Genomic DNA, 72089 nt, shown 5'->3' on the forward strand with positions numbered 1-72089 from the left:
CAACGGGCGACAATTCGACAACCAAGACTTCAGAGACTTCTGCGCGAGGTTTCACATCACACACCGACTAATCTCGGTCGGCATCCACAGTCCAACGGTGAGGTCGAGGTGACCAATCGGACCATACTGCACGGGCTCAAAACCCGACTGAATGAAGTCAAGGGCCTCTGGGTCGAAGAGCTGAACTCCGTCTATGGGCATACCGGACGACACTCCGTATTCCGACTGGAGAATCACCTTTCAACTTGGCCTATGGAACAGAAGCCATGATCCGCTGGAGATCGGATTGCCATCGACTAGGGTCGAGCAATATCGTGAGCCGGACAACTCCGAGTGTCGGAGGGCCGACCTGGACCTTTTACTCGAGCTCCGACGCGAAGCACAACTTCGTATGGCTTCTTACCGATAAAAGGTGGCCCGATATTACAACGCCAGGGTAAAGCCAAGCTCTTTCGACCTGGAGACATGGTCTTGAGGAAGGTGGAAGTCTCAAAACCCTTGGATCAGGGAGAACTGTCCCCAAACTGGGAGGGACCCTACAAGGTAGCCGATGCCTACGGACCGAGATCTTACCGACTGGAAACCCTGGAAGGGAAAACCATCCCCCGAACCTAGAACGCCGACAATCTGAGATTGTACCATCAGTGAAATCTATACTTTCCCCCGTTTGGAATACAAACTCAGTTTAAACTTCGGAGCCTGGAGTTTCGGCCCTTCGACTGTGGTTCGGTGCTCACCAAGGAATGCAAGCCCCGACGTCCCAACACAGACTTAACATTTTACTGTGGGTCGTCGGACTGGCCGCCGATGCTGTGTCGAACGTTTGAAGGACCGACGCACTTGCGAAAATGGGGGTTACACTCCTTCTACAACTTTTGGCTAAAACGTTCGGGCAGAACGATTAGCCGACTCGCCAACCCCGCTCCGATCGGGAAAGGCAAAAGCGCCAACGCAACCAATGCTGCATTCGCGACTTATCGATCGGATCGAAGTCGGTCGAAGGATATTCGGCTTACCATCGTTTATCACACGGCGCTACACAAGCACCCGACCAAAGTCTGGGTGAGGGGAACTCGACTTACCATCGTCTTCCCGACCAGACGCGTCGACTGCGCACGACAATGTAACAGACGCAGTCTGACCGATCACATCGGACGACATTTGGGTCACCGGGATGCGCCTGAAGGTCGGTCGACTTTCTCCTCCACGAACGGCCTTCGACTCCGCCAGAGCGGCCGACTCAACGCGTTCGTACCTTAAAATCGGTCGACTCTCGACTGAAGCCAGGACGACCCGCGTTCGACTTCGGCATTCGGTTTGCGGCTTAACGACGGATGTTCGGTCTAGGTCTTGAGACAGGCGATCAGTGGTCGGGGTTCGTCTTTGCTCACCTCACACTGAACCGCCGACTATCTCAACTAGCGACTCGGGATGGCGATTGGGTGTCCTAATGCGGCACGCCAAGGCTGCTTGGCGCTAGAAGAAGTCTGCGATTACAAGCACGTCCCAGCAGGCAAGAAAAGGAAGTCGAAAGAAAACTAGAAAGCTCTTAAGTTCATTCGGTTACAAAATCGGGCCGAAAGCCCGGTTACAAGTGTGCTAAGAAAAACAAAAATGATAAAAGCGGACGAAGCCGATCATCCCTCGGAGTCAATCTCTTCGACTGACGGAAGCTCGGGGATGACCGGTGTATCCACCGTGATCGGCACTGGGTCGATGGCTGATGCAGGATCGTCGGTCGGAACTGGACTGGCGGTCGGCACCGAATCATGGGTCGGGGCCTGGCAGGAAGTCAGGGCCGTCTCCCCTTCGGCAACCTGCTCCGGGACGGCCTCTCCCACCACGGCGACGCCTCCCGACGACGGGTCGGCCATCTCTTCCGTAGCTTGGTCCTCGACCCCCAGTGGGATGATGCCATTGAGGTCCAGCTCCGGGTACAGGGCTTGGACTGCGTCCCGACCATCCTCGTATCCCACCCGGTACGATGTGAAGCCAGACTCCAGCAGCTCCTCTCGGTACCGATCGGAGCCACGAAAGTCGTCCACCGCCCGACTCGCCGACTCCTTCGCCGACCTTGCTTCCTCTTCCGCCCGATCGAGAGAGTCCTTCGCCGACTCCGCCTCTGCCTTCGCTATGTCGGCATCGGCCTGGGCGATCGACAGGTCCTCCTCAGCCTTGGCGAGCTTCTCCAGGCTGACCCGGAGCTGCTCGCGTTCGCCCTCGAGCTCGGCGGCAATGCCGTCCCGCTCGCACCGCAGACGGTGCGCAGTCCGACCCTTGTGCTTGGCTTCTTTTCGGGCCGACTTTAGCTCGGACCCGAGACGAGAGATCTCGTCCACCAGCTTCGTCTCCCGATCGGTCGACTGCTTCAGGTGTTCGACCAGCATCGCCCTGTCGGCTTCAACGGCCGCCGCCCTGTCCTTCCAAGCCACCCGGACGTTTTCGAACCTCCGGTACCCGGCCTCAAGTTCGGACATGGTGTAGATCAGCTGCCGACATGAGCGTTACGTCAGGAAAGTGAAACAATGAAAATACTAAGGAAAGAGGAGGCGAAGTGGAACTTACCCCGATCATGGTCGGGTAGAACGAAGATTGCATCTCGGTCACTTGCCGAGACTTCAGCACCTCCACGTCGGTCGGGAGGAGGATCCCCTGGCACAGCCTCCTGGCCAGGTTGTGGTCGGCCAGTGCCGACGCTCCTTCGGGGAACTGAGCGCCAGGCACCGTAGTACGACTCCCCGACCTTGTGTCGTCAGCAGGGTCCATCGGGGCTTTCCCCCGATCGGCCACCCCAGCCAGTGGGTCCGCTAAGGATGGGATGCTCGAGTTTGACGCAGCACCCCCCGTTGCAGCTGCAGATGCCGTCGGATAGCGTTCGGGTTTCCGAACTGCATCCGACGCCACACCCACCGGCGAAGCCGCCGACGTCCCTTTAGCCGCCTCTTCCGTCTGCCGCTCCTCCGGTTGCACCGCCGGAGCCGCGAGTGCGATCACCGGCTCCGACTGGTCGGTCGTCGATGCCTCGACGGTCAGCGCCGCTGTGGAGGGTTTCTTCGGCGGTCGTGAAGGTCCGGCCCCCGATGCCGGCCTCTTCCTCGCCGCATATTGTTGGATTTCAGCATCGATCGGCCTCATCCTCGACGGTGTCCCTGCGATACCGACGGAAGGATTAATGTATGCACGAGAACGAATGCCAAATAAAAAGACAACCAATAGATCGGGCGGTACCTAGACGGGGGACCAAGCTCAGGCCAGCGTCATAGAGGGCTTGTTCGGTAACAAGCTCCCTCTGCTTCGGGACCGACATGTCCTTGAGTCGGTGGAAGTCCTCCCGATCGTCCGCCTCCACCCGGCTGTTCTCGTTCGCCTCGGTTCGGGGCGCGCCCCAGTGAGAAGGGAAGCCCCAGGGAGAAGAAGATGAAACAAAGAAAAACTGATTCTTCCACCCGTGGATGGACGATGGAAGGCTAGTGATGAAGAAAAGACCCTTCCGGGGGTTGAAGAGCCACCACCCTCGGGCCTTAGGATGGGGTCGGAGGATAAAAAATACCCGAAAGAGAGAGATACGAGGGTTGGTCGGCATAAGCTGACACAACAAGGCGAAGCTGATTATTAGCCGGACAGAGTTCGGCGCCAGTTGCGTCGGACAAAGTCCGTAATAGTCCAGCAGATTCCGGACGAACTCCAGAATCGAAAGCCGAAGACCAGCCCGGAGGTCCTTGACGTACAGTGCCACCTGGCCGGGCGGAGGGTTGTTAACCCGACCGCCGACCTCTAGGGAGGAAAGTTGGAACTGCTCCGGGATACGATACTGATCCCGAAGCCGATCAACGTTCAGCCCCGAAAGTGAGGAAATCTCAACTTTCGGGGTCGACCGAGGGTCATCGGTCGGATTTCCCGACCGAGCCCCCTGAGATGAGTTTCCGGCCATAGCACCAGAACCAAGAGAAAGGCGAGACCAAAGAAGAAGGAGAAGGAAGGAAGGAGGTTTAAAGGAAAGCTAAGGCAAAACAGAAAGAAGCACGAACCCCGGGTGGACCCTTGCGAGAGCAGAAGAGAAGGCAGCTGCCGGCGACGACGGAAGAACCACTTGGGCAGAGTCTCCACAGCAAATCGTCAAGAGTGGAGCTTCAAGCACAAGTGGCCCTATATATATAGGGCCGTTCGATGGCCGAGATGACGCCGCGCCGACCGAGATCACTCGGATGGGCGACACGTGGCGGCATCCGGGCCCCCCTTTTCGGCCCGGTGGTTCGGCGCGCCCATCTTGGGAAGGCAGCACCGCCTTCATTTAATGCGAGGGATGCCGGCCCAACAACCTCCGACACGTGGCGAAAGGGCCGCGGTTCAGAATTAAATCGCCCGCGCCGATTCGCGTTCCCAATGGAACGCCTGACAGCGCCCCGCGCTCCCAGAACCGGTGCTGGGCGGTGGTTTGCATTCCCCAAAAGGCGTCGGACACCCGATCGCCTGACATCGAATCGTCCGATACCCGATCGCCTGACACCGAATCGTCCGGCACCCGATCGCCTGGCGCCAGATTGTTTGACGTCCCATCATCGAACAACGGGACATCTGACGTCGACCCGATCGGACTTTCTGTCGGTGAGATCGGCAAACTCGGTCCAGGATGCAGCAAGGAATCCACTCCTTTCGCCTGCATGGTGATGCGGGCTGATGCGACGTCAGGCTCAGGAGTGGGGGGGGGCAACTGTTGGGGTATACCGACCGACCGACCGACCGAAGGTATGTCGGTCGGGCAGACCTTTTCTGCCCTACCGATCGACTGCGCCACGGGGTCCGGTGCCCGACTCCCGCGACGTGTCCGACTCCCGCGACGTGCCTGACTCCCCCGTCGTGTCCGACTGACCGTAGGAAGAGTCCAAAGCTCTATCCGGTGCCCCTCGGCTAGCCACCGACCCAAGGTCGGACGGCTTCTCCAGACACCGTATTACCGCCAGAGACTGTCAGTCCTGACAATGGCATGCGGCGCTACCGCCTAGCGGCATTATCCCGCCTATGGTCTGGTCAACCGTAGTGATTTGACGGCCCCACGGCGAGTTGACATCTTTACGGTGACTCTGACATCCTACAGTGAATTGACAATTCCTCAATTGTCCGCGCCATTAATGACAGCGCCATACCACGCTCCACTATATATATCGGGGAAGGCAACAGTGCTAGGGGGGCCCGGAAAAAACTTTCAGGTTTGCTCCTTCTCTTTCTCTCTCTCAATTAAGCTCTCTGTCTTCATTTCACTGTTACCCAGTCTCCTTTCTGACTTGATCGTCGGAGGGTTTCCGCCGGAGCCACCTCCGATCAGTGCGGACTTTCTTTTATAGGCGCTCGTTCCCGGCGACTAGGCGACGAGGGGATCGGCCGATGGGAGATGGACGGAGACAATCTGAAAAAGGATGAAAGAAGAAAGGGAAGAAACATGTTTGGTAGTATTTTTGATTAAACAATACCCAAATTGAGTTCGTAGGAAGCCAGAAAGAGTGGAATGGGGAAAAAAGAGCCTTGATGGGAGACCGTCCAATAAATTTCTGCCTGACCCGTGGATCACGGCCATGGCGTCGCAGCCGGTGGCAGAGAACGTGCAGGGGGTACCCGTCAGATCGGGGACGTGGTAGGGCCCGAGGGCGTCGCCGGAGGAGGAGTTTCCGGGTACCTGGCCGACGATCCGGTCCAGCGATATGTTCAGCAGCTGGTAGCGGTCACTGCCGACCTTCAGCATGGGCAGGCTTCCATGGCTGACGTCGCATTCGGTCTCGAAACCGGGGAGGGGAGTAAGGCCGACGCTGCCGTTGCCTGCCACGCCGAATGGGTATTGGATAGGGGTCCAGTCGTAGCACTGGGGCGCGTTTCCTTCCATCACCGAGGGATCCGGCATATTGGAGGATGAAGGTGGTACCTGCCATAGAAGCTGCAGCATGAATAGAGGCAGAACAACCATGCTTCGTCTAAAGTTCTCTCCTTTTCTCCTCTTGAGAGGGAAATGGTGCAAAACAATGACAGGTTTCTTCTGATCTCTTAACTTAATTCAACAGGCTCACCCACAGAAAGAAAAAATAAAAATAAAATATCGAAAGTTGCCACAGGCTTGTAAGCCAATCTTGATCGCTTCTCCATACAAACCAAATAAATAAATAAACTATCTTAAATCAAGACATGGAAGATGCCCATTTCCGTCTGCACAAAATGCGCACAAGGAGTGCTGCTTCTAGAATGCAAGCATATCTTAGTGCAGCGGCAAATTTATAATTATGAGATGAGAACAAACAGGCTCTAAAGGTTCATTCACTGTAACAAAACAGGTTTTATGCAGTTTCCCTTTGAATAAAAATCCAGGGGAACTACCGACTTCAATCAAAAAACGCAAAACAGGCTTTACAGTTTAATTGAGACCGTTGCCTGCTAGAAATTCATTGTGCACCGCGGGCGGTGTACAAAATCCGATATGGAGCGCACCACCTTATCCGATTAGTCCATATCGCCACCGCCTTCCAACGTTTATTTAATGCCTACAACTTTATTTTTTTGTTTGAAATTTTGAATGACAAAAATACCTCTACTTTTAAAAAAAAATTATGATAACTTATATCTATATTATGATATCCTGCATACAGAAAGTCATAATTTTTTTCATAAGATGTTATAATATGATGCAAGATGTCATAATATGTCACAGGATGTCATAATTTTTTTCAAAGAGTAACGACATTTTCATCATTCAATTTTTTTTTTAAAAAGTAAAGCTGCAGGCATTAAATGTGTATTGGAAAGTAGTTGGACAAAAATGCCTCTCTCATATTATGATGTTTTAGGACCAAATTATGACTTTCTATGCACAAAAAATCATAATATATCACAGAATATCATAATTTTTTTCATAAGATGTCATAATATAATGCAGGATGTCATAATTTTTTTCAAAGAACAAGAGCATTTTCATCATTCAAAATCTTCAAACGAAAAAGCAGAACTGTTGGCATTAAATGCGTATTTGAAAGCGATGGCTACGTAAACCAATCGGACAAAGCGGTGCACTCCACGTCGGATTTTCTACACCGCCCGCAATGCAGAAAGAATTTTCTTGTTGCTTATTATGCTGCACCTAACATGGGCTGCACTAGGGTTTTGAGAATGCAGAAGATTCTAGGCTGCAATCAGTTCATGAGAGTTAGGATTTCTTATGATCTCTAAACTTCAATGGGCTCACCCAGAGGAAAAATAAATAAATTATAATAATATCTCCTTTCAGCTTTCTTTATTTATATTTATACTTCAAAAATTCTAATTTTTCAACTAGATCCCAAAACCTAAATTTTGGTCACAATATAGCCCAGTTGTCTATTTCCATCAGGATTTGTGAATACATAATAGTTACGTAAGATTATATAAAATACCAGCAATACTCTTGTTAGCTAGATTAGAAGAAGTGATATATTTTGATAGGAACAAAAGGTGATCATGTGACGATCTTCCGTTTCTTTCTTTTTGAATAAGAGTTTTTCAATTTAGTTGAATCCGATTAAGATAGAAAAGAAGAGAGCAAAGGAAGAAAAGAGGAGGAAAGAGTGAAACTTAGAAATTGTCGATAGCAAGTATGAACTCTACCCAAAGTTCTTCGACCAACATTCCCGTCAGCACCTTCCCATTTTTTGTACCTATAAGCTGAGGGCTCGGTTAAAGACATTTTGGACCATAGCCAATCATATATAGAAGGCAATTCTATGGTGTTCAATGTGCGAAGAAGATGTAGTTTTTAACTTTTTATTTTTAAAAATAATTTCTCACAAATCTTTTGAATATAATGATACAAAATAAGAAGAGGATATTAATTTTTTAATAGTATGATCCTCCATTAATTACCGCGTCATACAGGGATGACATTCAAGTAGATGCAAAAAAATAAGAATTTGGAGAATGAGATATGGACCATCAGATTGAGGAGAAAATGCTTGACATGGTGTCCAGTTACTTCCAAATCATAGGAGATTTGTTGGCATTGAAATGATGTGCTAGAGAGTGAGATGAGACAGTTACTTCCAAATCATAGGAGATTTGTTGGCATTGAAATGATGTGCTAGAGAGTAAGATGAGACGGTTAACATGAAGGGTGTAGTTGCAAATGTGGCAAACAAAAGAGGGGCCCAATATAACTTTTTGAAGATTTTAAGGTATAAATTCAAATCGCGAAAAGTTGAAGGATGTGTCTGTAATTTCCAGACAATTTTTTCCTAAATTAGATTTTGAATGAAGATAAATTAATAATTTGATAATCATCATTCATATTGTCAAATCTATGGTAGACAGCTAGACCATATTGCAATTAAAATTTAACTTTTGAGTTCTAATTGAAAATTTTTTTTTTTTTTTTAGAATGTAAATGTAAATCATGAAAAATTGAAGCATGTCTTTGTAATTTATCTTAAAAAAATTTTCAATCTTGACAAATAATTGAGTTTGATTCTTTCACCACCAGGTGAGTTTAACGAGGTTTTATTTTTCCCTGCGTTTCCCTTCTTCTAATCTATTCCTCTCTATAGAACCCAAGCTAAGGTTCATGCGACCCACGAAAGGGAATGGCTTCCAGAAAGTAATCGGGGTCCAATGACATCATAGAGGCCATGTGTGAGGCCCGGCCTGAGTAATGAATCCGAAGTCCAAAAAAAAAAAAAAAAAAAAAAAAAAAAAAAAAAAAACAAAAAACAGGAGAATCGGAAAGAAAACTCCTAACGGGAGTCTTCTTCTCCGATTAAACCACCATGATCAGGAGTCCTAGGACGATCAGGAGTCCTAGGACTCTCTACAAAGAGACCTCCCCCTTCCTAAGAGACCACTCTACCGGTCTTTTTCCCCTCTTCTCCTCCCTAATTCCTCCGATTGAAGCCGCGGCCCTTGATCGTGCTCACCGTAATTTCTCATCGGCGGGATCACCGGAGGCCGAGGTAAGCTTTCCTCCCCTTCCTCTCTTCTCCCCTTTCCTTCCCATGCTTATGTGTACGCTCGCCGGCGATCGGAGTCGTCGAATTTTGTTGCGGAAGAAACCTTTATTTTTGCTTTTTTTTTTTGATTTCCGACGTCGGTGGTCACCGTCGACCATCGGTTTGGCCCTTCTCTTGTCGTTGGATCGCCCCCCTCCTATGACGGCCATCCCACACTGGTTGCACCGTCGGTCGGCCAGCCAACAGGAGATTGTGAGATCCCCTGTTTCGGCCCAAAGGAACCCACGGGAAGAAAGAAGGAAAAGAAAAAAAAAAAAGAAAAGAAGAAGAAGGAAAAGAAAAGAAAAAGAAAAAAAAAAGAAAAGAAAAAAAAAGAAGAAAGAAAAATAAAATAAATAAATTAATAAATAATGATATAAATAATAAAATATGAGAAAGAGAGTTTCTCTCTCTTCTCTCTCTTTCTTCAACCTGAACTAGTATTTTCTATTTCTAGAATTGGACTTTCTCTCTCTACTTTCTCTTTCTAAGTTATTTCTCTCTCTTAAGATTTTTTAAAATTTTGAGAAGAATGATGATGAATTTAAATGATTCTAGTGATGGATTTTTGATCTGTGATCACCGGACGGTGCACCGACATCCACTTTGATCAGATTAGATATTTTTAAGATTTTATTTCTCATGATTTTATTGAATTGTCCACATGATAATTTCAGCATAATTTGATCTGATCGATCAGAATTTGTTGAATCATATTGTCTGAAGAATTCAAGATGAATTTTCTCTCTCTAAAATTTTTTCTCTCTAGAATTTTCTCTCTCTAAAATATTCTCTCTCTTGATTGATTCTCTCTCTAAAAAGGTTAGTGAATGAAATTTTTTTTTTAATAATTCTGATCTGATTCTAATAAAGAACTCTGATTCATGGTTGTCGGGCAGTATACTGGTACTTACCTTGATCAGATCCGATATTTATCAATTTAATTATCCATGATCCCAATTTAATCATGATTTGATCATGTTGATTCACCACTCGAGATATTGGATCAATCATAATGTAGGATTATGTCACCTGATCAATTCGAATTGTATCTCATGAATTCTCTCTCCTTTGATTTTCTCTCTCTACTTGATTTTATGAAATCGATGAAGAAATCTCGGTCCTATCACTTCGAATCCGATTTGATCTGATAGTCAAACTTTGGATCGTTTAGGTCCTAATTAGATTTTTGATTAGATGAAATTAGATGATCGGACCCAATCTAAACCGTTGAAATATGGTATTCGTATTCTTTCTAATTATTAAAATTGATTCTGTATAGGATTGTAGATGTTTGATCATGGGATATCGCGTTATGATCTACGAACAGAATTTTTGAAAGAAAATTTATAGAATTATGTAGATTTATTGGAATGCGTTCGAGGTAAGTAATGTTTCACTTTTTCTAGATTTATCGATAAATTATAATATATTTTTTTGATATGATTTGTGAAATGATGTATGAATTGGATGAATGGTATTTTGTTATGAAAATATCTTATTTGAAATGTTATAATGAAGCATGATTGAACATATTGATTCCATGATGTATTATATTGATTGATTTCGATACTACATGATTATATATTTTATTATCGAAATTAGAATATGAAATATGATTTATGAAAAATTATGATATAAGAAACATTATGAATTGACAACCTGACTATGTAAAGGACCATGCCAATGGGGGCATATACGTTGGCAATTGATTTATCCTGAGGGTTTACATCGCCAGAGAGATCAGCGACAAACCGTCAGAGAGACCAGCGGTTCCAAAGGACTTTACTGCCAGATGATTCGCAGCTCACCGCAAGAAGATAGATGGTGTTATGACCCTGTCACAGAAAAAAATATGGTCATAGTTCATGGTTGACGAAAAAAATTTAAGAACGAAAGAAATTGAAATCTGGAAAGAAACTTAAATTTTTGAAAAAGAAATGAATTTGGCATGAATTATATTGCATAATTGAGATTGATTTCGAATTGATGAACTATATATGCTTATTTTCTATAAATAATTATTTACTTAAATGCCTGATGAAATCTGTTGAAAAGTGATCATTGCTTACTGGGCTGTCTAACTCATTACCTTCTATTTTACTGTTTTTACAGATGTTGAGGAATTAAGATGATACAAGATATGAATGGAAGAGTGATCAGAAGCAGAATCTTCATACTTTTATTTTAAGTTGAAAGGCTTATTGAATTTGATGTAAAGCTTATGAATCGTTGTTGAATTTATTGAGATATTAAAGAAGAAATTTAGGTCGTTATATTTTGAATTTAAATGATTGACTAATTATTTCGCTGTTGTTTTAAGATAACATGATAAGATGTCTTGCATACTTATGGGAAGAGTTTTCTATGAGTATGCGGCGGTTGTCATGATCCTCGATTCACAATCTCGGGTCGGAGGCGTGACAATTAATATGGTATCAGAGCATAAGTGGATAAATTATGAAACATAGAATCAGATATAGAATATGTGTAAGTGGATAGACACTAAGGACATTATGGTGTAGATCTTTGATGATTGTAGTGAGAGAAATCTTTATGAACTTTTGGTTAAATATTGAGATTATGTATGAAAGGATCACAAGAGATTATGACATATAGAATTTGAAATATGAGAGATAATCTATAGATCATGATATGATTAGTTAGATCTTGATCGAAAGTAATCACAAAAGGATTGATATAAAATTTTATTATGCATTATGATTATTAATTTGATCATTGGTTATTCAAGTGAATCGTAAGTTCAAATTCGATGTGAGAATAATACTATGATATTACTTCTAGTTGAGAAGTTGACTATTATTGGCAAGATAAAGATTTGATGATAAAATATTATTTCAGGATGGACTAAGAAAAATCTTTTATGATGTTTGATTAGAATATTTATCGAAATTAAACTTGGTATGTGGATCATATATAAAGTGATATATTAGGATGAATGCATATTTGAAGATATTATAAAGAAACCTATTTCTTATTGATGAAATCGATTATGAGGTTGTAGAATATTCATCATACTAGAATTTTTAATCATCATCCTTAGATCTAGATAATAGATCTTATTATGTCTCTTGGATACATGATGTGTATGAAATTTTAATTTAAAAATTTCGTATCTAAATTGATCAAGAGATTTTCTGATATTATTGTTGAGGTTGTTAATAAAAAATTGATATCTTCAGATTAAGATAAAAGATCTGATTTATATTTATTTCAGATTAAGGGATCCATGTGAATTTATAATTTAGAAATTTTGGATTTAAAAATTGATATGGAGTTCCTTTGCTTTTGTTAACGAGGTCCCTAATTGAATCTACTATTAAATAGAGATTTGATTTTTTGAAGCTTGTATGAATATTATAAAAGGATATTTGATAGATATTGAAGATCCTGATGATAGAAATTTTAGAAAAAAAAATAATGATTTGAAATTTTTTTATATTCTGATTATGTCCAAATTTGGTGGAGTATCGAAGGATTTTTTTCTTCATTGATTTGACTTATAAGGATTTTTGGTTTGAAAATTATCAAATTGAATTGATATGAGAATTAAGATTTGATTCATATTGATTATAGTAAATCTATATGATGGTTTAAATATGATATTGGACTTAAAGGTTAATCAAGATTATTGTACACCAGTAAAAGTATGAATGAGAATCGAAAGTTAATCTTTGACTTCAATTGAAATTTAAAATTTTAGATCTTTTCTATTGATAAGATAAAGAAATAATTTGATCAAAATTTTTTTTTTGGTGAACCTAAGAAATTTTGATTGTTAGATCAGAGTGCACAGTGGAAGCATGGTAATCTGGATTACTTTGAGTAAGTCAGGAATGTTGACTCTTTGAGTTAAAGAATTATGATAGATGATATTATTTGATACAATAAATTCATTGATATTGGAAAGAATAATTTTTGGATATCCCTAATGTGATTTTCAAAAGTAGCACTTCCGTCTACTATGCCAAAAAAAAATTATTTAGCATCCTAATTCTAGGATGAGTAGACCCTTGATTTTTGATTTTAGATTTAGAATATTTAGAGATAAATTTTCTCTATCCTAGAATTAAATTTTATAATTCTCGATTTATTAGGAAGAATTTGAGATTGTTTATCGAATAATGATTTTGATCTTAGATTATTATACTCAAATATTTATCTTCAGGGTATAATAAAATTTGAAGTTAAAACTTTTTTGATCATTATTATTTCTCTGATTGAATGAAAAAAAAATTGAGGTTATCTATTGATATCGATGATTATTCTACAAAAGATGAATTGGAGTTATTTATAATTTAATTTGATAATGAATCGATTAATTAAGAGTTGTTAATGTTTAGATAAAGAAAATTGATATACTTACTTAGAATAGAGACATTGATTTTGATTATAAGAAAAATATAGTTTTGATTTAGATCAATTTTTGAGTTATTGATTTTTATTATGGAATGACTTAATGATAAAATTTGCTTCAATAATTAGAATATTTAAGAGTTTGAGGGTTTGAGTAAGAAAATTTCGATGACTAGAAATAGTAATATTGATTCAATCAACAATGGTGATATTGATCTTTATGAAATGACTTAATGATGAAGTTGTATCGAGAATTAAAATATCAAAAGTTCGAGAATGAGATTGAAATAATAAATCTTCAACTTTTGAAAGTATGAATAAGAGAAAATATTTTTGAATTTTGATTGATTGAGATGTCATCATATGATTCACATAAGTATGTTTTTCCTATCTTATGATGGGTTGAAATTAAGAGTGGATAATATTTTAAAAAAAAAATGATGATGATGAATGAAGTTCTTATGCAAGAATAGAAACATTGATTTTCTTCTACCTACAAGAGATGGATTTAATTTTAATTTGAGTCGTGAGATATTGAACATGATTTTTATAAGAAATGAGATCATAATTTTGAAATCTTGAAATATTGAAAATCTTTGAGATGTTGATCTTGATAAATAAGAAAATGAATGGTTCCATTTCAGATTGATATTTGATGTACCGATTTTTTTCTTATGAAATAATTTAAGAATGAATTCATATCAAGAATTAGAATATTGAAATATTTGTGGATGAGATTCAAGTAAGAAACTATGAAGACTCAAGCAAGAAAAATTTCGAAGATGAAATTTTTTTTAGAGGGGAAGAATGTGAGACCCGACCTGAGTAATGAATCCAAAGCCCAAACAAAAAAAAAACAAAAAAAAAAGAACAGGGGAATCGGGAAGAAGACTCCTATCGGGAGTCTTCTTCTCCGATTAAATCACCATGATCAGGAGTCCTAGGACGATCAGGAGTCCTAGGGCTCTCTATAAAGAGACCTCCCCCTTCCTAAGAAACTCCCCCACCGATCTTTTTTCCCTCTTCTCCTCCCTAATTCCTTCGATTGAAGCCGCGGCCCTTGATCGTGCTCACCGCGATTTTTCGTTGGCGGGATCATCGGAGGCCGAGGTAAGCTTTCCTCTCCTTTCTCTTTTCTTTTCTTTCCTTCCCATGCCTGTATGCACGCTCGTCGGTGACCGGAGTCGTCGGATTTTGTTGCAGAAGAAACCTTTATTTTTGTCATTTTTCTTTGATTTCCGACGCCGGTGGTCACCGCCGACCATCGGTTTGGCCCTCCTCTTGTCGTTGGGTCGCCCCCTCCTGCCGACGGCTGCCCCATGCCGGTTGCACCGCCGGTCGGCCAGCCAACAGGGGATTGTGAGATCCCCTGTTTCGGCCCAAAGGAACCTATGGGAAGAAGGAAGGAAAAGAAAAAGAAAAAGAAAAGAAGAAGAAGGAAAAGAAAAGAAAAAGAAAAGAAAGAAAAGAAAAAGAAAAGAAAAAAGAAAAAAAAGAAAGAAAAGAAGAAAGAAAAATAAAATAAAAAAATTAATAAATAATGATATAAATAATAAAAAATAAGAAAGAGAGTTTCTCTCTCTTTCCTCTCTTTCTTCAACCTGAACTAGTATTTTCTCTCTCTAAAATTGAACTTTCTCTCTCTATTTTCTCTCTCTTAAGATTTTTTAGAATTTTGAGAAGAATGATGATGAATTTAAATGATCCTAGTGATGGATTTTTGATCTGTGATCATCGGACGGTACACCAACATCCACTTTGATCAGATTAGGTATTTTTAAGATTTTATTTCTCATGATTTTATTGAATTATTCACATGATAATTTCAGCATGATTTGATCTGATCGATCAGAATTTATTGAATCATATTGTCTGAAGAATTCAAGATGAGTTTTCTCTCTCTAGAATTTTCTCTCTCTAAAATATTCTCTCTTGATTGATTCTCTCTCTAAAAAGGTTAGTGAATGAAAATTTTTTTTTTAATAATTCTGATCTGATTCTAATAAAGAACCCTGATTTATGGTTGTCGGACAGTGTACTGGTACTTACCTTGATCAGATCTGATATTTATCAATTTAATTATCCATGATCCCAATTTAATCATGATTTGATCATGTTGATTTTACCACTCGAGATATTGGATCAATCATAATGTTGGATTATGTCACTTGATCAATTCGAATTGTACCTCATGAATTCTCTCTTCTCTGATTTTCTCTCTCTACTTGATTTTATGAAATCGATGAAGAAACCTCGGTCCTATCACTTCGAATCCAATTTGATCTGATAGTCAAACTTTGGATCATTTAGGTCCTAATTAGATTTTTGATTAGATGAAATTAGATGATCGGACCCAATCTAAACCGTTGAAATATGGTATTCGTATTCTTTCTAATTATTAAAATTGATTCTGTATAAGATTGTGGATGTTTGATCATGGGATATCGTGATATGATCTACGAACAGAATTTTTGAAAGAAAATTTATAGAATTATGTGGTTTTATTGGAATGCATTCGAGGTAAGTAATGTTTCATTTTTTCTAGATTTATCAATAAATTATAATATTTTTTTCTGACATGATTTGTGAAATGATGCATGAATTGGATGAATGATATTTTGTTATGAAAATTTCTTATTTGAAATGTTATGATGAAGCATGATTGAACATATTGATTCCATGATGTATTATATTGATTGATTTCGATACTACATGATTATATGTTTTATTATCGAAATTAAAATATGAAATATGATTTATGAAGAATTATGATATAAGAAATATTATGAATTGACAACCTGACTATTTAAAGGACCCGGCCAATGGGGACATATATGTTGGCAATTGATTTGTCCTGAGGGTTTACGTCGTCAGAGAGACCAGCGACAAACCGCCAGAGAGATCAGCGATTCCGAAGGACTTTGCTGCCAGATGATTCGCAGCTCACCGCAAGAAGATACGCGGTGTTATGACCCTGTCACAGGAAAAATGTGGTCATAGCTCATGGTTGACGAAAAGAATTTAAGAACAAAAGAAATTGAAATCTGGAAAGAAACTTGAATTTTCGAAAAAGAAATGAATTTGGCATGAATTATGTTGCATAATTGAGATTGATTTCGAATTGATGAACTATATATGCTTATTTTTTATAAATGATTATTTACTTCAATGCCTGATAAAATCTGTTGAAAAGTGATCATTGCTTACTGGGCTGTCTAGCTCATTACCTCCTATTTTACTATTTTTACAGATGTTGAGGAATTAAGATGATACAAGATATGAATGGAAGAGTGATCAGAAGCAGAATCTTCATACTTTTATTTTAGGTTGAAAGGCTTATTGAATTTGATGTAAAGCCTATGAATCGTTGTTGAATTTATTGAGATATTAAAGAAGAAATTTAGATCGTTATGTTTTGGATTTGAATTATTGACTAATTATTCCGCTGTTGTTTTAAGATAACATGATAAGATGCCTTGCATGCTTATGAGAAGAGTTTTCTATGAGTATGCGGCGGTTGCCATGACCTTCGATTCACAATCTCGGATCGGGGGCATGACACCATGGCTTTTATTTGTCCCTTACGATAAAGCGTCCGCTTCTCCATCCATACAAAAAGGGAAGAAAAAAAAAAAAAAAAAAAGGAAAAGAAAGAAAAATAAAAGAAAAAAATTAAATAAATTATTCTTAAATCAAGACAAAGAAGATGTCCATTTCCGTCTATAGAATATCCAGACAAGGTACTTCTGGAAGGCAACTGACCTTACTGTAGCAGTAAATTATAGTTACACAAGAACAAACAGGTTCTATAGGTTCATTCACTGCAACAAAACAGGCTTTATAGTTTAATTGAGCTCACTGCCTATTGTGTCGCACCTAACATGGCCTGGGCCAAGGTTTTGAGAACGCAAAAGATTCTAGGTTGCAATCAGCTCACAGCTACCAAATCTTGACCCAACATATACTACAGGAAAAATATTTTCCCCAACCCATTTGCCAATGCTAGGAGAAAGCATAAGCGGCTATACCACTGCAGCAAAACTAACTGCCGAATTTTAAAAATGTTAAAAGTTAGCAATAAATATAAGCATCGACAAGATAAAGTTGGATGTTTCGATGCACTATAGACGATGATTGATAAGTTTACCAATTAGATGACATTAAGTTGCATCATTCGTATGATCAGATAAAATGACGCTCATAAGCATCATTCGAGATCATATCGTCAAGATCCTCATTTTCTTCATCGGCTATCCACAATTTCACTATCAAAGCCATAATTATCTCCAATCCAACTGCTCCTCATTCGGCCACCTCCTCTCCCAAGCATCCACTCATCATTCGGTTGGGTTTTGCTCCTCCTCATCCTCCTTGAGTTTCATGACAGCATACTCATTCTCCTCCTTTTCCTCTCCTGAGTGTCATCCGCCCCAAGCTCTCCCTTAGCATGCTCCTCCTCCCCCCTTCTCCTCTTTTGCTAGCTTCTTCTCCTCCTCTCCCAAGCATCATAAGTCTGCCCAAATTTTCTTTGCCTCCTCTCCTGATGAGCCATTAATGGATTGCCCCAATCACAAAATTCCTTATTGTAAAGAAGGCATCGGATTGGAACCTAATTATTTGACATTTGTTATCTGCCCTACTATTTCTTATTATTTTTTTAGATTTTATATATGAAAATTATATCTTGATAATTGAGCCTATATCTGATTAAAAAATTTAATTTTTTATGTGTTTGGATGCATAAATTATTATGTGATGGAAATCTATACTAGTGCATGAATAGTAAAGCCGTATGTCATAGATTATGTTGTTTTCAACGATTCTTATTGTATGCACACATAAATAGATAGTAATAATATTTTTATATTTTTTATAAATTTATAGCAGCCATCTATAATGATTTTTAATATCATTCCCAAATATTGAACAGGATTCTAGATTTAGGAACTTGATGCTACGTATAAAATGGAAGTGCTGGAGACGTCTTTCTCCTTTTTCTTCCCCTTTGTTACTACACTTCTGGGAACAAAAGTGAGTGCTTTATTGTTTAACCAATAACATTGGGGGCTCGTGACCGGTAAAATGTGAACGTGAGAGCCGTACAGGCATGAAGAATCCCATGAGATTTGACAAGCCACGGCTTAAAAAAAAGGCCTTCTTTGCAACGTGCGCACTTTAGTCAGTGGGTGGCCCATGAGGAGGTTTTTATTAAAGTTTCACTCCGCCAATGATCCATGTGAACAAAAAAGAACAAGGAGGTAGAATCTCCATTAGAGAAGTGTCTCTACTCCATAAATTATTCTATATTTTACGTTGACTCAAAGTATCACAGTGACTTCTTTCTACTGCGTGTATGAATTTACATAACAAGGACCGACTTCCTTGGCTCCCAATATTGTAGCAAACCCCCAAGAGGCATGGACAAGATGGTGATATTGCTTCAGCTTGTTCTGCTGTTTCCAAAGCAATAAATCATATGCACGTAACATCCTTTGGTGTCATACAACATTTAAAAATAACATAACCAATTAAATGTTTGTTGATTGGGAAATAATAGAATCAGCGTCGGCCCACTTTTGATGAACAAGTAATCGCATTGTTTACTTTTTGTCATTGTTCCAAAAAAAAATTTTTTTTTACCAATTTTTGATAAATATTTTTTTATTTTGATGAATAATGATATTATTAATTGACGGACCAATCACAGACGATCTCCACGCGTGCGCCTCGCAAAAGGTGTGGTCGACGTGCAGTCTCATGATTGCCGTTCTTTCAAAAAAAAAAAAAAAAAAAAGCTAATATCTAGATTAATGGAGTCGCTCGGCTGCGCAAGACCAAAAAAATCGAGGTCAACAGGTCGATTGCGGAGCATATTGAAGGGATTGAATGTCTCAGATATTTTGAAATATATATATTTTTAATTTTTTCGATTGTATTCATATTTGTAATGTATGTCATTGCGAGCTTCCGCCGCTCGTGCGCACGCGCACGTACGTATTATTATTATTCTTGCCAGCGGAAGAAAGAGCAGTGTTGATGGAATTAAATGTTCCACCACCTTTCAGAATCCAATCCTCCCTCCATCCAAGAAGTGCTCCTCGCCATCTACTTCCTTTAAATCTCGGGAAGCATCAATTACAGAGAATTTTAGAGGAGAGCGAGTTCTTGATTCCAGCAGTTTTTGGCGTGCAGGAGGTGGAGAAGTGGGTTTTGGGATGGACGGAGGGAGGGCCATCGCGGATGCCACCTCCGGGCGGATGGTCTTTGAGCCCATCCTTGAAGAGGGGGTTTTCCGGTTCGATTGCTCGGGGAATGACAGAGATGCGGCCTTTCCAAGCATTTCTTTTGTTGATCCTAAGGCAAGGGAGACGCCGATCATGGTTCATAAGGTGCCGGAGTATATCCCTATGTTTCAACGTATTTATGGACAACAGACGGTCAAGATTCAGGTTTGCTGTCTTTGCTTTCAGTGATTTTGATTTCTGTAGCTGAAATTATGTAGAGTTTAGTGTTTTTAATGCGAGACATTCTTATCTGGAAGGAATATACCACTCATTTGAACTTATATGTATGATGATACTATAATGATGTGCAGTTTCCTGATAAGATTATAATGATGCGTAGTTTTCTGGACAAATTGCTGTAGTTAAATTGATCGATAATGTTAAACTCAGTGGATGATCATGGTTCATATGTTGATTGATAATGTTGAACTCAGTTGATTGATCATGGTTCATATGTTGAAGCTAAACTTACGGTTCAGTATTGCCTATACATTTGGCACATCTGGCCATCCGACACGGCAGCCTCCAAAATTCTAGACATAGGCACGTGACATTTATCCTCAAAAAAATTAGAGACACCGGGACATGGCATACGTATATCTATGTATAAGTAACTTGACATCCATATATTTATGCATATGTCATTGTTTTGATGCTTAGCCTGATTTAAGATTACTTACGATGTGTTAAATACTTAGATCGATGGTTAACAATGGTGACTTTATTGTAAAATAATAATGACACTTTACTTAGAGTGTCCATAAAATGGTAATAACTTTATATCAAAAACATAATGGCACTTTGCTTAAAGTGGCTAGCACTTGAAACTAGGAGTCTCGTCCATGGCTCTCCAAAAAAGTGCCAACTTTCAGCACTTTTTTCATTGTCAACGAGATACTTCAGAGTGGAGTGTCTAGCGGTGGCATGATCCATCTTGCAGTGTCCAAGTGTCCCAAAGCACTAACACTTAAAAAGAAAAAAACGAAAATTGGAGCATCCATACTATTATTAAGATATGGAGGAAGGGTCTAGATGCTTTATAATAATTTGAAATCAAACTTCTTTAAAATGAAGGAGAGAGGTGAATATGCATATATCCACATCTATTGTTTTTTCCTTTCTGGCTGAAATTATGCGTTGGTCATTCTGCTAATGCATAGAAAGTAGAATATATCTCTGCCATAACTTTTGTTTGAAATTAATAATAATTTTCTTAGATCACGGATGTGAAACTGAACTATTTTAGTTATATCTTTAGAGATTATATATTTATGTTAAATTTTGTGATATTAATGTTTTTTTTTATGATGTTATTATATAATATGCACCTTTCTTGCACAGCTGCCTTCTGGATCATCCTTGTATGGAACCGGAGAAGCAAGCGGGCAGCTTGAGCGGACAGGCAAGCGGGTATGCTGTCTATCCAGTTACCTATGTTATCTACATTATCCAAGTACTTAACCCCTATGGTCATTTCAGATTTTTACATGGAACACGATTGCATGGGATTTTGGTCTAGGAACCACGTCCATGTATCAGTCACATCCTTGGGTTCTAGCTCTTCTACCAGATGGAAAGGCATTGGGTGTTCTTGCTGACACAACTTGGCGTTGTGAGGTTGGGCAAGATTCCTTCCTTCTGTAGATGGATCTACCGGACTCATTCATGATTTGGTTTCACCTCCAAAGTGGTGCCGAATTCTATTAGTCTAGTGATCAATTTTTTTTTTGACAGGTTGACTTACGGGAAGATTCCACGATAAAGTTTGTGCAATGGGTGTTTACCCTGTAATCACATTTGGCCCATTTGAGAGACCTACTGATGTCCTGATGTCGCTGTCTCATGCAATCGGTTATTTTCTTAAAACCATTGCCCACTTTTCTAGATATCATTTAAAACACTTTAATTTATTTCATAGATTTGAATTTATGTGCTGTCTCTATTTGCATGCGTCGTGTACTTAGATTACTACATATCTAATTAACTTTTTTATGACAGGAAAATTCGAATCCAGCAGGATGTTTTTCGTGCTTATTGTTCATGTATATATATATTTTTTAAAGGCCAAATAAAGATTACTTTGTTGAATTAAATTAGTGATTGATTGCTTTTCACCACGTGCTTTAAATAGCATCTTTGATAACTTCTAGGTCATAGAGCTAAAGGCTTAAGAAAGTTGATTAGTGAACTTACTGGTGAATAGAACAGTGCAATATTATTAGTCTAATTGTCCAATGAGAAATCTAACACCACAAGTAGGTTCCTCACACAAACCAGGGTGTCCTAACTGAACTTTTTCAGGTGATCAACTTGAAATTAAAAATTGGAACTAATGATCTCCTGTCATGTGGTAACGACTGTGTAGAGGGGATGTTGACAACAATACCTAGCCCACAATAGATAATCATAATAATTAATGGAAGGATCTAGCAGCATGTCACTAAATTCAGTGACGTGTTAATGGGAGGCCAATATCTGGATTCAATGAAAACTACATGATTTTGTATTGAATGCCACACCAGTCCATTGGTTCACTGCAAGAACAATAGCTTAACGTAAAAAGTTGAATTTGGCTGTGGCCTCTCTCTTATGGCATTTACTGAACATACATACCACCAATATATTTACATTGGGAGACTTTGGAAAACAAACAACAAAATATTCTATTTTTCTTATCAATTGTTTCTGAAAGTACCTAAATTATACTGGCAGTTTTATGCAAAATTATATCTTTTCTTCTTTCCCTATATGATGTCATTTGCATTGTCCTCTCGATTCTTATCTGCTCTATTATATAATGTGAACTCCCTAGTGCTCTGTTCATGAAGCACCTTGCTTCTGTGGCTTGATGTACATGCATCGTACATACCATCCTTCAGTAGTTTCTACATTATGACATTCAACTATAACATATGTAAGTATCTGAAGCAGCAGGTAGTATGAAAACTGAACTTTGTCAAATCATAGAAAACTTGGTAAGTATCTGAAGCAGCAGGTACTATAAAAACCGAACTTTGTCAAATCATATAAAACTTGGTAATTTGCTCATGATGGTTGAAATTTCTCTTGTGAGCTATATTGCTTTTACCATTACAATTTGGTTTCCATATCTATTCTTCTCCATTAAAATTTTAGGAACCATTTTTATGCCTCCAAAATGGTCACTTGGATATCATCAATGTCATTGGAGCTATGACTCTGCTGCAAAAGTTCTTAAGGTACTTTGATATTAATCATGTAACTTGCACATTGCTTCTTTTGTCTCCATTTTAAATCTTCTTTTTTTTTTTGTGGGGGGTTGTGTTGGGGGGGGGGGGGTTTCCTTTGTTTATCTGAATGAAATATAGTAGCTCTTGGACCCTGGAATTGCCATAAGATTAAGTTTATTATGATAAATATGTGCTGGCTTTTGCTTCTGATGTTCATGTGTTGGCTTTATCCTGTTACAGGTTGCCAGAACATTTCGAGAGAAACACATACCTTGTGATGTCATATGGATGGACATTGACTATATGGATGGCTTTCGATGTTTTACATTTGACAAAGTATGTTCCTTCATACTAAGCTTGGATGTAATAATCAGTCATTATTGTGTATCTCTATGGTCACCATAGTAGGTTTTGTTTAGAGACTTAATTTTTTTGATCTTTTTCAGATCAGGCTTATGATGTGGCAGATAAGAAAAGAATAAGCTGCTTGTATCATAGTTCAAGCGGCTAGCAAATGCAGATTAATTACAACTAGACAACTAAATGCAAAAAATAATCTCATGCATTATTTAGAAACATGTTTTGTAAACATCCTTGCTATTGATTTTTCATGTTTATGTGCATGTGGATACATGTATAGCATGCTAATGTTGGAGTTATTTGTTTTCAAATGATGGTTTTAGTTATCAGATGGTACTGGCCAGTATTCTTACATATCATACTGTACCAGTAGGGAACTCAGTACCTGGTAGGGCCCCCCAAACTGAGTTTGGTGCCAAGGGATGTGCTGCACTGACACTTGGTAGGGGTTGTACCAGTTGGATTCCAGTATGGGTATCGGAAACATTCCATTTAATTGTTTATTACATCTTGACAATATTGAACCTCATGGAAGATTAACACTTGCAATAATTGATATTTCAAGCAGTCTGATATCATGTATCATGCTGTATTTGATCTATTTTTGGTGTTTCATGTTTCTTGTGTGTATGCAAGGGAGAAGGTCTTTTGGTTTACTGTGGTTGCACTTGTGCAAAATGGGGATTTCATGTTGAGACTTCATGTACTAACTGTTTTCTTGCATTCTCTAACCAAGGCAGCCATCAAACTGATCCCTTGCAGAGATGATCTCCTTGTCCTGGTGGACCAAAATTTTAGCATGAGGCAGAAATAAAACCTCAAGCATGCATTTCATTGACTAAATAGAGAGCAATGGAGCATTTTTTAAAATGCATTCAATGAATGCTGTAGAATATTTTTCTAGTTGTACTGAGGTTTTCAACATTGTTCTCATGGAATAAATACTAATCAGCCTTTGTCCATCTTCTTCTGATTAGTAATGATAGCTGCATAATTGATCACTGATGCATGATGATATACATAACAGGTGTCAAACTTTGCATGTGGCTCCATGGGAAGTTTAGTAATCGTTACAACCTTCTATTGAGATTTATCAATATCTTCAGTTTTTTCCTTTCTTTGTTTCTTTATTTCTTTTCTTTTTCTAACTTAACAATCTTTTGCGAAAAATACATTTTTATCAAATATTTGATTAAAAATCGTAAGCATACCCATCAAAGCTTGTTCTGACTATTTGGGAGTGGCTTTTTAATATGCATTTGCTGTGTCAAGTAATCACATAATTTTTTTGTAAAAAAAGGAAAAGAAAAATCTGGAGAGGACTATCAAGTGGCCATATCATAATTCCTTTTGGTCGGTTAGCTGATTTCTCTTGCTTCAGGAGCAGGTGAAACTTAAAAGGCACTAAAAATATCACCAGATCTTTGTAACTCCAAGCTTGCTAATGTATGTTCACAAATTTTCAGGTCTGCTTTTACACCACATTAATGTTCATTGATTCTAGGATTTGTTTACCCGTCATTTATTCTTCTAATTTGAGGCAGTTTATGTCTGTATTTGCATTACCTGTGCATAAAGAACTTGAGGATCTATTACATTGCCTGCAAAAAGTGCGAAAGGAATAAAAGGTCTCATATGACTTTCCATATGCACATATCTGTTCACATATAGCTCTTATTTATGATGCTTAGATATGTTTATACGTAGTACACGATTAACTTTCTCATTTTTTCTGTAGATTTGGGGTAATTTCCCAAATGCACAGATTGTAATATTTGTAATCATTGCAGGAACACTTCCCTGATCCAAAATCCATGGTAAACGACCTTCATGCCATTGGTTTCAAAGCAATCTGGATGCTTGATCCTGGGATTAAACATGAAAAGGGTTACTTTGTCTATGATAGTGGTTCTCAAAGTGATGTCTGGATACTAAAAGCGGACGGGAAGCCTTTTGTTGGTAAGGTTTTCATTGAGTTTTGATATAAATTTGAGATTTGATGTTCATTATCCCTTTTCTATGCCATGTTCAAGGGGAAGTGTGGCCCGGCCCCTGTGCTTTTCCTGATTTCACACAAGAAAAAGCACGTTTCTGGTGGGCTAATCTAGTGAGGAACTTCATGTCTAATGGAGTCGATGGAATATGGAATGATATGAATGAGCCTGCTGTTTTCAAGGTAAATCTTAGAAAAGCTAACTTTATATTTTGCACTTTCTTTTATTGGTGATTGAAACTAACATTATTGATTTGTAGTCGGTAACAAAAACAATGCCAGAGAGCAACATTCACAGAGGAGATACTGAACTTGGTGGTTGCCAAAATCACACTCATTATCACAATGTAATTCTCAGGCTAATAATTTTTTCTGCCTTTATTGGTTATGGTAACATAAATCAATTTGTTTTCTTGATTTAAAGTAAAAAAACTTGGGTTTATGAGCTATTAAATTCTTGCTATAGTTATAGTTGGAGTATCAAGTTCTAATTTTCATCTCCGTACAGGTTTATGGCATGCTGATGGCAAGATCAACTTATGAGGGAATGAAAATGGCTAGTGGGACTAATCGACCATTTGTTCTCACCAGAGCTTGGTTCATAGGAAGTCAACGTTATGCTGCAACCTGGACTGGAGATAACCTATCAAACTGGGAGCACCTACATATGAGTATACCTATGGTGCTTCAATTGGTAAGTTGATGCTTTTACTGATTTTTGAAGGATACATGCTGCACCAAAAGCTACTATTTATACTAATATATGGTAGTATACTTGTGATAGAATTGAATAGCTTCAGTGACTAATAGAGGATTAGAAGTCACTCAGGACTATTTTCAGTCACTGGAGGTGGTTAAAGTAGTTGGGTTAGAGACATCCATCCATTTGTTTAGGATATTGTAAATAGAAGTATGAAACTAATAATACATTTCTGCCAATTGGCCATCTTATTCCAAAGGTTAATAGTATTTGAGAGAATTACATACTGCTATGTGAAGTTCTTTTATTGTTTGAATATCATGTACAAGATCTATTTGCGTTCTCTTCTTCTTTATATATGTTGTGCTTACATCATGGTGCATAATGAAAACTGCTTTTACTGTTTAACTTCGAATGCAATCTGATCATAAACCCATGTTTTAGACTGCCAGTCCTTGTATGAGGATCCATGCCATGCTGTCATCTGCCTAAGTTCAAATTTTATGTTGAGGAAGAGAAATAGTAAGTGCACCTTTCAGGATTAGGTTTGAACTTGTCAAATTTCATGAATGATAATAAAAAATCTTTGGTTGTATGGGTATTGCAGTGTGCATCAGATGTCATGGATTCTAGTGGATGTTGCATGGTAAGCAATCACATACTCCTTGCCTTCCCATTATAAACACTGCTTGCGGTGTGCATTTCATTTTTGTCACCATCATAATGTTTGATGGTTGCATTTCTTGTAGCGCACTCAATGATTTCGATTAGTTGTATGTTCTGTTTCTCCCTCTGCAAAACATTCCATACATGTTATGCAAGAAGGCTAGTTAATACACTGTAGCTTACTCCCTTTTGTCTCTGGCTCGGGACAAGCTATGATCTACCATGTGCTAGGTTCATGGAGATGACATGATTGACATTGAATATTTGCTTTTGTCCATATCGTGGGTTGATTCTTGCTGTTTATTGAACTTTTATATTAGGTTCTCTTCTTTTCTGTTTGTTTTCTTATCCTTCATTATTATATTAATGATGTGCAAATGCTTACAGGATGTCAAAAACAATGTAGTTAGTAGTCTTGCTAGCTAACTTAAGTAATTACACACACAACATACATATTGCCTTAAAGAGGACTTTAGTATATATACAAATTAAAAAACTTGAATACATCATTTGATTCTGTCATGGAGCTAGAAATGTTATAATATGCTACCAAAGAGGTGTCCTTCTCATCTCTGTTATATGGCTCCACCAAGTAAACAATTCTGTTCTCCTACTTAGTTTTTGAAGTAGAAATTTCCTGTCAATCAGGAGTGTTTTCTAGTAGTTTGAATTTTGAGGTGTGCTACCTCTACTTGTGCTCAAGATTTTGTTTTTGGGACGGGCTCAGTGGTCAGCCATTGTCAGGACCGGATATTGGTGGGTTTGGTGGAAATGCAACTCCAAAACTTTTCGGCCGATGGATGGCAGTAGGTGCTTTGTTTCCCTTTTGTCATGGGCATTCTGAGTCTGGGACCATCGACCACGAACCATGGTCTTTTGGAGAAGAGGTATGTACTCATCCTTCAAATACCGTAAACCATCTATTATTGTTGTATGGGCATTTGGTTAAATAGTGCGATTCTAGAAAATAAACATCGATCACTCATATTATTTTGAAACCACCAATAATCCAGAGTCCATAATGAAAACCTTATCCAAAATGTTCGCTCTAGGATATGTAGAATTTAGAAGCTTTGGGTGAATCGGAGAAGATTTTTTAGAAGTTAGATCGCACTGACCCTTTTTTTTTTGTTTTTAATTCAATACTGCAACACTGGCAGCTTTTTGATTCATGTAAAAAATGCAGTGGACATACAATGCTGATTTATTAGCTAACAATACTACTATATTGTCATTATTATTTAGTTCCATTTGATTGTTAGATGCTACTTCTATCTTTTCAATGCATATGCAGAGATGCTGCCAAGAAAGTTTATGCATTAATCTTCATACTTACAGTAAACAGTGGGAGATCACCCCATCTATTGTTTTGTTGCTTCATGAAAATATAGCTCATCCATACCTTACAGCAAGCTTCCACTTTTTGATAACATACATATCATGTTATTCTCTATTGCTGCATTCTTTTGTGACATACTGGATGTTGTACAAAAAAATTATTTGTATCTTAAAGTACAAGGCAAATATATCCATTTCCAATTTGTGAAATTGTCTGCTTGGATCAGTTTGAATATGCACATCCATCTCTACGGGCACCACTGATGTCTGCCCAACCATGATGAAAGGGTGGATGGCTTGGCATAATCAGCATCTGCTTATCAAAAACCCTTGGTCCTAGATACTCCATATAAGGCCATTAATGATAGTTATGGTTATTTATAAATAGGAGGTGCCTTAATAGTGAAAGCAGATTCACAATGCTGTCAATATTTAGTTTGAATTGTGACTAGACCCTGGCATTGGTCATGCCAGGCCAAGCCAGAGCTGGGTATCAAGATAAAACCTGCTGACTTGAGTCCATCCTGGCTTGACCTCTATAGTTTTCTAAGCCCGATTGTGCCCAGCTCAACCTGTTAAGACCCTAACTCTAGTTTTGAGTGTAACCATGCAACGCAGATGGGAGGGTGGATACAGAGGGATTGGAGGGAGGGAGGAGGAGGGGGGATGGCTGCTGGTGGCGTCAGGCATACTGGCAGTGGTGGCTGTGGCAGCGATATGAGAGAGCGAGAGAGCGAGAGAGAGAGAGAGAGAGAGAGAGAGACCAACCAACAGAACTTTTACCTCTTTAAGTAAGATGTAGATATAATTGAGATATCCAAAAAAAAGAGGCCTGGTTTGTTTCTAGGCCAAACATTAGCTTAAACATACAGTTTTATGTTTGACTAAGACTCTGGACTCGGATTTTGAAGTGCACCATCGAAAACCAAACCTGATATTAATTCAATTTACCCAAAACCTATCTGATTTGACAGAACTTTTTTAACTTGAAATGTGGAACTGTCATATGCTGAGGAAGATTTCAAATTGGTTTGGTTTTTATGTGGTTAACCTGCAGCTGAGATGGTTTGTATAAATTTTAGCTTAAATAGTAAACAGTGCATATAACATAAAAGAAAGAGGTTCTAAATTAGTTTGATTTTAGTTTTGTCAGCCCATACCCATCCCAGTTTGGACTCCATGTAGATTCCTAGTTCCTACAATAAGAAACTGATAAATCTGGATGTAAAGACCTGAACCTGACTTGGTTTTAAGTTTATATATTTTTGCCAGACTGAGTTCTTATATAAACATTGTATAGTTATATATTTTTCCCCTGGATCGAACCAAGTCAGCCAGGCAGGTCTGGTAAAAATTTGCCAGTCCTAAGAATTACTACTCCAAAAGATACAGAGAGGGATATTATGCAGTTGCCAGAAGTGCTTCTGCAGCTTCCTGTGAACCTAGATTTACTAATCACCTTAAGGTTGTTTGACATGCTAAGCATCATTGACGGTAAAGTTATTTGTTTATTCAAGGGGAACATAGGTCCTATCATCTGTTAATTAAATTTCTGCACTCTTTGTTCTAATCCTCTTCAGTTTCTGGAATAATTTTTTCCTCTAATCTTTTTTGTTTAGGTCTCTGAGTTCTGGCGTTGATGTTCTTTTTTGATATATCTTAGCTTCTTTAATCATATTACTGTTTTCATTTTATAGTGTGAAGAAGTATGCCGCCTTGGATTGATGAGGCGCTATCGGCTTAAACCACACATATATAGTCTTTTCTATATGGCTCATACAAAGGGAACTCCTGTTGCGGCTCCCACTTTTTTTGCTGGTATGCTCCTATTCTTGGAAACCAATTTTTGTAGGCCATGGTTAGTGGAGGTCTTGATGCTCAGTTGGCTTATGCAGATCCACGAGATTCTCACTTGATGGCAGTTGAAAATTCCTTTCTGCTGGGACCGCTTTTAATTTGTGCCAGGTATTACTTTCTTTGAATCCAAATATATATTTTCTTCCTTTCTATATTTTAGGATGTCACAGATCCTTAAATTTTTTGGAAGAACAAAGCATATGTTTTATAATACTATATTCTTAATCATTTCCTTGTATGGAAAGTAATAGAATGCTGTACTTTTTCTAATGCTAGAAAACTTCTTTTATATTATTTTTCATAATCTTGATACATTGTCAACAGCACTGTACCTGAGCAATGTTCACATGAACTGTCACATGTGCTGCCAAATGGAATCTGGTTGCGCTTTGATTTTGGTGATGCACATCCAGTATGTTTATGTAATCCAAAAGATTTGGTTCATAGTGAGGAAGAAATTGTTTTACTAACCTTTATTTGTATAAAAATCCAGGATTTGCCAACTTTCTATCTGCAAGGTGGTTCAATTATCCCTACAGGTCCTCCTCTTCATCATGTCGGCGAGGCAAAACCAACTGATGAGATATCACTCATTATTGCTTTAGACAAAGATGGTATATTGCTATCATCTGCTTTTGACACGATATCCCTTGAATCATAAATTTAGTTGTTGCATTTTGAAATTCGATCCAGCATAAAATTACCCATCTGAACCAGTTAACTCAAACCTGGATTAAGATACTGTACCTGAAGCTAATTGGTGAGGGGTTTGGATCATGTCAGGTTCTGATTGGATGCAATTGCATTGCCATGTTCATGATGTTTGGTACATCGAATGTAAGAAAATTCAAATACTGGGATCTGGTCACTGAACTAGAGCTAGGTGATAAACACCAGCATAAACAATGGGCTAGGTGACTGGTATTGTTATAATGTTTCATGTCATAGGACAAGCATGGAGCCAAAAAAGATCATCTCGAATTAAGAAAAATTGGTGATCCAGATTGATGTTTCTTACGTATCCATATTTGTGGTTATGGAAGATCCTTGAAAGAGTCCTCCACTAGTTTTACAATGCTTCCTTTGGAGTGGCATTTTGATATGAATAAGCTGGTTTTGTTTTCTGGTGACTCATTATGCAGGTCTTTACATGGATAATTGTTGAAATAAATATTCATTTGATGGACAGTGTTGCTCGAAGACTAAGAAGAGGGATGATGTTGGAAAGTACTCGGTGCTCACCTTATGATATAATGGATAAACCATGGATTACTTATTCCAAACTAAACTTTTCCAGGGATATATTATTGCTTATTTTTAAGATGTTCATGAATCTATTGTTCCTTGCTAGGGGTCCAAGTGGTTCTCCTATACCTGGATCTGACCCATCCTTGAAGCATAAACCCGAAGGCAGAGCATGAGTCCTGCATAAACCCCATCTTTGGTCTGGTTAATTATGGATTTTGAAAAATTAGACCTGACCAGATCTTATAATGCACCCTTATTAGACCTGACGTACATTAGTTAAAAGGTTTGTGCCTAGCTCCTAAAATTTAGGTGCACCATGGAGCTTATCTGAAAAGAGAACCAATTTGACTTGAATCACCATTTGAACATGTCAGATCTGGGTCAAGCTGGACTTGGGGTCATTGTTTATCTGATTGATATTTTGTTGGTTATTGGGAGTAACAAACATGAATATGTGAACAGTCACATCTGGTTCAATATGGGGCCAGCTGCTTGTGTCATCATGCAACGGTTCATGATTTCTAAGGTGTGAAGCACAATAACGACCAATGTACTTGGTGGGCCAAAAGCACAATGATATTGTTATGGCATTCTATAGCAGTTCAGCACCTTGTATCATCATATGTTGGTGCTTCACACTTTGATTGAGCCTGCTAGTTGATCAAAACTGGCTTATTTTCAGTATTAGTTCTTTATATTTTCTTTTTACTTCGTGCGAAATCTTGCAAAATATACCATTGCCGCTTGGGCAAGGGGGTGGGGGTTCAATCCCTGCTGGATCAGCTTCCCAAGACTGTTAGGGTAGAAAATGTGGGGCTTAGCCTCTCCTAGACTTGAATAAGAAAATCTTGCAAAATATCTTTTCCCCCTCCCTTTTAGGTTCAGTCTTTTTTCCCGTTTACATTGATTGTCATTGCACTAAAATCCAAAAATCAATAAATTTCCCAAGACTCATGAGAGAGAGAGAGAGAGAGAGAGAGAGAGAGAGTTTTCTACCATCTTTGTCAAACTATCCTGAAAAAGTATTAAGTATCTAGAATTAAGAAATTATACCCTAGTCAATCATAAATTACATTTTCTTTTTCTGCACTATAACTGCAGTTCTCTTTCCCCAGGAAAAGCTGAAGGTGTTCTCTTCGAAGATGATGGTGATGGATATGAGTACACTCAAGGGAATTATCTCTTAACGTATTATGTTGCTGAACTGCATTCTTCACTGCTAAAGGTTAAAGTATCCAAAACTGAAGGATCATGGAAGAGGCCTAAACGTGTCCTCCATGCACAAGTACTGCTGGGAGGAGGTGCCATGGTATGTTTTCTGTTCAGATGTTAAGTCATTTTAGATATGATAATGATGTGAAATTTTGATCTTTTCTTTAATTGTAAAATTCAGATTGATGCACCGGGTGTTGATTACCATGCCTCCAGAATCTGAAGTGTCTAACTTGGTAGCAGCCAGTGAAAATCAGTACCGTATGCTCTTGGGTAATGACTTCTCCAAGATGCTGCCATATTTTTCTCTTCATGTTTTGAAGCTTTAGAAAGGCATGTTGATGAAGTAGCAGAACTACTATCCGAATAAAAGTACTAGTGGCTTAATGGCATTTGTTGTTGTTACCCTTATAGGCACTCATGGGACTGATGCTGTTGCAGGTCATCAATTGTATGATTATTGTTTAGTGTTTTGTGAAATCCATATTCTTGTTGCTTGAAAATCCTCCCCCATCATGTCTAGTAACATTAGCTGTTAGACATCAGGTGCTTGGATTTTACCCTGCAAAATTATAGAGGATAGGGTTGTGGAGATTGGGGATCCTATGTGGTGATCTTTTGGGTACATACATTTTGCTCTGGTGATTTGCGAGTTTTTGTGTTTTACATAATTTTCCCATCGAGTTGATTTGGATGCACTTCTGCTGTCGAAGTTGAAGATTAGCATGTGATTGTTTAGTCACCATGCTCATATGGTTAACTGATTGATGCAGAAAAGGCGAAGTGTATCCCTGATGTAGATAGGCTTTGCATTGAGCTCTCGAAGACCCCTGTTGAACTAAAGAGTTGTGACTGGGTTCTTAAAGTGGTTCCTTGGATTGGGGGTCGAATTATCTCTATGACGCATCTTCCTTCTGGTAAGTTGTGCAGTTACCAGCTTTTTCTTCAAGCTAATAATAGTAAAAATATGTTACGGCATTCACTTGATGGCACACCTGTTCTCCAAGAATGTGGCCAATTTTTTTTTTCTCTCTGTTTTTCTCCTCAGGTATACAGTTCTGTTTGATTAGCTTTCGGTCTCTCTGAATGAGATACTTGAATTGGTTTTGAATAGGGTGAAAAAGGAGACATAAGCAGTAGTGGCACATATGACTTGTTTGTATAAATGTGTTTTGTATGAATGTGTTTTGTATGCTTCCACCCCGTAAATTGATAGAAAATTGCTCCAAGTGAAGTAACATCAGACCAATAAATTCAAGAACGTTTTTGCTATTAGTTAAGATAATATACTTTTGTACATAAATTTTGATATTAATAGAGAGTTGGTCTACTTGCAAAAATTTCATACTTATATGATTAAAGTTTTAAAAAAGAATTTTTGTCTTTAATGGCACTATATTTCAGTATTCTTAGTGTTAATTTTCTAAGGTTAGAAGGGTTGATTTATGCTGTATGCAGTTACATCAGACCACCTGAAAACTAATGAAGTACGCAAGGTTTTGATAAGGGTTAAGGATGTGGTTCGCGTATGGGTCGAGTATCCCTTTTTTTCCCTTTTCATGAACGGGTCAAGGGTTTTTCATTCTGAATCAACACAATGCATTGCCACATTTCCATACCATGCCACAGAGGGAGATAGTGATACATATTTATATTAGCTTAATTGGAATTTACTTTCTGTAGAATGTTCCTTCCTTTTATGATTTAATTTAAATTTAAGGTTCAAGGTTTGTTTAGCAATTTTGAGGGTTAGCAATGCATGTCCAAGCATGATTCAGAATGCATGATGTTTTTGTAAGTACCAAACATGTTTAATTGTTAAGAACTACTCTATTCATTATTTTACAGCAAACCAAGCACAGACAAATGACAATATTTGTTCATTTATATCTGTACATCTTTAGTGTATCCTTGTTGGTTTCACTCTCTTGCACTTGATCTTGTCAATAATTGGGACACTACGACATGGAAGAATAATAGGGTATATCTGCAACCGCAACTGTCATAGAACATGGCACGTTATATTTTAAATTTTCTGTTATGCTGATGCTGTTATAATTGGGCTAATTTATGGATCAAATAGAAAGTAAAAATTTATAGATATCAATGTCATTGTGATGAACCATTCCAATTATTTCCAAATGAAGCCTAACATCACATCTAGAAGATTAGACTAGTTTATTGCATTTTTATTTCCTTTTTCTAATGGCCTCTGATGCAGTGGTGGTTATCCCATGTCTTCAAGATATGCTTGTTGGATTTGTAAATGTGTAAACTGGTAGACAGGTTTTACTTAATTGGAACTTAGTTGTGGTGTCATTAGGACTTAATTTGAAATTAGCTTCTCTGTTTGGATGATTTCTTTTAGGCACCCAATGGCTTCACAGCAGAGTTGAAGTTGATGGATATCAAGAATACAGTGGCACTGAATACCGGTCTGCTGGATGCTCGGAGGAATATAAGGTTGTGGAGTAAGGCTATTGATGAACTCATCTTTTATTTCTGTTAAGCAATAGCACACTGTATGGCATTTGGTTCGGGTAAATTTTCGAGGTCAATTAGTTGTAATTGTGACAATTATCAGCATGAGGCTATTACAAAATCTTTGACCAAAGAATATTTCAAATAACTGCTGCACCTTTGGTTATGATACATGTTTCCATTTATAATGAATAAATATAACAAGAAGCTGTATTTGTAGGAGAAATCTTGAACAATCAGGAGAAGAGGAATCACTTTGCTTGGAAGGGGATATTGGTGGCGGGTTAATTCTCCAGCGCCAGATATCTATTCCAGAAGATGATCGAAAGGTTATCCAAATTGATTCTAGAATTACAGCCCAAAATGTGGGAGCTGGTTCTGGTGGATTTTCAAGGTTAGCAGTAACCATGTTTACTTATCAGGATTAGTGCTGTTGTTCCAAAAATCTTTTGAACCTGGTGACTCATTTCTGGAATAATGAGAATGTTCAGAAACCTAGTGCAAGTTGTATCATTTTACATCAAGTGTTTTTAGATGCTTTATCATTCAATTGTACATGTTATTTAGTTCTGAAACTGTGGAACATGTTTAGTTCTATAATCTGGGTTACATAATTGCTGTCTGACAAGCTAGTTCCACAAAACTTTATATTCTTGTCTGCTAATAGCTTGTTGAAGTCCTTTTGTTCTGAAGGTTGGGGTTTGTTTGCGCGTGCACCCAACGTTCACTCTTCTGCAGCCGACTGAAGTTTTGGTTGTATTCGATTCCGTTGATGGTTCAAAGCATGAAATAGGCCCTGAATCTGGAGAGCAATCATTTGAAGGGAATCTCCTCCCAAATGGTAATACTTTTTCATCTTTTGACCTCTATGCTGACAGTGATGGTGTTCGACAAATGTAAGTTGACTTTTTTCTTCTTTCCACTTGCATTCAGGGGAATGGACGCTGGTTGACAAATGTGCAGGACTGAGTCTCGTCAATCGCTTTGACCCAAGTCAGGTAAACAAATGCATGGTGCACTGGGGATCTGGAACAGCTAATCTAGAGTTGCGGTCTGAAGAGATTGAGGTTTTGTCATGAATATGAGGTGAAGCAAAATTTGTAACTCCCAATTATTGCTCGTTGTGGATCTGAGAGAAAAGATTGTATGATTTTCAAGGGGATGATAAAGAAAGGATTTCTTTTCAGTCTTTTAACCCGTGCGAATAGAGGGGATAAGTGGAGAGATATATTGCCAAACAACTCAAAAGCTCTTGAAGAGTAACCTTATTTCCATAAAGTGCAAAAAGTAAGATAGAAGGGGAGGGGATAATTCTATTTTGTTATTTTGGCATAACAGAGTTATCTCGCGCATTAGAGGAAGCTTGTTCCCTCCAATTATTTTGCTTCTATCTACTCTTCAAACATACAAAATGAAGAGGACAATTTTTCCCTTGTAATAAAACCAAACTATTTTGAATTTGATGCACTCATTTATTCTCCACTTGTTCTTCCAACCAAATGCTAAAACGAGACTTAATTTTGTGGAAGTCTATCTCGTCTAGGGCACAAGGGGGGATCATTTAAAATTTGTCCTCTCTATCAGATACAACTTTTTAGGCTCTTTGCAGTCTGATAAAAAGGTGCTCATGGAACAGTTTGCCAACCCACTCACACCTTTTGCAACCCTTCCCATGTGCATGCACGTGTGCTTACGTGCATGTATGCATTTCTGTGCATGCTATCATGAGACGGGTTCCCTCCAAAGCACGTTACAAGGGTTCCTTTGCAATGTAATTGATTTTTTTTTGCTTCTAACTTGTACATCCACTCGAAAAAGAGGAGGAAGGGAGGGCTATGTACCGTTTGGCATCACTTTTTTTTTTTTTTTAATAAAAATAAAAAATGATTTTATATTTTTTAAATTAAAAATATAAATATATTTTATATAATCAATTTTAGAAATTATAAATATAGCAATGGCATCAATAATGATGGTGATATCAGTTGCAAGGCATAATAGAGATAGATGGTGTTGGTGGGAGAGATAGATGGTGTTGATGGGGAGCAATGATAATGTTTGGATGAGATAGTGAAAAAGATTATGACGATGTTAAAATTTGAGTATTTATTTTTAAAAATAATAATGATAAAGATTTTTTGTTTTTTATTTCAGATTAATAAAAATAATTTTTAAAAATTTAAAAATAGAAATAATGATACGAAACATATATTTTGTCTTGGTTTCTATATTTTAAAAATAAAAAATAAAAAAATAATGTCAATCAAGCAATTAATATTTTCATGCAGTAAAAGTTTGTTAGAATGCTAACATGCTTAGTGCGCTAGGAATATTTACAGCTTTCGCGTTCGCATGGATCCCTAACATTTATTTATTCATTTTGTATTTGAGCAACAGCTATATAAAAGGTTCCGTCCTAATTACAGGGCTTGCATTTCTTGGGCGCGGTTTCTCTCTCAAAAATTCAAAAAAAAAAAAAAAAAAAAAGGGGGGCACGTTCTAGTTCCGATGTACTCCAATGTCATCAAAAACTATTTTTTTTAAGATATGTGCATAACATGTAAGGCCACGAATCTCAAAATGCAAAGTAAATAGAAATCAAGTGCTATAGCGACCTTCTGATGAAAAAAAGGTGCAGCAGTAAACGGTTCGTTTGCACTGCCCAACGGAGCTAAGCTCCATCGGCATTTCTTCACCCCATGGTTTGGTTTGGAGTGGGTACGTGCTTTCTGAATTAGTCAGAAGGTTTAATTTATACCAGCATATGCAAGCAGACTTCTCAATTTTTGTTTAGAAAAAAATAGTATTATATTGAGCAAGGATTGCAGTTATTCTCTCCATGTACTTGGGACGAAGATGGGATGAGAAATGCTACTTGGATGTTACTACAGCATTAATAACATTGAACAAGCTTGCCCCTCAAATTTTTATTATTGTATAATATAATAAGATATTATATTATAATGCATTAGGCGTTAAAGTATTATATTATAATTTAGCATCAAACATTCTACTATAACACCATAATATAATATTGTGATGTGATTTATTATTATGTTTATAATAGATTAGAATAAAATTTAATATTATAGAATATCATAATTTGATATTCTATAACTTTACATTATTGGTGAAGGTAGTGGTTGAGCCATCTAAAGATATTGAGTTTAAATCTTCTCACCTCCTATCATGCATATATTTTTAATATATATATATATATATATATATATATATATATATATATATATATATATATATATATATATATATATATATATATGTTGCGGTCAATTTCCTCATCGTCTGATCGTCGGGAACGAGCGCCTGCAAAAAAAGAAATCCACACTGATCGGAGGCGGCTCCAGCGGGAACCCTCCGACGGTCAAGTCAGAGAGGTGACTGGACAACAGTGAAATGAAGACAGAGAGCTCAGTCGAGGAAAAGTGTAAGAGAGAGTTAGAGGGAGCAAGCCTGTTGTTTTTCTCCTTTTCTGCACTGTTGCCTTCCCCGATATTTATAGTGGGGCGGGTATGGCACCGTCATTAATGACGCGGACAATTGAGGAATTGTCAACTCACTGTAGACTGTCAGAATCACCGTGAAAGTGTCACATCGCCGTGGGGCTGTCAAATCACTAGGGTTGACAATGCCCTAGGCGGGATGATGCCTTCAGGTGGCAGTGCCGCATGTTGCTGTCAGGACTGACAGGCTCTGGCGGCTGTACGGCGATCGGAGGAGTCGACCGACCTTAGGTCGGTGGCCCTCTTTGCGGTGTCGGGTGGAGATTCGGGAGTCGGTCATCAGACCTCCTGGTTCAGTCGATCCGAGCGGGGTCGGTCAGTCGGTCGGTCGGTCGGGTATGTCCGATTATAAATCGGCGCGAACGGGGCCGGTCGGTATTCTCCAACAATATATATATATAATATTATTGGATTTGGTTGGTGAGTAACCAAGGAGCAAATTTCAAATCCGTCCCAAACTTAAGGGGTTTTAATTTTAATCCCAAATCTTATAGGATATTGCTCAATCATCCCTCTCTATGGTTAGACCTTCGTCCTTGAGATGCAATGCGTACAAGCTTAACAAGTTGCATTGATTGATAACTGGGATGACTTATCCTCGTTGATAGTTTAACATGTTTGGCTCCGATAAAAGTGAAATCATGAGAGCTTGATTGGATAAATAAGCTAAATTTATTCACGTAACAACGTTTTGCATTTGCCATTTATTTCAGGAACGAAAAGAGATAAACCCTTTATCCCCAATCCAAGTGAAGCTATACTCTCCAACAGACAAAAGCAGCGGAACGACATTAACTCTAAAATCTAAAACACATATATAAGATTTGAGCACATGAACTCGAACCAGGGAGACCAACCATCTCCCATGGTGCGTCCTACAGGCAACACGACACGAGGTGGAAAGCCCAACCAACAAAACAAAAAAAATTTACGTGGCAGGCTTCTGCCTTCAAGGCACGCTACCATATCGGTAGCAACATCCATCATTAATAATCTTTCCCTTACATCATGGGTTCGATTCTCCCCGTCCTCGCCTACCCTTTTCCTCTCCCCACACGAACCACCACAGTACTCCAATCGGAACCAAACTCTCTCCCTCTCGTGAAGGAGAGGAAAGGTCGCTGACGAAACCCTAATAAAACCCTAGGGCGAAGGAGAGGAAGGGTTGCTGACGAAACCCTAATAAAACCCTAGGAGATGTAGGTATCGGGTGTATCGTAACGGGTGGTGTCCAGGCTGTTCCCTGTAGAGGAGGCAATTTATTTCGGATTGGACGCAGTTTAGCTCTCTGGGTTGGGCTGGGAAGGCCCAACAGCTCGAATAACTAAAAAAAAGAATGATCTCGTGCACGGGTTTGCTTGATGGACATTTGGACGTTCTTCGTCTCCTACAGAAAATCAAAACAAGCATCTCGTGCTGCTGAGAAGGCTGCAAGTCACGTTGCTCACCATACTGGCCGTGCTCTTTGCGAATTCTTCCATTTAAGCATGAGCTATTTTGATGTATGGTATTAGAAGCAGAAAAAAGTTATATTTTGATTTTCACTTTATCCAAATATTATATATACATACATATTAGTTTTGTCTACAAATTGTATAATTTTTAGAGATAGCAGATCAAGTTTGATGACTCAGATCATCAATATGAGATTTTATTGTCTAACGTAAACCTCATTAGATTTGAATAGAGTATAGCCTATTTGACCTCTCTCTTTACACATATAGTAAACTAATTAATGGATAAATTTAGTAAAGATTCAAGAGATTCAAAACCAATATATTATTATTTCTTTTAAAATAATTATTGCTTTGATAATTATTTCTTATATTTGGAGAAAATATGAATGGCTCTATTTGGATGATTAGAGCCGAGATAGCTTGGATTAAGTTGTATCTCTTTCTCTGATTTTATACTCTTTGATCTAGTTCATGTTTAATTCACGACTCAACCAAGTGTTCTTTCAGGATTTTCTACATCATGTTGGTGGTTGCACAGGGTATTCTATTACGTCGTCTGGGTTATCTTCAACATGCTTGCGGTTCTATTTGTTATTCTATTTTATGGTGGGGCACCATGTATCATGTATCTCCTATTCTTTTGCATGGGTTTCTTTAACAAGCTTGCGTTCTCACCTATTACTCTGCTGAATGAACTGGGATTTTTTTTTTTTTTTTTGACCAAATTTGTGGTCCTTTGCTTATCAGTTGGGTTTATTGACCAATCTTGCAATGTGTATACTCTGTCAGCATGTTCATATTCACAGCAGCAGGGATGTTACATGTTGCCTTTTGGGAGGACTTGCCTACTTTTCTGGTCCCTAGTATAATCTATGTCAGGTTCATATCCTGTGTTCAGGGTCTCTATTCTAGTCCTCTGTTCTGTTCCAAGTCCTTTGTTGTTCGGTTTGTATTGTCTACACTTTTTTCAGGTCCTTTGTCCTGTCTCTAAGGCAACATAGTTCCTGGATCTATCTTGTAATATATATACTTTGTTCCAGCTCTTTGTTTTAATATAAATTCATATGTTTTACCGAGAAAACGAGAGCTTAATCTGCAATCTTCAAATAGACTCGACTGTGGTTGTTGAAAACAAGACAAGTATTATTGATCTGTGTAACCATAAAATCATCTTTCTTTCTTAAAATAGGTGAAACTATTGTATTTTACTCTCATTATTCAAACTCAGCTATTTATGCATGAGAATTTTTGTGTGCAGTTTTTCTGCAAGCGACCCAAAAAAGATTAATTGGAACATAAGAACATCCTTAGTCATATTAAGCTATTCTTGTAGGTGAACGTTACAATTTTAAAAGCAAGTCTAATTTGCATAGAATGATCATCATATTGTGCTATCTTAATTTCTATTTCAGATATAATGTACCCTATCAACGTGGGAATTCCATTGACAATAATAGACTGTCCTCCATGCTACACTGTCCCATTGTACCACTGTTGTGTGGATTCGGATAAGTGCCTGGTGACAACTCATCATGGCTCTTTGGAACAAAGTGCAGCTTCATGAGCCTTCTTAATGCATCAAGCTCCACAGCCACTTCTTTCATTGTTGGTCTTTCTTCACCTTTCAGGCTCAAGCATCTCTTCGCAAGCTGAGCAACCACAAAGAGGTGCCTTTCTCCAGCCTCATTTACTATTTGACCATCCACTGCTTCTAATAGGCGATGATTCTCTTCTAACGTAACAAAATGCGAAGCTAAATTTCTCCCTTCTTCTGTCCTACAAAAAGATATCACTTTTTCTTTGGTCAATAGCTCCACAAGAACTACACCGAAGCTATAAACATCACTCTTATCTGTTAATTGGCTCGTATGAAAGTATTCAGGATCCAAGTATCCGAGTGTCCCTTGCACAAGAGTGGTTATGTGAGTCTGATCATAGGGAACCAACCTTGAAGCTCCAAAGTCTGATACTTTTGCTGTGTAATTTTCATCCAAGAGTATGTTTGCCGACTTGATATCCCTATGAATGATTGGTATGGAGGCAGCAGAGTGTAAATAGGCAAGTGCCCCTGCAGTTTCCACAGCAATCCTCAAAAGGTTCTCCCATGACATTGAAGAGGTGCTCTTGTCATGAATATGATGGAAAAGGGTTCCATTGGATATGAATTCATAAACCAGCAATGGAACTTGGGTCTCCAGACAACAACCCAATAGCTTGACAACATTCCTGTGATTGATTTGAGAAAGAATGACCACCTCATTTATGAATTGCTCGATCTGTGTCTCATCCACTAGTTTGGACTTCTTGATGGCCACAACTCTTCCATCTGCTAACACACCTTTGTAGACGGTACCATATCCTCCTCGGCCAACCACTCGGTTCTCATTGAAATTGTCAGTAGCCGTTTCAAGTTCCTCTGAGCTAAATATCTTTGCAGTCTCTTGGCGCGAGGCGATGCGTTGGTGCAATAATAAGCCCCCATTTTGAAAGAAGTACGTCTGCTTGAGCTTTCTGATCCTTCTTTTCTTCAGTCCCCAGTACACCCAGAAGCTTACTACGAAAAGAACAACCAAGGAAACCAGCCCCACAGCTACATGGACACGGCAAAACTTTGGTCATCAAAACGGAAATGGAAGTTTATCAAAGAGTGCTTAAAACAATTAAGAGTCGTCTAGTTGCTAAGAAAGTAGAAAATAATCATATTGCAGTAACTTTAAACTAGCTCTAGTTAACCACATTCAACAGAAATTATCACAACGATTTGGGTTCAGCCATATGTGAATCCCATTTTGCGGATGTTGTCTCTTTCCTTCTTCATGGTTACACATTGTGCGAGTACTGGTTTTATAGTTGTACATTTGGGTGACAAACCTGTAGTTCTCACACTACAACACTGCACGCTATGAATTTAGCCAACAGGATAATAACAAATAATTGAGAGTAAGGTGTGAATTCCAACTCGCTAGAATGAAATAATATAAAAATAAAAAAAAATAAAAAATAAAAAGGATAATTCCTACTTTCTCAGTGAATTATGACAGTTTTAAGGAGATTACCTAAAGCAATATCCAGTGGCGCGATCCTCTCGCAGCCAGTGCCTGTTTTCAAACCATCACCCCTCGTTCCTCGTGGGCAACTGCATTTATAGCTCCCTTTCGTGTTGGTGCATTTCCGCGCACAAGGGTTGGTGTCCGGATGAGCGCATTCGTCGATGTCTAACACGCAATTGAACACATATAATTAACATAACTAATTAAGTCACATTTGATGGTAAGCATTAGATTATCCAGAAACTTATAACTGTAACCCTAAATTATAAAAACTGGAAATGAGCTCGGTGGATGGAAGTGGGTATATATTTTTCATTTCTTATAGCTTTTAGGTTAGTTGGTAGCACCTAAAATGAAATTGAAAAAAAAAAAAAATAAAGATGCTAATTAATGCAGTTGGTAAAATTATTGGACTGCAATCTAATAATATGATCTAAATCCCATCTACACCTCGTACCAAAAAATCCCATCTATACCTAGGTGACTGGGTAGGAGGTACTCCTCTCCCTTTTCTTTTAAGAAAATAGAGAATGATTTTCTACAGACAGATTTCCTACTATCATACCAAGGCCATGACCCAATGCCAACAGTTATGGGTCATTAAACATGCATACCCTAGACGACAACTAATGATTTCACAAGCCATTGAATTAAGAGAGAGAGAGAGAGAGAGAGAGAGAGACTTATAAGCCATTCAGTTGTCAAATTAGAAGCTCGCTGTCTTTCGAAATTGAAACAAGTAATCATAATTACAAAAATATAAATTACTCTTCTGCTACCGCTGGTCGTTGTTCCTTTGGGCATGGACAAATTATGGTTTCAATATTGCTGTTGTAAATTACTATCATCTCTGGAAAACATTAAAGCCAAATATTTATTATGCTCAACTAGGATGTTTATGATAAGGGTCCATAAAACTTTTTTTTTTTTAAATTAAGAAAAAGTCAAAGATTTCAACTCTTGATAGACTAAAATACTTTTTTTTTTTTTTTTTATAGTGACCATTTTGCAGTATTGGTACGACAAATGTATTATAGATCTAACATTATTTTTTGTAAATATATTTTAACACTATTTGTATGAATATATAAATCTATACCATGATATTGAAATAGTTATGATCTACAATCGTGTCTGTTGGGGGATATCCACCGACCGAACGACTGATGGCCGGAGGGACCGACCGACCGACTGATGGCCGGAGGGACCGACCGACCGACCGACCGACTGGCCGACCGACCAGGAGGTCTGATGGCCGACTCACATGAAGCTCGCCGACCAACGGAGGAACCCGACGCCACTCTGCTGGCCACCGACCTAGGGTCGGCCGACTCCTCCGATCGCCGTACAGCCGCCAGATCTTGTCAGTTCTGACAGCGACATGCGGCTCGACTATCGAGGGACATTGTCCTGCCAGGAGCATTGTCAACCCTGGTGATTTGACAGCCCCCACGGCAACATGACGTTTTCACGGCGACTCTGACAGGCCGCAGTGAGTTGACAGTTCCTCACTTGTCCGCGCCATTAATGACGGCGCCATACCGTGCTCCCCTATATATACCGGGGAAGGCGACAGTGCAGGGGATCGATCCGCTCCGTCTCTCCCAAAAACCCAGGCTCGCTCCCTCTCTCTCTCTCTCTCCCTCTCTCTTTCTCAGAGCTCTCCGTCTGCATTTCACTGTTGCCCGGTCACCTCCCTGACTTGACCGTCGGAGGGTCCCCGCCGGAGCCGCCTCCGGTCAGTGCGGACTTCTTTTGCAGGTTCCCGTTCCCCGGCGGTCCGACGACGAGGCGATTGGCCGCAACAGTGTCCATGCTGGCTGTTACCGTGATATTGTCATGTATTTATGTCGGATGCATGTTATAATACTGAAAAATAAAGACATCTTACATATATTAATCTGAAATAAAATGTGTTGAGGGAGTAAATCCTTGCAAACCAGTAGGGTACATGTATCACTCTATAAATTGCTTTTGGTCACCAAATTTATAACCTCAACATCAATCTAACAATGTTGGGTCCACCACGGTCCCATTTACTGCAACACAACCAGCTTATAAAGTTACCAATATACCCCTGTTTGCAGTCAAATTATAATTTGGAAAAGCTTTCCGGGCAATTCCAGAATTTTTTTTTAATTATTTTTAATCTAAATATTCACTATTTATTGTGTAATTGCACAAAGAAGCAATTGGAACAGACATATAAGTGATTAATTTGGAGGGTATGTGCCCATACGACAAAGGGTGCACATGCAGAGACCTCAAAATGTTTTAGGTGGTATAATTATTGTCAACGTCATCAATTACGTCTTTACCCCAAAAAAAAACGTCATCAATTACGTGTAATGTTGCACTAAAGACAGCAGGAATATTTGATGGTGACGACGACGATGATGAACGATGATCATGATGATTTATTTAATATTTTGGCTTGGAAAGGAATAGGAAGTCTTGATTGGGACGTTTCTGGAGGGCAAGTGCAAATGTGTATACTTTATCTTGAGATATGTGCCTAATTTTTATACATTTGAATTGAAAATTATGTAGGATTTATGGATTATGCTGTCCATCTAAGCATGTTTCTATCAATCAAACACTTCCTAGTACAAATTCTATGGAAAGAAAAATCGATCAATGGATTTATTATTTTTATTTCAGTAACCCAAAGGATGGGATTTGTGTTGGGATACTGGTAGACCTTTAGAAGATGCCAACTAGGTAGGCCAACAAGAGGCTCAATTCTTATATGATTTTCAGTTCAATTTTTAAGAAATATTTAGATATTATATCAGCTCATTTAAATACATGGATTTCAGACACTACATTTTTCATGATTCAACCAGATGGTTTAACAAGGACAATCCAATAAAGATCCAAACATGGCTTTACAAAATCAACATAACATCCATAAATTTAATTACCAAACAAAAACCTTGGATACCTTGCTTAGAATTCAACTCATCCGATGCAATCATGATGCCCAATAAAATGATGAATTACACTGATGACCATGTTTTCTTGTTTACAAAAAAGTAGTGAGAAAGAGGGCGATGGGGTATGGACGGAAACAATCATAATGGACAGTGAAAAAGGATGAAAGAAGAAGGGGAAGAAACATGTTTGGTGGCATTTTTGATTAAACGATACCCAAGTTGAGTTCGTAGGAAGCGGAAAACAAATCTTGAGTTAACTGGGGATATTCATTTCAATCACCTACTGAGTAATTGCGAATACGACTTTTCTGATTCAAAAAGGAGTGGAATGGAAAAAAAATAGAGCCTTGATGGGAGACCGCCCCATAAATTTCCAACCAAACACTTGGAGATTTGACTGCCGCAGCAGCGAGGGTCTTGCACGGCTCAGGGTGACCGAGACGCTGATGCAACGCTTAGACCAATTCTATGAACGGGTAACAGAAAATCTCCTGAATTTCCGAGGAGAGAAGATTTTGGTTGCAACGGTAAAATCATATCAAATTTATAATAATTTAATTAAAATTTAAAAATTAATAAAATAGTATGGGACATCATCATAAGAATCGTTAAAATATATAATAATTAATGAAATATAAATATTTTTATTAGATTGTGATAAATTTGATGTGGTATTATTGTTAGAGTTAATTTTTTTTAAATTTTTTGAATTTGATATGTAATAGAAAATCTCCTGAATTTTCGAGTACTTGGTTCCATGCGCATGACATCATTCGGTGTGATAGATGCAGCAGGATTTTAATTTGAGAGCTGTGTTAGACATGATGCACGTACCATACACATGATTAGAGTATTATCCAAAAATCCAAAAAGAATTTACTTCCCATATAATGCGTGCTTTGCACTATTGAAGTCTGTTCATGTTTGGGTTGGTGATACATAGCCCAAGTTTACATCCTGTATGGTGCCCATTTTTGGCCATCATGCCATCCTATCATGGAGATGAGAAAATATTTGATGAGAAAATATCATGTCATATATTTTATCAATTTTTATGAATGATGTCTCATACTAATCATCGATTCTCGATTTTTAATTAAGTTGTGAGAACTTTAACGTGATATCACCGTTTCTTGATTTTTGATTGGGTTGTGAGAACTTTAACGTGGTATCACCGTTGCAATGAATATCTTCTCCATGGAGATGGATGATTGTAAAACTTGGCATTAATTATCATCTTTCATGTTAAACATGATACATGACGATAAAGATTGTTGGGTGTTTGCAAACCATCCATCACTCTAAATGTGATAATATGGCAGTGTTTGGTGATTATATAGTTACATGCAATGCAAAACATATACGCATCTGGAAAATGGATAAACCATGATTTTATCTCTCTTTGTTTGAGCGTGAGAGCAAGATAGAGACATGTCATCTATCCAAGCATGTCCAACTCTCTAAGATACAGTGGGCGCTCCCAGGAGAGAATGGAGACTCAAAAAAAAAAAAAAAAAAAAAAAAAAAAAAAATACTTCAAATAAAATTATTATTTTTTTATTTTTCTAATTATTAGCCACCGTCGGAACAGTAATTTAGAAGACTAGTTTGAGATTTTTATTGAGCTAGCTAGCCCGCCGGTGATGGGTGACGTGTTAGCTAGACTTACTCCATCTAATTAATGATTTTTTCCGAACATCCAGATAAATAATTGGAATCCATACCTTTGCATCCACCCGAACTGTACGGGTTGCCGATGTAGCCATGATCGCAGCTGCAGCGGTAGCCGGCTACATCCGGCGAATCTATACAGTGGCTGTTGTCCTTGCACGCGTAGTCCGTGTCGTTCCTCCTGATCACCTCCTGGCACTTCTGGTTCCCGATCGCCCAGTCCAGAAACACGGGCCTGTACTCGTCACCCGGGTTCCCCCTTAGATCGTCCCGGGTGAAATTGTACCAGGCCTTGTCCACGATGAACGCCTTGCTGCACGGCAGCTTCGCCGACTCGTTCGTCGACCCGCTGAGGTTTCTTACGCTGCTGAACTCCAACTGGAAACTCTTGAGCCCGGGGGGCACCGGCGCCTGGCAGCACCCCACGCCAGAGCATACACCTGGGGTAACGGTCACTAGGTCCGCGCAGAAGGACACGCACCCGCTGCTTACTCGCTTGTTGCCTGACCCGTGGATCAGGGCCATGGCGTCGCACCCGGTGGCCGTGAATTTGTTCCTCGCGGCAGAGAACGTGTAGGGGGTATCCGTCAGATCGGGGACGTGGTAGGGCCCGAGACTGTGGCCGGAGGAGTTGTCGGGGCACCGTGATGCAAGTACCTGGCCGACGATCCGGACGTAGCCGTCGTCCAGCGATAGGTTCAGCAGCGGGTAGCGGTCACTGCCGAGCTTCAGCTTGGGCAGGCTTCCATTGCATTCGATCTCGAAACCGGCGAGGGGAGTAAGGCCGATGCTGCCGTTGCCTACCCCGCCGAATGGGTATTGGATTTGGATACCGGTCTGGTTGTAGCACTGAGGCGCGTTTCCCTGCAGCACCGAGGGATCCAGCATATTGGAGGATGAAGGTGGTACCAGCCATAGAACCTGCAGCATGAATAGAGGCAGAACAACCATGGTCCGTCTAAAGTTTTCTCCTTTTCTCCCCTTGAGGAGGAAATGGAACAAACCAATGACAGGTCTCTTCTGATCTCTTATCCTCAACAGGCTCACCAACCGAAAGAAGGGGGCAAAAAAAAAAAAATCTTCAACGCGACGACCACCGACGAATAATTGAACTTGACCCAGGAAAGCGAATGGCCTTAAGAGTAATCGAGGTCCAATTAAATCATAGAGGTCATGGCTTCTACTTGCGGCTCACGATAGTTGAAGTTTCCACAGTACTAATGGCAAGCCAATCTTGACCGCTACGCCATCCAAGCCCTCCCAAAAATAAATAAACAAAGAAATACTCTTAAATGAAGACATGGAAGATGTCCAGTTCCGCCTATACAATATCCACCCTAGGAGTGCTGCTTCTACTAGGATGCAATTAGATCTTACTGTAGCGGCAAATTTATAGTTACATGAGACCGAACAGGCTCGATAGATTCGTTCCCTATAACAAAACAGGTTTTATAGTTTAATTGAGCTCGTTGCCAGTTGTGCCGCATCTAACATGGCCTGCGACAGGGTCTTGAGAACGCATATTAAACATAAATAAAACACTCAGATGAATGATCTCTAGCAAGGGTGCCCCCTCCCTTTGACGGATCCTTCAGCGACAAATTAGGTGGGGTGAGATGCATTATTAGAGATCATAAGAACCTGTCATCCTTGTCAATGCTTAGCACTTTGGGACTAAATCTATTATTACAGTTGAGTTAAGAGCTGCATGAGAGGGGCTTTCAGCTGCGGTGGTTATTCTCAATTGTAATTCTGGATGACGATTCCAGCATCATTATCTCTTGGATTAAGACCGGTCCATCGATCCACTCGACAGCTAATCCTCTTTTGAAACACATCAAGCATCTCCCTTCATCTTTGCTGCTGGGCCGGGCTAGTATCCGGAGTGCCATTGGATTCAGAGCGATCGTGGAGGACTACTATCGTGCATCGAAATAGAAGATGAACTTTAGCAAGTTGTCCATTTGAGCCCGAGGATATCGGTGCAGCTACGCCGATCTATCATGGAGAGGTTGAGGGCTGCTGAGTATACTGGGATTCTACAGTACCTTGGTGTGCCCATCTCTGGCCGTAGATTACGGAGATTTGAGACTGAGGGTGCGGAGCGCGCCATACGGGAGCTGCTAGAGGGTTGGCAGGCCCGTACCGGCCCTATCTATGATGGGTAGAGTTATCCTGATCAGGTCAGTTCTCAGCTCCATGCCTAAGGACATTCTCTCGAATGTCCTTCTGCCTAAGACTACTGTGACGAGGATTGAGCAATAATTCCGAAGGTTTCTGTGGGGCTCTAGGCCTGGTGGAGATGGGGGTGTGCATCTTATTTCTTGGGAGGTGGTGTGCCGGCCTCGAAGGGTGGGTGGTCTAGAAATCCAATCCCTGGTTACTGGACGAGAGGCTTTGATTGCCCGACATGCTGTTAGATTGCTTCTCTATCCAAAATCTATATGAAGCAGATTGATGAGGTTTAGATATGGCACTTGGCATGCGAGCGGCGAGATCCAGATCAGTCGGAGGGCTTCTTTTATATGGAAAGAAATCTATGCGCATGCCCCGGATGTCATTCCACAGACAAGATAGGTGATTGGAGATGGTGGATCTATTTGTGTTCTTTATGACTCCTGAATTGCTGACAATCCTCTTGATCATTGGCTGACCTTCGTCAGTCTTGAGGTGACCGACTCGATGAGAATTAGTGACTTTCTGCATCCAGATGGGATCCTGCGATGGTGCATCATTTTTTTGGAGAGCATTTGGGGAGGAGAATGATGTCCTTAGCTTCCCATCCACAGAAGCCCGGACAGTAGAGTGTAGGGATCCTCGACCATGGTCAAACCAATTATAGCTAACCTCTATCATCTATACCAGTCGGAGGTCACTAGACAGATGGATGGTGGATGGATTTGGAGGCTGGGCGCTCATCCGAAAGTGTGTCTTTTCCGCTGGAAGGTTGCCTGAGGAAGGCTTCCCACCAGAGCCATTCTTATGGATATTCAGACCACCTACCCCACCTGTGGTGCAGAGGAGACAATGGAGCACACGCTTTTCCTTTATCTCAGCTGTGAGATGAGTGTATTTTTTGGTACGTTTGAACCACCTAATTGTCTAGGCAGATGTCCCAGTGGTGGCATTCTTGAATTTTTAAGGTGGAGGGCTAGGGATGACTCATCCAGAGAGGTTGTTATTCAAACAGCTTATATAGCCCAGCATATATGGTTTGCTAGGAATACTACTGTTTTTGATTCCAGAAGGTGCCCAATGAGGGTTACCCTTGATCCTTGACAGTGAGTTGATTGACGTGATCTTCAGGCTCGAGGAGACCTTGGACTCCCACCCAGCTCGTGCAGCGATCCGATGGGTGTTTATTGTTTGGGAGGCCCCACCTTCAAGATTCTTGAAGGTCAATTTTGATGGGAGTGTTAGGGGTATACAGGGCGGTGCGAGCTTTATTATTCAAGGTGCTAACTCTAGCCTACTGGCAGCTGGGGGGCTAGGTCTTTGTCGATCCTTCGATGCCTAAGATGGAACTCTGGGCAACTTGGGAAGGGATTGTTTATGCTCGAAAGGTGTTGGGAGCTGATTACATAGTTGTTGAGGGTGACTCAGCTATGGTCGTGTCCTAAATTCATGGGTCCTTACAGGGGAAGGCCTATCACTTCCTCCTGCAAGATATCTCCATCCTCCTCGTCGGGTGCACTACTTTTACAGTCAGACAATCTACAGAGAGGCGAATTATGTGGCCGATTGGGTGGCAGCCTATGTCGCTGAGCATTCTGGAGATCTTCTATGAATTTTTTTGGGGTCTTCCCCAAAGAAATTTAGGAATATTTATCTTTATGATCTTTTTGGATATATTCATACAAGACTTGTTTGAATGATCCATCTTACAAAAAAAAAATCTTCAAGGCAGTCCATGTGTATGGAGAAGCAAAATTTTGCTGCAAATTGGTTAGCATCATCTTCTTTGATTTGATGTGATTTCTCTAGCTTAGAGCACTTGCCAACAGAACTAGCTTTGCTGGTTCAGAAAGGCTCCATGGGCCTCCACTATTAGCGAGGCAGCTAGCTTTTTCATTCTTCATTTTCTCCTTGTTCTATGCCTTTGTTATTTTTTTCTACAATCCTTCAATAACATTTAACATCCCCCCCACCCCCACCCCCAACCCCACCCCCACCCCTCACATTGGAAATAAGTTGGATCGATCAATATCTGTACCTATCCTATGTTTAAAAAGTAACAAAGATTAGGTCAGATCGGATTGAGTCAGATACATATAAATATTATAAAATAATTATAATTTTAAAAGAAAGATATAAATTAAGATTATATTAGATTTGATTTAGGGTGGGGCATACCTCATCTCAAGTTTTTTCCTTTTCTACCCTTGAGAAGCAAATTGTATAGAACAATGTCAGCTCTACAAGAGATAGAGGTTTCTTATAATTCATGAACTTCAACAAGCTCAGCCATAGGATAAATAAATAAATAAATTACAATAATATCCCTTTTTAACTTTTTAGAATTTATGCTTCAAAAATTTTAATTTTTTCAATTAGACCTAGAGCTTAGATTTTGGGTGCAATATAGCCTATGTGTCTGTCTCCATCAGAATCCATGAACACATGATAGTTACATAAGATTAGACACAATACCAACGATACCCTTGTTGGCTAGATCAGCAAAATGATGCATTTTGATAGGAAGGAAAGGAGATCATGTAGCGATCATGTAACTTGTATTCCTTTTTCTTTCTTTCTGAACAAGGGTTTCTAATCTAGTTGAGTCTGATTAAAAGAGAGAAGAGAAGAGAGTATAGGGAGAAGAGAGTAGAGGGAGAAGAGAGGAGGAGAGAGCAGAGGAAGAAGAGATGGAAATTGCCAATGGCTTCAAGCATGAACTCTATCCAAAGTTCTTTGCACAGCTTCAACCAACATTCTAGTAAGCTCCTTCCCATATTCTGTATCTATATGTAGGTTGAGGACTTCATGGGCTACAACCAATCCTAGAAGATGGTTCTATAGGTATTCCGTGTATGATGTAGGAGAAAGATGTAGTTTTTAACTAATTTTTCTAAGCACGATATCTTATAAATCTCTTAAATATAGTAATGCAGATAAGAAGAAGATGTGGTTTTTTCAATAGCATGATCCTCCTTTCTTACCACATTCCAGGGAGATGGTATGCAAATTGATGCAAAAAATTATGAATCTAGAAAATAAGATCCAGACCATCAGATTAAAAAAAAAAAATACTTGACATGGTGCCTAATTACTTCCGATGGTCAAAGAGGTTTTTTAACACTGAAATAGTGTTAGAGAGTGGTATGAGATGGTTAACATAAAGGATTTCACTCCATAAATAGTTGCAGATGTAGGAGACAAAGGAGGGGCTAAGTATTACTTTTCGAAGATTTTAGGATGTCAATTCAAATCATGAAAAGTTGAAGCATGTGTTTGTAATTTTCGAACAATTTTTCTCGGAATTAGATTTGAAATGGAGATAAGTTAGTAATTTGATAATCACCATTAACAGCACTAGACTTTTAGTTGATGGTTGGGCCATATTATAAATAAAATCTAAATTTTGAGGTTGAACTAAAAAAATGAAAACTTTTGAAATATAAATGTAAACCATGAAAATTTGAACGGCGTCTCTGTAAATTATCTTAATTAACCTTTCAACATGGACAAATAATTGAGCGTGATTCTTGTCACCGCAGGTGAGTTTAACTAGGTTTTATTTTTCGCTGTGTTTTCCTTTTTGTAATCCATTCCTCTCTATATAATAATATAACGCAAGCTAAGATTCGCGTGACCACGAAAGAGAATGGCTTCTAGAAAAATAATGGAGGGTCCCATGATATCATAGAGGTCATGGCTTTTATTTGGCACTTACGAGACAAGGTGTCTACAGTATTGTAAGCCAATCTTGACCGCTTCTCCGTCCATACCAAAAAAAAAAAAAAAAAAGGTCTATACTCAAAGCCGCGGTAGGACAGAAGATGCAAGCAAATTATCTTAAATCAAGACCTAGAAGAAGCCTATGTGCGTCTATACAATTTGCACACAAGGAGTGCTACTTCTGGAAGGCAACTAGCTCTTACTGTAGCAGCAAATTTACAGTTACATGAGAACAAATAGGCTCTATAGATTCATTCGCTATAACAAAACAGGCTTTATATATAGTTTAATTGAGCTTGTTGCCTATTCTGTTGCACCTAACATGGCAGAAGGTTCCAGGCTGCAATCAGCCCACAACCACCGGATCCTGACCCAACACATACTATAGAAAAAATATGTTTGATTGGGGGTAATTTGATATTAGAAAATGAATCGCATATCAGATTATCATATTTAGTATAAAAAATAAAAAAAAAAGATAATAAAAAAATTGATAGATCTCATGTTTATTTTTCAGAGAGAGAGAAAAGATAAATAAATATCATGAGAGGGTTGGTATTTGATAAGTTTTGAATAATGATAATTAATACTTGATAAAAATATCTTCAATAAAGCTACATATATAATCATTAAATTGGTTTTGATATCTTTTCAAATTTATTTAATAAAAATTTTTTACAAAAAAATTAAATTGCAGATGGTATTATGCAAATGGCTATGTGATTATGGTCATTATACAAAAACTAATTGGAGATGATAATGTTATCTTGATATTAAAAAGTTATTTTATGTTGAAGAGTATATTTAAAAATTTTATCATGTTCTTATATAGGATTACTTTCAACCAAACGTAGTGATCTTTTTTTAATTTTATTTTTTGAAATAATTTTTCTAGCAATTAAACATATATAGTAAAAATTATTTTCTGTCACAATCATTTTTCTAGATAAATGATTTTTAGGAATCATTAGATTATCTTATAATCTGACACACCCTAACCAAATGAATGTAAAGCACGAGCAACTAAACCTCCCCGCCAAAACTTACTAACGATTTTTGAAAGTGTTGATAATTAATGATAAATATTAGCACTGATAAGATAAGAGTTGAATGTTCCAGCATGCTAGAGACGCGCATCGATAAGCTTACCAATAAAACGATGCTAAGCTGCGTCATTTATATGACTGGATAAAATGACACACGTAAGCGTCATTAGAGGCCAAAGCTACAACATCATCAAGATCCCCATTTCATTCATCGATTATCCCCAATCTAACCATCGAAGCTCTAATTATTTTCTATCCAACTGCTCCTCATTTGGCTACCTCCTGTCCTGAGCATGTACTCATCATCTAGCTGAGTTCCACTCCTCCTCTTTCTCTTGTAGGTCCATGCCGGTATACTCATTCTTCTCCTCATCCCCTCCCGAGTGTCATCTGCTCAGAGTTCATTGCCGGCATACTCCTCCCTCCTCCTCCTCCCTCTCTCCTAAGTGTCGCTAATTTGCCTAAATTTTCTCTGCCTCCTCTCCTGAGCCACTAGTGGATTACCCCAGCCGCAAAGTTTCTCATCATAACCTAATTATTTGATATTTATCATCTACTATATTTTATCTTATTGTTCCTTTGGATTTTATTTGTGGAAATTATGAAAATTATATCCTGATAATTAAACCCATATGTGATGAAAAAAAATTGTCATGTGTTTGGATGTGTAAATTATCATGTATGATGGTAATCTATACTAGTGCATGAATAGTAAAGCCATATGTCATAGATTATGCTGTTTTAATGTTTCTTATTGTATGCATACATGAGCAGATAATAATAATATTTTTGCATTTTTCATAAATTTATAGCAGCCATCTATAATGATTTTTAATAAATCATTAATTTTCTCCCCTAGCTATATTATTTCCAAATATTCAAACGGATCCTAGACTTTAGAACTTGATGCTACGTATACGATGGAAGTGCTAGGGACCTCTTTTTCCTTTTTCTTCCCCTTTTTTACTATATTTTTGGGACTAAAGAGAGTGCTTCATTGTTTAACCAGTAACATTGGAGGCTAGTGGCCGGTAAAAGTGAATGCGACGGCCATATGGGCGTGAAGAGATTTGACAAGCCAAGACTAAAAAAAGGCCTACTTTGCATCTTGCACACTTTAGCCAGTAGGTGGGCCATGACGTTTTAGCGGAAGTTTCTCTCCACCAGTGGTCCGTGCGAACAACAAAAAAGAAAAAGGAGACGAGTCAGAGTCAGAGTCAGAGTCAGAGTCTCCATTAGAGAAGTTTATGTACTCCCTAAAATTACCTATATTTTACATTGACGAGTCCTTTTTCTAAATAATATAAAAAAAATATTTATCAAAATAATATAAATCTTAATTTATTTATGAAACTAATATAAAAAAATAAAATATTATTTTAAATAGTATTTTCTCCAAACCACATCACCCATATTTTTAACGTAAGCATCGTCCAAAAAAAAAAAAATAAAAAACATCATTTTGAATGACGTTTTTAAAAATATCATTTTGAATAATATTTTTAAAATTATCATTTAAAATGATATTTTTAAAAATACCATTTTGAATAGCATTTTTAAAAACGCCATTCAAAATGATATTTTTTAATTTTTTTCTCAAAAAAAAAAAGAAAAAGAATGAAAAAAAATAAATTTTAAAATTTTAAAATTATAAATAAATAAAAATTTTAATTTAAATAAAATTTAAAATATAAAAATTTAAATTTTTAATTCAAATAAAAAAGATAATTTTAGATGATTTTTTTCTTTTCAAATTAATTTTTTTAAAAAAAATATCTAAACAAAAATCTTAAAAATTTAAAAAATTAAAAATATCATAGAAAAAGAAAAAAAAGAGAAAGAAATGTGAAAGAAATAAAAATTATAAATTTAAATTTAAAAAAATAAAAAATTTAAATTTAATTCAAAAACATCATTTTAAATTCTTTCCAAAAATGTTCAAAAAAATAAAAAATTAAAAAAACAAAAAGTGTCATTAAAAAATCAAAAATTAAAAAAATGAAAAAAAATAAGAATTATAATTTGAAATGTAAAATAAATAAAATTTTTAAAATTAATTAAAATAAAAAATATCATTTCAAATTATTTTTCTAATTTCAAATTAATTTATTTAAAAAATATTTCAAACAAATAAAAAAATAGCATAAAAAATTTTTATAAAAACAAAAAAATAAAAAAAATAGAAAAATTATATAAATATAAATTTAAATAAAAAAATTTAAAATTTTAATTTGAATTAAATTTTGATAAAAAAATAAATGCCATAAAAAAGTGAAAAAAAGAGGAAAAAATGTGAAAAAAAAGAAATTTATAAATTAAAATTAAAAAAATAATAATTTTAATTTTAATTCAAATAAAAAATATCATTTCAAATTACATTGTCCATTTCAAATTATTTTTTAAAAAAATTATTTGAAGAAAAGAAAAAAAATATTGTACAAAAATAAAAAATAGCATAAAAAAGAAAAAAAGGAAAAAAAATAGAATTGAAAAAAAAGGAATTATAATTCTAATTGAAAAACAAAATTTTTAATTTTTAATTTTAAGAAATAAAAATTATAATTATAATTGAAATAAAAAATATCATTTTAAATAATTAAATTAATTTAAATTTAATTATTTAAAAATATTTTAAATAAAGAAAAAAATACATAATAGAATGCCAAAAAGATAAAAATGAAAGAAAACTAAAATTATAATTTAAAATTATAAAAATTTTAAATTAAATTTCAAAAAAAAATGTCATAAAAGAAGTGAATAAAAGAGAAAAAAATGGTAATAAAATAGAAATTATTATTATAAATTTAAAAAAAAAATTTAACTTTAATTTAAATTAAAAATTATCATTCAAATTACTATCTCTATTTTTAAATAATTTTATTTATTAAAAAATTATAAAAAAATAATTAAAAAATTAAAAAAAAATTAAAAAAATCAAAAAAAAAGAAAAGAGAAAAAAAAAGAGAAAATGCCAAAGGAAATAGCGTTTTCTCCCTTCTTCTCCTTCTTCTCTCCCTTCTCCCTCTTCTCCCTCTTCTCCCTTCTCCCTTCTCCCTCTTCTTTCTTCTCCGATGTCTCTTCGGCGGCACGGCGGCACGACGGCGAGCTCCCGACGGTGGTGAGCTGTCTCCTCTCTCTCTCTCTCTTTCTCTTCCTCTCTCTCTCTCCCTCTTTTTTGTTGGCCGTCGGCGTCAGATGGCCGGCGGTGGGCCGCACGCCCCGACGGTGGGCCCTGACCCCCTCCTCTCCCTCTTCCTCTCTCTCTCTTCCTCTCTCTCTCCCTCTTTTTCCTTGGCCGCAGGCGACAGACGGCCGACGGCGGCCCATGCGCCCCGACGGTCCCCTTCCCCCGGCTGGCCCCTCCTTTCCCTCTTCCTCTCTCTCTCTCCCCCTCTTTTTCCTTGGCTGCCGGCATCAGAGGGCCGGCGGCGGGCCGCGCGCCCCGACGGCGGGCCGCGCGCCCCGACGGCGGGCCGCGCGCCCCGACGGCGGGCCGCGCGCCCCGACGGCGGGCCGCGCGCCCCGACGGCGGGCCGCGCTCCCCGATGGCGGGCCCCGGGCCTCGACGGTGGGCCCCCTCCTCTCCCTCTCCCTCTCTCTCTCTTCCTCTCTCTCTCCCTTTTCCTTGACCACCGGCAGACTGACGGCCGGCGGCGGCGGTCCCCGATGGTCCACTTCCCTTGGCCGGCCCCTCCTCTCCCTCTTCCTCTCTCTCTCTCTCTTCCTCTCTCTCTCTCCCTCTTTTTCCTTGGCCGCCGGCGACAGACGGCCGGCGGCGGCCCCACGCCGGGCCCCTTCCCTTGGCCGGCCCCTCCTCTCCCTCTTCCTCTCTCTCTCTTCCTCTCTCTCTCCCTCTTTTTCCTTGGCTGCCGGTGACAGACGACCGACGGTGGCCCGGCGCGGCGGGCCCCGACGGTCCCCTTCCCTTGGCCGGCCCCTCCTCTCCCTCTTCCTCTCTCTCTCTCTTCCTCTCTCTGCCCCTCTTTTTCCTTGGCCGCCGGCGACAGACGGCCGGCGGAGGCCCATGCGCCCCGACGGTGGGCCCCGACGATGGGCCGCGGGCGAGCCCCGCAGGGGCCGGGGCGGCGGGCCCCGTCGGGGCGTGGCGGCGGCCCCCTGTGGTGGGCCCCGACCCTCCCCTTCTCCGGCGGTGGGCCCGGCGGTGGGATACGGTAGGTCCCACGCGATGGGCCGCGATGGTGGCGGGCCCCATCGGGCCCCGGCGGCCGCTCCGCTACGGCCCCCGATGGCGGCTCTGCGACGGCCCCCGACGGCGACCCCGCGATGGCCCCCGCGGTGGACCGTCTATTTCAATCTTTTTATTTTTTTTTATCTCATTATTTTTTATTTTTATTTTTATTTTTATCTTATTAGATTCAGATGTATTTTAAAATTCGATTCGATCGTAATTTAAAAATTTTAAAATATATTACATTTCATAAACATGTGGATCCGTCAATTGACCAATGTAGAATATTCTACGATATCCGTATAAAATATATATTTAAATATATATTTTTATACGGGTACCGTAAAATATATACATTGATCAATTGATTGTCCAGTTTAGACAGTTTAGAAATTACATTTAATTCTATAGATAATTACATTATTTGAATGATATGCGGAGGGTTCGAGAGAAATTTCGGACAGTATTTTTCTTTAGTTCTCCTCACATATTTTGAGTCGTATGGAGAGAACTAAAGAAAAATACTGTCGAAATTTCTTTCGATCTTTTTTGCGTATCGTTTGGTTAATGTAATTAATCTATAGAATTAATACAATTTTCGAATGGGATAGGATCTATCTGTACCTATTTGTTGATGATATGATGCATGTATCATGTAAATCTTTTGAAATAATAAAATAATTAATAATACTAAATATTTTGATTTTGATTTTATCGTAGGTTTCTCTAAGAAAATGGCCAGTACTCGAGTTCGTGTACTATTATTTTGATTTTATCTAGGGTGCCACTTATTTGTTTTGATGTGGTAGAGTGGCATCTTTTCGATCGTGTCCTGTGGCAGTTTGGTCAGATTCAGGGCATCCCAAAGCAGTTTGATACCAGCTAGAGACTTCATCGTATTGATCGACGAGGGAGAGCTCGTATTGACTGGCGTATCAGACATGCAGAGTACATCGATATTTGGGATGCACGTCGAGATCACATTGTTCATGGTGATCCTATTTTGAGAGGCCGTTCATATACCGATGACTACATGACTTGGTTTTTTAGCATTACGGTGCGAGTCATTAGACAGCCTCGGTATGCAATTCCCGGATACGAGGGCGAGAGTTCTACTGTACGTCTTTTGGTAAGATTACAAAAATTACTTTATGTTATTTGTGTTATATTTTTGCTTTATATTTGATACTATACTGACTGTTTTATTTTTATTTTGTAGACTGATGGGGACGTTCGTCGTGCTTTATCTACGACTGATGGGGACGAACGGATTCGGATACTGCAGGAGATGGAGAGAACAAGTTTCAGAACATTGGTGGCGATTGGTGTTGATCCATATAGTTGTGTGCCTTGGTATGGAGCAGCCCCGGTGCCAGATATGAGATATACGCCGTCACCATATATTTCACATATGCTATCACCGCATATTCCGCAGATGTCATCATTAGATGCTGCACAGATACCACCGTCTTTTGATCCATAGATGGCAGTGCCTTCTTCTTCCCACATCCCCCAGATGACATCACCGGATATCAGTTGGCCACATGAGTATGATACTTTCTTTTCAGATCCATCCGTGTATCCAGATGAGAGGGTTGAACGGGTCTCTCAGTCCGTAGATGATCCGACAGCATCAGTTATTCCTGAGCAGCATGATCAGCAGATCTCCTCCACTGATATAGGGGAGGAGCCATCACAGCAGGAGCAGCCGGCGAGGACCTTCCTGAGAAGGTCCAAGCGACCACGGGCACCGCGACGTCCTTGTGGGACTTAGTCTTTATTATATTTGTACTTAGTATTTTTTACATTTTTATTATACTATTTTTTATACGTTTGATATTTTATTTTATTTAATAATACTAAATATTGATTCTATTTTATATTATTTAATTTGAAGTGATCGGATATTATGCTTTGTGCATATGGATACACATACTCGCATGTGTCTCAGAACATTAGGAAAGAAAAAATTATGCTAAAAAGACTATAAAAATTATAATATAAATAATAATAATATATCGAATAATTTAATTATGAGATGAATCGGATCGTACTGGTACATCTCGATCTGATACAGGCACGAACAGGTACGTACGGTGTGGTATAGAAAAAAAATTAATTAATTTTAAATAGAAAAAATAATTTGAAATGATATTTTTTATTTGAATTATATTTTTTATTTTAATTAAAATTAATAATTTTATTTCTTCCAAATTTAAAATTATAATTATAATTTTTTTTCTATTTTTTATATTTATGACTTCTTTACGGTACTTTCTATTTTTTTAATTTATTATTTTTTTTAATATTTTTTAAAAAAATTTAATTTTAAATGGGAAAAATAAGTTGAAATGATATTTTTTATTTGAATTAAAATTAGAATTTTTTTAAAATTCAAAATTATACCTTATATTTTTTTACCATTTCTTTCTCATATTTTCTTTTTTATGGTATATTTTATTTCTTTAATTTTTTAAGATTTTCTTTGAAATATTTTTTTAAGAAAAAATTTTAATAGGCAAAAATAATTTGAAATTATTTTTTTATTTGAATTAATATTAAAATTTTTATTTTTCAAATTTTAAATTTTAAATTTATATTTTTTTTTGATTTTTTCTCATTTTTATCTTTTTGGTATTTTTTAGGTATTTTCTTCCTTTATTTGGAATATTTTTAAAAAAATTAAATTTAAATTAATTTAGTTATTTAAAATGATGTTTTTTATTTGAATTATAATTAAAATTTTTATTTCTTAAAATTCAAAATTATAAATTTTGTTTTTGAATTAGAATTAGAATTCCTATTTTTTTTCAATTCTATTTTTTTTCTCTTTTTTCTTTTTTTATGGTATTTTTTATTTTCTTACATCAATTTTTTTCTTTTTTTCAAATATTTTTTTCAAAACTAATTTGAAAGAGACAAAATAATTTAAAATGATATTTTTTATTTGAATTGAAGTTAAAATTCTTATTTTTTAAAATTTTTAATTTATAATTTATAATTAAAATTTTTATTTTTTTAAATTCAAATTTATAATTTTTATTTTTTTCATATTTCTTTTTCTTTTTTTTCCTTCTCTATGATATTTTTAATTTTTTAAATTTTTAGAATTTTTCTTTCCATATTTTTTAAAAAAATTAATTTGAAAAGAAAAAATAATTTAAAATTATATTTTTATTTTAATTAAAATTAATTTGAAAAGAAAAAATATTTTAAACTTCATTCAAAATTTAAAATTGTATTTCTTTTTAAATTTAAAATTATATATTTTATTTTTTCCCTATTTTTTTATTTTTTTTAGTTATTTAAAATGATATTTTTTATTTCAATTATAATTAGAATTTTTGTTTCTTAAAATTTAAAATTATAAATTTTGTTTTTCAATTAGAATTATAATTCTTATTTTTTTTCAATTCTATTTTTTTCCCTTTTTTCTTTTTTTGTGGTATTTTTTATTTTTTTACAACATTTTTTTCTTTTCTTCAAATAATTTTTTTAAAAAATAATTTGAAATGGACAACGTAATTTGAAATGATATTTTTTATTTGAATTGAAGTTAAAATTTTTATTTTTTTTTAAATTTTAATTCATAAATTTTTTTTCCATATTTTTCCTCTTTTTTTTACTTTTTTATGGCATTTATTTTTTTATCAAAATTTAATTCAATTTAGAAATTTAATTTTTTTAATTCAAATTTATAATTATATAATTTTTCTATTTTTTTCATTTTTTCCTATTTTTATGAAATTTTTTAAGGCTATTTTTTTTATTTGTTTGGAATATATTTTAAATAAATTAATTTAAAACTGGAAAAGTAATTTGAAATGATATTTTTTATTTTAATTAATTTTAAAAGTTTTATTTTTTTAAATTTAAAATTATAATTCTTATTTTTTTTTAATTTTTTTAAATATTTGATTTTTTAATGGCACTTTTTATTTTTTAAATTTTTATTTTTTTGAACATTTTTGGAAAGAATTTAAAATGATGTTTTTGAATTAAATTTAAAATTTTTATTTTTTTAGATTCAAATTTATAATTTTTATTTCTTTTGCATTTCTTTCTCTTTTTTTTTCTTTTTCTATGATATTTTTAATTTTTTAATATTTTTGTTTAGATATTTTTTTTAAAAATTAATTTGAAAAGAAAAAAATTATCTAAAATTATCTTTTTTATTTGAATTAAAAATTAAAAATTTTATATTTTAAGTTTCATTCAAAATTAAAATTTTTATTTGTTTATAAATTTAAAATTTTAAAATTTATTTTTTTCCCATTCTTTTCTGTTTTTTTTCCTTTTTTTTGTGGGGAAAAATAGAAAATACCATTTTGAATGCCGTTTTTAAAAATGTCATTCAAAATAGCATTTTCTTCTTTTTTTTTTTTTTTGTACGATGCCTACGTAGAAAATGTGGGTGACATGGCTTGGAGAAAATACCATTCAAAATGGTGTTTTATCCCTTTTGCATTATTTTTGTAAATAAGTTAAGATTTACATTATTTAAGTAAATAATTTTTTTTTTTGTATTGTTTAGAAAAAGGACTCGAGTACCACAATGACTCCCTTCTACAATGTGCATGAATTCTCGTAACAAGGACTGACTTTCTTGGCTCCCAATATTCTAGCAAACCCCCAAGAGCCTTGGGCTCAATAGTCCCTACTTCAACTATTGTGTTCCAAAAAATATTATCATAACTAGAAGATGGTGTTCAATGTTCATTAAAAATACCCATCAATAAGAGAAGTTTAATGTCATGGTTGCTAAAGAATGAAAATAATGATAGAAGGTATCATTTCTAACAATCTGAATTAGTTCTTTCACACAGAATAAAATTGATGTTGAAATTGAAAATTTGTATGATAGTACATGTTGAGGGATATCCACCGACCGACCGACTGATGGTCGGAGGGACCGACCGACCGACTGATGGCCGGAGGACCCGACCGACCGACTGACGGCCGACCGACCGACTGGCCGACCGACCGGGAGGTCTGATGGCCGACTCACATGAAGCTCGCCGACCAACGGAGGAACCCGACGCCACTCTGCTGGCCACCGACCTAGGGTCGGCCGACTCCTCCGATCGCCGTACAGCCACCAGATCTTGTCAGTTCTGACAGCGACATGCGGCTCGACTATCGAGGGACATTGTCCTGCCAGGAGCATTGTCAACCCTGGTGATTAGACAGCCCCCACGGCGACATGACGTTTTCACGGCGACTCTGACAGGCCGCAGTGAGTTGACAGTTCCTCACTTGTCCGCGCCATTAATGGCGGCGCCATACCGTGCTCCACTATATAAGCCGGGGAAGGCAACAGTGCGAGGGATCGATCCGCCCGTCTCTCCCAAAAACTCAGGCTCGCTCCTCTCTCTCTCTCTCAGAGCTCTTTGTCTACATTTCACTGTTGCCCAGTCACCTCTCTGACTTGACCGTCGGAGGGTCCCCGCCGGAGCCGCCTCCGGTCAGTGCGGACTTCCTTTTGCAGGTGCACGCTCCCCGGCGATCGGGCGACGAGGCGATTGGCCGCAACAGATTGGCGCGCCAGGTAGGGGGCAGCATGACAAAGACAAGAGCTCAACGATCGAGAGTAACCGGGTCGGCGAGGCGCTCTTCCCGCCGGGAAGAGGCCTCCCCGCCCCCACCGGCGGCGGAGCCCAGCTCTCCGCGCCCTGCAGTGACCACGGAGGCCCAGATCGCGGCTATCGTACGGCAAATGACCGTACTAACCGATGCAGTCAAAAGCCTCCAGCAGCAGCCGGCTGCCCGACCCATGCCTTCCAGGAGCAGCCGCCGGCGACCGCGCCGATCCCTGTCGCCTCCACGTGAGCGCCCTCAACAGCGCTCCCGCGGAGAGGGGGAGGGACGACCGTGGCGCGACGGCCGACGGTCCCGGCAGCCCTCTCCTTCCCAGCTGGAGCGAGCAAGGAAGGAGAAGCGGCCGCGTACACCGTCGGCCTCCCTCTCAGAATCCTCTGGAGACTCCACTCCTGGGGTCTCCCAGCATCGACGAGCGGACGACTACGAGCGGCGGTTCGAGGAAATCGACCGCCGACTCGCCCAAATGCAGATGGACGGCCAGAAGTCTTCGAACGACGTCGACTTCCAGACCGCCCAACCTCTCTCCCGATTGGTCCTCGACGAGCCGATTCCGAGTCGGTTCAAGATGCCGCATGTGGAGCCATACGACGGCTCCACCGACCCCGTCGACCACCTCGAGAGCTACAAAGCTCTCATGACAATTCAAGGGGCAACCGACGCTCTTTTTTGCATCGGCTTCCCCGCCACACTTCGCAAGGCTGCCAGGGCCTGGTACTCCGGTCTCCGATCCGGAAGCATCCATTCCTTCGGGCAGCTCGAGCACTCGTTCGTGTTCCATTTCAGCACCAGTCGAAGGCCGCCGCGAACGTCGGACAGCCTTTTCTCCCTCAAGCAGGGGGAAAATGAGACGCTCCGGCACTTCGTGGCGCGATTCAACGCGGCCACGCTCGAAGTTCGGGACCTCAATGAAGACATGGCTGTCTCAGCCATGAAGCGGGGCCTGAGGGCGTCCCGGTTCACTTATTCTCTGGACAAAACCCTCCCCCGGACTTATGCCGAGCTACTGGAGCGCGCATATAAATATATGCGCGCGGACGAAAGAGCGTCCGATCGACGCTTGGCCGAGCCCCGAGGCCCGAAGGAGAAGCGCAAGAAGGGTCGGGAACCTGCCGAATCCAGCAGGCCCCCGACCCATAGTCGGGTCTCGCCGCCCCGACATATCCGAAAATCGCCCCGGCAACAAACTCCGAGGCCGGTGCGTCCCAGGTATGACTCCTACACTCCTCTCTCCGCTCCCCGTGCGCAGATTTTGATGGAGATCGAGGGAGAGGAATACCTGCGACGGCCTCCGCCTCTGAAGGCAAAGGGCCTCGACCGTCGAAAGTACTGTCGTTTCCATCGGAGCCACGGCCACGACACTGAGCGGTGCATGCAGTTGAAGGATGAGATCGAAAATCTCATCCGCCGGGGGTACCTTGGCAAGTTCCGGAGGGGTCCGCCGACCCAACCGATTGCCGATCAGTCCCCCCAACCGACTGAAAAAGAGCCGACTAACCAGCCGACGGCGGGGGTCATCAGCATGATCTCCAAGCGGCTGGGCCCGGGGACGTCTGCAGGAGGGGAGCCGACGAAAAGACCACGCCCGGACAACACAATCACCTTCACGGAGGGAGACGTCCGGGACATTCAAACTCCCCACGACGATGCTGTTGTTGTGTCGGCGACAATAGCCAACTATGATGTAAAACGAATTTTTGTTGATAATGGAAGTTCGACAAACGTTTTGTTTTACTCGACCTTCTCCCGAATGCGACTGTCAACTGACCGACTCAAGAGGGTCTCCATGCCATTGATCGGTTTTGCCGGAGATGCCGTCACGACAGAGGGAGAAATCACTCTGCCCGTGACGGTCGGTACCGAACCACGGCAAAACACGGTCTTCCTCACTTTCGCGGTCGTCCAAGTTCCTTCGGCCTACAACGCCATACTCGGACGACCCGGATTGAACGCCCTCAAGGCGATCGTCTCGACGTACCATCTCCTTGTTCGATTCCCGACTAAAAACGGAGTCGGGGAGATGCGCGGAGATCAACAGCTCGCTCGGCGGTGCTTCCAAATCTCTGACCGAGGCGATGAGATGAAAGATCCTCTGACACTCGACAAGATGGACCAGCGGGAGGAGGAAGAACGGGGTTCGCCAGCCGAACGGATGGTGGCAATCCCGATTACAGAAGATCCCGATCGAAAAGTTTGGGTCGGGTCCCAATTGCCCGACCCCGAACGACGACGACTAGCGGAGCTTCTGACGGCCAATGCCGACATATTTGCTTGGTCAGCAGCAGATATGTCGGGCATTCCTCCGGAAACAATGACTCACCGACTCAACATCGACCCGACGATGAAACCGGTGAGGCAGAAGAAAAGGTCCTTCGCCCCAGAAAGGCAGAAGGCCATCGACGAAGAAGTAGACAAGCTGCTCGAGGCAGGCTTCATCCGAGAGACCACGTATCCCGATTGGCTCGCCAACGTCGTTATGGTCAAAAAAGCCAACGGGAAGTGGAGGATCTGCATCGACTACACCGACCTCAACAGAGCCTGCCCAAAAGACAGCTTTCCACTTCCGAAGATTGACCAGCTGGTGGATGCGACGTCCGGATTTCGACTGCTCAGCTTCATGGACGCCTTCGCCGGATACAACCAGATCCGGATGGCGCCTGAAGACGAGGAGCACACCGCGTTCGTAACTCCCAAGGGTCTCTACTGTTATCGAGTGATGCCCTTCGGACTGAAGAACGCCGGTGCCACCTACCAGCGACTCGTCAATAAGGTCTTTAAAGACCAAATCGGCCGCAACATGGAAGTATATGTGGACGACATGCTGGTAAAAAGCGCGCAGATCCCTGACCACGTTCGGGACCTCGAGGAGACATTTTACACCCTTCGACGGCACCGAATGAAGCTCAACCCGACTAAATGTGCCTTCGGGGTGACCTCAGGGAAGTTCCTCGGATTCCTCGTTTCTCAGAGAGGGATCGAGGCCAATCCTGAGAAAATAAAGGCCATCCTCGACATGCGCCATCCGAACACCAAGAAGGAGGTCCAACAGCTGAACGGAAGAATCACCGCTCTTAGCCGATTCATTTCCCGGTCGGCTGAAAGGTGCCTCCCGTTCTTCAAGACTTTGCGTCAAGCGAACGGTTTCTCTTGGTCGGATGAGTGCGAACGGGCCTTCGAAGACCTGAAGAGGTACCTGGCTTCCCCACCGCTACTCGTAAAGCCGCAGGTCGGGGAGACCTTGTATCTCTACTTGGCCACATCTTCCGAGGCGGTCAGTTCGGTGCTCGTTCGGGAAAACGAGTGCCGAACTCATCAGCCCATCTACTACATCAGCAAAGTGCTCCACGGCGCGGAAGCCAGATATTCGGAGACGGAGAAGATGATCTTCGCCTTGACCGTCTCCGCACAACGACTTCGACCCTACTTCCAGGCCCATGCCATTGCGGTGCTCTCCAACCGGCCCCTGAGGGCAATTTTGCGCCGACCCGACACATCGGGACGACTCGCTAAGTGGGCAATGAAGCTTAGCGAGTTCGACATTCAGTACCGACCAAGGCCTGCCCTGAAAGCCCAGGTCTTGGCCGACTTCATCGCCGAATGCCCGACGACCGACCAAGGGTCGGGAGCTGAAGGCCCGGGACGAGATGCGGTCTCTGAGCCAGACCCGATCTCCACCTGGGTACTCCACATTGACGGAGCCTCGAACGCCCAGGGAAGCGGGGCCGGGCTCCTGCTCACGAATTCGGGGGGGGTGGTCACCGAATACGCCCTCCGGTTCGACTTCAAGGCCTCCAACAATCAAGCCGAATACGAGGCACTCCTCGCTGGCTTGAGGATGGCAAAGGAGCTGGGCATCGACAGCCTCCGGGCGTTCTCCGACTCTCAGCTGATCGTGGGGCAGGTGAAGGGCGAGTTCGAAGCGCGAGATCCGGCTATGATTAAGTACCTTCAGAAGGTAAAGGACCTCGTGGCACGCCTCGAACATTTTGAAATCTCCCACATCCCCAGGTCGGAGAACTCCCGTGCCGACGCTCTCTCCAGATTGGCAACGTCGGCCTACGACTCCTTGGGTCGGACGTTTGTCGAAAGTCTCCAGCAGCCGAGCATCGATCGGGTCGAAGAAGTACGGCAGCTAACGTCCGAACAAAGTTGGATGGACCCGATCGTCCAATACCTCACCGACGGGACCGGTCCCGAAGATCCCGCGGAGGCCAAACGACTCCGATGGTCGGCGTCGCAGTACGTGATCGTGGACGGCCGACTCTACAAGAGGTCGTTCTCCCTCCCTCTGCTCAAGTGTTTGGGACCGGCCGACGCCGACTACGCCCTCCGAGAGGTTCACGAAGGAATCTGCGGGAACCACTTGGGGGGCAAGTCCCTAGCCTTCAAAGTCTTGCGACAAGGCTACTACTGGCCGACCATGAAGAAGGAGGCGGCAGAGTTGGTCAAAAGGTGCGAGCCATGTCAAAAGTATGCCAATATTCAGCACCAACCGGCCAGCCAAATCGCACCCATTGTCGCTCCATGGCCCTTCGCCCAGTGGGGAGTCGATATACTCGGCCCATTCCCACCAGCGTCGGGCCAAAGGAAGTTCATCATCGTCGCCATCGACTACTTCACAAAGTGGGTCGAGGCCGAGCCCTTGGCGCAGATCACCGAGCGGAAGATGGAGGACTTCATCCAGAAATCCATCATCTTCAGGTTCGGGTTGCCGCACACCATCGTCACCGACAATGGTCGGCAATTCGACAACAAAGACTTCAAGGACTTCTGCGCAAGATTCCACATCCGGCATCGATTGACTTCCGTCGGGCACCCACAGTCCAACGGTGAGGTTGAGGTGGCCAACCGAACCTTGCTTCACGGACTCAAGACCCGACTGAATGAAGCCAAAGGTCTCTGGGTCGACGAGCTGGGCTCCGTTCTGTGGGCTTACCGAACGACCCCCCGCGTCCCGACCGGGGAGTCGCCGTTCAGCTTGGCCTACGGGACAGAGGCCATGATCCCGCTCGAAATTGGCTTACCATCCTCCAGGGTCGAGCGGTACCCAGAGCCAGACAACTCCGAGAGTCGGAGGGCCGACCTAGACCTCCTCCCCGAACTACGGGATGAGGCTCAAATCCGAATGGCTTCATATCGACAAAGGATCGCCCGGTACTACAACGCCAAGGTCAGGCCTAAGCTCTTCAGACCTGGCGACCTGGTCTTGAGGAAGGCAGAAGTGTCGAAGCCACTGGACCAGGGGAAGCTGGCACCAAACTGGGAAGGGCCTTACAAAGTCACAGACACCTTCGGGCCAAGAGCCTATCGGCTGGAGACCCTTGGGGGGAAGCCCATTCCCCGAACTTGGAATGCCGACAATTTGAAGCTGTATTACCAGTGAATTCTGTAGTTCAATTGTCGGAATACAAGTTCAGTTTGAAAAATCGGAGTCCTAACTCTTCGACTACTGGTCGGCGCTCAGCCCCGACGCATCTACGCGGAACTGGCACCGACGACACATCGGCCCCTTGCACGGACCGATGCATCTACAACGACGGGAGTCAATACTCCTTCGGCGACTCGTCGGACCCTTACAAGGGCCGACTGACTCTTATAAACGGGGGTTACACTCCTTCGACTTTTGGCAACACACCCGCCCCTGACAAAGGCCGGTGCGGCTGCTGCAACGGGAGTTCATGCTCCCTCTACGGTCGAATTTTCGGGCAGAATCCATCGGCCGACAGGCCGATTGGGCCCCGACCAAAGAAAGGCAAAAAGCCCACGCGACTATTGTCGCGACTTCCGACCGGGCTACGGCCGGTCGAGGGATATTCGGCTTACCACCGTCTATCACACGACGCGACCTTTATCGCATCTACGACTTGCCGACCGACCAACGGCCGGCTGAATGACATTCGGCTTATCACCGGACGTCGGAAAACACCGAACCCGACGCAGGGGTATGGGAATCCGACTTACTATCGTTTCCCCGACACTGCGCCGGACGACAACTCCTACTGTCGGAACCCGACCTAAAGTCGGGACACATTTTACTCTCAGGGCTGCACAAGTTGCTGAAGTCCTACCGACTTACGCGAGTTAGTGATTTGACTAAGTCAGCGACTCATGTTCGACATTGCAGACATGTTAGCACTACAAACAAGGGGAGAGGGCAAAAGGAGAATCCATTCAAGACTTAAAGAAATCTTTCCATAAACAAGGGAAAGTCTACAAGGTAAAGGCCGGAGCCCGATTACAATTCGAAGCAGAGCATAAGGCAATACAAAACCGACTAATCGTCGGAGTCGACGTCCTCAACGGGACGACGATGCGAGTTGGTCGGCGGTTCTGCTCCGACTTCATCCGTCGGGACCGACTGATCTTCGGCAACTGGCTCCGCGACGTCTTCGGCTTCCGCCCTGGTGGAGAGACCATCCGACGCTGGTCGATGGGACATGACACCTGGCACCGGTTTTATCGCTGACACCAGCGGGACATCCGACACGGCGGGACGTCCGGCGCCGACCCACACCTGATGCTGATGGGACGAGACGCCTGGCGCCGACTGGACGTCGGACGCCAGCAAGCCTTCCCACATTTAGGAGGCGCCTGACACCGTATCAACCGGCGGTACGGTCGGATCCTCGCGTACGACGAATCCACTCCTAGTCGCCAGCTCACCGCCCGACTTAGGAGTGGAGGGGGGCAACTGTTGAGGGATATCCACCGACCGACCGACTGATGGTCGGAGGGACCGACCGACCGACTGATGGCCGGAGGACCCGACCGACCGACTGACGGCCGACCGACCGACTGGCCGACCGACCGGGAGGTCTGATGGCCGACTCACATGAAGCTCGCCGACCAACGGAGGAACCCGACGCCACTCTGCTGGCCACCGACCTAGGGTCGGCCGACTCCTCCGATCGCCGTACAGCCGCCAGATCTTGTCAGTTCTGACAGCGACATGCGGCTCGACTATCGAGGGACATTGTCCTGCCAGGAGCATTGTCAACCCTGGTGATTAGACAGCCCCCACGGCGACATGACGTTTTCACGGCGACTCTGACAGGCCGCAGTGAGTTGACAGTTCCTCACTTGTCCGCGCCATTAATGGCGGCGCCATACCGTGCTCCACTATATAAGCCGGGGAAGGCAACAGTGCGAGGGATCGATCCGCCCGTCTCTCCCAAAAACTCAGGCTCGCTCCTCTCTCTCTCTCTCAGAGCTCTTTGTCTACATTTCACTGTTGCCCAGTCACCTCTCTGACTTGACCGTCGGAGGGTCCCCGCCGGAGCCGCCTCCGGTCAGTGCGGACTTCCTTTTGCAGGTGCACGCTCCCCGGCGATCGGGCGACGAGGCGATTGGCCGCAACAGTACATATCTTAACTTTTAAGTAGCCCAACAACCGGTATACAAGATGCAATATAAACGGCATCTTTAGGTGTTGATTCCATTTAAATTAATCTAGTTAAAGACTCCAGAGAATGGAAATAACAGCTTTAGTTGAAGTATCATGCTGAAATTAGAAATTGTCTACACTTTATATTTTTGATGTATTCTATAAAATTTTAAATGATTAAAATCTAGTTGTAGGGGATATTAAATACTTATTTCTTTCACTTTTTTTTGATAAGTTGTGATTTCAGTCATCATTTTCATAGAATAGATAAAAGTTGGATAAATAAATCGAGGTCTAACAAAAATTATTTGGATGGAGTTCATAATTTTATTAAATTTGCTGTTGAAAAAGCATCAATAGATTGGAAGATTCTATGTTCGTATCAAAATTGAGTAAATTATTCTCCTTTTGCTCTAGATACTGTTGAAAAATATTTGGTATGGAATGATTTTCTAAAATATTATAGTGACTGAGTATTTCATGAAGAGTTCATATTACCATCTTCATATAATCAATCGTCCTATATAGAACATACATCCAATTTTCGATTCAATAACCCGCAAAGGAATCTTGTAGGAGAAAATGATATAAGGAGTCTGCTCAGAGATGCTTTTCGACTTGATG

The 72089-nt window shown here is 40.1% G+C and overlaps 2 protein-coding genes across 3 annotated transcripts; one reads left to right on the forward strand and one right to left on the reverse strand.

Annotated features, from left to right (window-relative positions):
- Positions 1-19388: 19388 nt before the first annotated feature.
- LOC105044104 (uncharacterized) lies at positions 19389-36184 on the forward strand. The gene is given in 26 exon segments (XM_073255475.1): positions 19389-19503; positions 19506-19816; positions 20993-21061; positions 21131-21268; positions 21386-21416; positions 21419-21502; positions 22787-22869; positions 23101-23196; positions 25011-25179; positions 25254-25396; positions 25474-25560; positions 25722-25907; positions 27314-27466; positions 29615-29735; positions 29813-29882; positions 30099-30186; positions 30268-30388; positions 32138-32331; positions 32416-32435; positions 32437-32507; positions 33008-33151; positions 34603-34705; positions 34936-35112; positions 35414-35556; positions 35649-35775; positions 35777-36184. Coding segments are annotated over 26 exon segments (3072 nt in total). The 5' UTR covers positions 19389-19403; the 3' UTR covers positions 35820-36184.
- Positions 36185-40981: 4797 nt separating this feature from the next.
- LOC105044008 (wall-associated receptor kinase 17) lies at positions 40982-48375 on the reverse strand. Of its 2 annotated transcripts, XM_029264217.2 has the most exons (4): positions 47404-48375; positions 42750-42908; positions 41641-42283; positions 40982-41469 (listed from the first exon to the last, which is right to left on the reverse strand). In XM_029264217.2, exons 1-4 carry the CDS (start codon positions 48299-48301, stop codon positions 41121-41123), a joined length of 2049 nt encoding a protein of 682 aa, XP_029120050.1. In that variant the 5' UTR covers positions 48302-48375; the 3' UTR covers positions 40982-41120. The 2 variants fall into 2 exon arrangements, with proteins under 2 accessions (XP_029120050.1, XP_010920076.1); XM_010921774.4 differs by having other exon boundaries at positions 40982-42283.
- Positions 48376-72089: the final 23714 nt, after the last annotated feature.

This window comes from Elaeis guineensis, chromosome 4 (assembly GCF_000442705.2).
Source record: "Elaeis guineensis isolate ETL-2024a chromosome 4, EG11, whole genome shotgun sequence".
NCBI classification, from domain to species: Eukaryota; Viridiplantae; Streptophyta; class Magnoliopsida; order Arecales; family Arecaceae; genus Elaeis; species Elaeis guineensis.

Coding starts and splice junctions, on each gene's coding strand:
- LOC105044008 (XM_010921774.4), bottom strand. CDS start 48,301: ATGGTTGTTCTGCCTCTATTCATGCTGCAGGTTCTATGGCTGGTACCA. Junction 42,909..47,403: donor CAGTTCGGGTGGATGCAAAG/GTATGGATTCCA, acceptor ATTGCGTGTTAG/ACATCGACGAATGCGCTCAT. Junction 42,284..42,749: donor GCCACTGGATATTGCTTTAG/GTAATCTCCTTA, acceptor GTGTCCATGTAG/CTGTGGGGCTGGTTTCCTTG.